This window comes from Nicotiana tabacum, chromosome 11 (genome assembly GCF_000715075.1).
Source record: "Nicotiana tabacum cultivar K326 chromosome 11, ASM71507v2, whole genome shotgun sequence".
Classification (NCBI taxonomy): domain Eukaryota; kingdom Viridiplantae; phylum Streptophyta; class Magnoliopsida; order Solanales; family Solanaceae; genus Nicotiana; species Nicotiana tabacum.
In genome coordinates this window covers 146,848,267-146,920,355 of record NC_134090.1, presented here as the reverse complement: position 1 = coordinate 146,920,355, position 72,089 = coordinate 146,848,267, and the positions used below count along the sequence as shown (strand labels likewise).

The 72,089-nt window shown below is 37.7% G+C and overlaps 1 protein-coding gene and 1 pseudogene across 4 annotated transcripts; one reads left to right on the top strand and one right to left on the bottom strand.

Moving 5' to 3' along the window:
• The first annotated feature begins 32,352 nt into the window (after positions 1 to 32,352).
• LOC107800054 (uncharacterized) lies at positions 32,353 to 44,285 on the top strand. 4 transcript variants are annotated; one of them, XM_016623210.2, is made up of 5 exons: positions 32,405 to 32,561; positions 33,090 to 33,115; positions 33,850 to 33,993; positions 34,105 to 34,195; positions 43,778 to 44,285. In XM_016623210.2, exons 3-5 carry the CDS (start codon positions 33,880 to 33,882, stop codon positions 43,906 to 43,908), a joined length of 336 nt encoding a protein of 111 aa, XP_016478696.1. In that variant the 5' UTR covers positions 32,405 to 32,561; positions 33,090 to 33,115; positions 33,850 to 33,879; the 3' UTR covers positions 43,909 to 44,285. The 4 variants fall into 4 exon arrangements, with proteins under 4 accessions (XP_075081637.1, XP_016478696.1, XP_016478683.1 ...); XM_075225536.1 differs by lacking the exon at positions 33,090 to 33,115 and having other exon boundaries at positions 32,353 to 32,561; positions 34,105 to 34,227; positions 43,778 to 43,905; XM_016623197.2 differs by having other exon boundaries at positions 32,412 to 32,561; positions 33,090 to 33,993.
• On the bottom strand, positions 43,935 to 44,043 carry LOC142166763 (U6 spliceosomal RNA; annotated as a pseudogene).
• Positions 44,286 to 72,089: the final 27,804 nt, after the last annotated feature.

The window sequence follows — 72,089 nt, the reverse complement described above, 5'->3', positions numbered from 1 at the left end:
CTAACAATGAGGTAGAATATGAAGCTATGATTGTAGGTTTAGAACTGGCACGTGAACTCGGCATTAATCAGATTATAATCAAAAGCGATTCACAACTTGTAGTTAACCAAATGCTAGGGACTTATACAGCTAGGGAGGCACGAATGCAGTAGTACTTAGAGAAGGTACGGGATTTAATTAGGCAATTTCAAACCTGGAAAGTCACGTAGATACCAAGAGATCATAATGTCGAGGCAGATGCCCTAGCCAATCTCGCATCTGCGGTAGACGTGGCAAGCAATGAAAATGCCTCTGTAATTCATTTGTTTCACTCAGTACTCGATCCAGACAAAATGAGGTAAATTTCAATAACTTAACCTGGGATTGGAGGAACGAGATTGTTGCTTTTTTGTAGTATGGTACCGTCCCTGAAGACAAGAAAAAAGCTCACGCACTTCGAAAAAAGGATGCTAGATATTGTTTAAAGCAAGACAATCTTTATCGAAAAATATTCGGTGGTCCCTTAGCAAGATGCCTCGGTCCTTCTCAAACAGAATATGTAATGAGAGAGATACACGAGGGGCATTGTGGAAATCACGCAGGAGGGAGATCACTGGTAAGAGCCATGATTAGAGCAGGTTATTATTGGTATAAAATGGAATATGAAGCGGAGAATTTCGTGGCTAAATTTGATAAATGCCAAAGATACGGTAATAACATGCATAGACCTGCGGAGTTGCTCTTGCTACATCCGATCATCGCACTGTGGCCTTTTATGAAATAGGGGATGGATATCGTGGGTCCACTATCACAAGCAAAAGGACAGGTAAAATTCTTGTTTGTACTCACTGACTACTTCACTAAATGGGTAGAAGCAGGAGCATTTAAGCAGGTGTGAGAAAAAGAAGTCAGAGATTTCATTTGAAGAAATATCATATGTCGATTCGGGGTACCAAAGAAAATCGTGTGTGATAATGGCCCGCAATTCTTAGGCGCACAAATCACAGAATTTTTTTAAAGTTGGCAGATCAAGAGGATTATATCCACGCCTTATCATCCGGTGGGTAATGGACAAGCAGAATCAACAAATAAAGTCATTGTCAACAATTTGAAGAAACGATTGGAAGAATCTAAAAGTAATTGGCCAGAATTGTTACTGGTGTTTTATGGGCGTACCGCACAAAAACAAAAACAAGCACGGGCGAAACACCGTTCTCATTGGTATATGGAGCTGAAGCTTTAATTCCAGTTGAAATAGGGGAGCCAAGCACGAGGTACACGCAAGTGTCAGAAGAATCCAATGAAGAAGAAATGCGCATAAACCTTGATTTACTTGAAGGAAAAAGGGAAGCTACACTAATAAGAATGACAGCACAAAAGCAAGTCATGGAACAATACTACAATCGAAGAGCACGACTAAGATACTTCAAGATTGGGAACTTCGTACTCAAGAAAGTTTTTCAATCCACGAAGGCGGCCAATGCGGGTAAATTAAGTCCAACCTGGGAAGGACCTTACAAGATTCATGGTATTGCGGGGAAATGAGCATACGAGCTGGAAATAATGGATGGAAAGATATTACCTTCACATTGGAATGTCGTTCACCTGAAGAGATACTATTTCTAAGGAGTGCCCACGGTCAGGTATCCTCATTTTAAAATTTTATTTTTTGAATTGTTAAAATTTTACTAACGATTTTAGATATTAGGCAAAAAGCTAGCCCATACTAAATGATGAATCACGACCTGCAAGGCACGTGGAATAAATTAAAATTCCTGGTCTAGGGTTATACCTACTCTGATAGAAGTTGATACGGGTTAAACAGTCTTCATCTTTAATCGTACCTCCGAGTCCCGTGTGTTTTATTCCTTTACAGGAAAATGACCAAACAAGAGGAGCAATCAAGTGCTCGAGACTTCATACTTCAAAGCTCAAACACTTGGGGAACTGTGTAACATACATAGACATATGTATAAAGAAGACAAAGAAGATTGGGGGATAATCAAAGTTCAAGCCTGAAAAGTTTACTTATTGAATGAGTCAAGTGCAGAGCAAATGCCAATGAAAGTCAAAGAAAGTCAGGAGCTAAGGCCAAAGCAAAACCTTATCATAGTTAGGTTAAAGGCAATATACTGAAACGAGTTATAAATAGAACCTTGTGTTTTTGAAATTTTTTGAAATCTGTTGTAAGGAAAATAGTTGTTGAAAAAGTTAAAGAAGTTATTTAAATACATGTAAAGTGTTATTTAAAACTTGTCAAAGTTCAAATAAAAACTTTTCAAAGTTATTTCAAGAAATATATGTATTCCTATTTCTTTTGTCGTATATTAACACCATTATGAAATTGAAACGTCTTCTTCATTAAGTGTCGAATATAAAAAGGGCCCTCTTTTATAAAATTCATGATTAATTTAAGCATTCATGGAGTTAAAAAAGCATTTTGCAAAATAAAAAGTGCAATCTATTGAATAAGTCCTTCAAATATAAAGGCCAGAATGAGCAAAACACAAGTTCAAAAGTAACTACAAAAACTTCTTAGGCGAAATGGTTTCTTGGCCACTTAAACTTGACGGGGTTTTAAAAGCCGATGCATAAACTTATAACTTTCCTATTTGAACACTCGAACTTATTTTTTCCATAACTAATAAACACATTTGACCATTGACCATGCCCATGTGGCGTCAGTTGGTCCTAACCAGCAGCCCGCGTGAGGAACACGATGCACAGGAGCGTGAAAACCCTCCTTCCCAACGCCCAATAGTACAAAATGGGTTGTATTTAATTGTGTTCTTATTTATTCCTTCTAACATACCCCCTTTCTCCATTTTTAAAAATCTGAAGCTCCATTTTCAATTTGTTTTTTATTTTCTCAGACCGTGAAAATGGTGGAAAGTTGTATATTTTATCATTGTAGAGTTTAAGCTAAGTTTTGTATCACTTGGATCAAACGAAGCTCGATCAGAACAAGATTAACAGATAATAATACTTGGAGGTATGCAATCCCGGTCATAAGCTTTTCTTCCACTAAGAATCTCTAGCAGCACGATCCCAAAGTTATAGACATCGGTTGTCACTTCTCCATTAAGATCCTTCTCATTAAGTGTAAGTAATCCAAAATCTGCAATACGAGCTCCCCAATCAGCGTCCAAGAGAATGTTCGAACTCTTCATATCACGGTGCACAATAAGAGGAGAAACTTCATTGTGAAGGTACTCGAGCCCTTTTGCAGCCTGCATTGCAATCTATAGCCTAAGGTTCCAGCTCAGACGAGAAAGACCAACGTGGAGGTGGTCGTGAAGCATTCTGTGAGGCATGAGTTCGTAAACATCTGAACAAGAGCTATTCTGGCAAAGAGATCAAGGAGTACATACCCTGTCTGCATTTTCAGTACAAGAACTAGAAGGGAAGAATCCTTCAGAACAATTCACCCCACAAGGTGAACAAATCTTTAGATCTTTCCTAATATACAGATTTATCAAATCAGGCTCATTCAAAAGGCTTGCATTAAAGAGGGGACTAGGGTTAGGGTTTTCGCGCCCTTAACATGTAAGACATCCATTGGTCATTTGCTGACTGGATGGACATGTATGTGTATGTGTAATACACGTGCACATGGTCTCTTGTCAGATGTGTTTATTAGTTATAGAAAAAACGAGTTCAAGCGTTCAAATGGGAAAATAGAAAGTTTATGTATCGGCTTTAAAAATCCCGACAAGTTTAAGTGGTCAGGAAGCCATTTCGCCAACTTCTTAATATTAAAAGTTTATACTAATTCTGAACTTAGTCATAAACTAATAGTTACTTATACAAAATGCCCCGAAAAAGGTCTGCGGACTTAATGTTTTCAAAACCCTCAAAAAGGACCAAGGGTTGTAACCATATTCTACCAAAGAAAAAAGAAAAAAAAGAGTCACACTTCATTAACTTGTTACTGAGGAGTTGAAGAAGGAACCAAAGCAAGGTCATCGGCAGTAGCAAGCTCAACGTGACAAGGAATCGGAATACCCATATCATCTTCAACATTTCCAGAAGCTTCAGCCACGGGAGAAGGAAAATCTTGGCTCTGTTGAGTCTTTTCAATAGTCTCTTTGATTTTGGCTAACTCAGCTTCCAAGTTAAAATTCTCCTGGCTAACTTCCACAAGGATATCACGGCGACTATTAAAAATGCCCAACTCACTTCAATTCGTGTTTTGTCTTCAAGAATCTCGTAATCTCTTTCCCAGTCAGCATTGTGAGCACGTGATTTTTGTTTTACGCGACAATCACTCCAAAAGAAATAAAAATAATAGCAAATGGTCCTGCTGTACAATTTTTGGAATTTACGTGGCATTTTTGGTAGTTATTTGTGATCTTGTCCATTTTTATTTTATCAAACAAAAATATAAAAAATATATGTCGTGTGAACCGTAATCCGATTATTAAAAGGAAAATCACAAAAATGCATCTTTTATTCTATTTTGTCATTAAGTGATGTTAGTGTAATTAAATGTTAATTGTGTGATAATTGTTGTTTAATGTTTTTATAGTATTATTGGGCAATTTAATTTAAGAGATTAAAAAGAAAAAAAAAAGAAGAAAAAAAAAAGGAAGGATTTTCGGATTGGGCCAGTCCAAATTAAAACAAATAGACCCAAACCAAAACAACCCAACCCAGCATCCCTGATTGCCCGATCCAGTTGAGCCGTTTTTAATCTGGACCATTGATCTCAGGACGATCAACGGCCAAGATTACATCCCTCATACCCACATACGAACCTGACCCGTTCAACCCCGGACCAACCCAACCCCTGGCATGTGAAACGACACCGTTCCCCACCAGCTGAAAGATCCTGGCCCTTCATCTCACCTCATCCAACGGCCAGGATCTATCCACTCACTAACTATATAAACCTAAAACCTTACCCCATGCCCCATCCAAACACCCCCCCTCGAGTCGTCTCCTTCACAGACCCAAACCCTCGGAACCCTAGAGCCGCCCCCTTTTCCCCTCACCAAAAACCCGATGGCAAGGACGCCGGTGACCACCACCTTAACACCATAGGACCGCCTCACCACCCTGAACATGGATCTGTTGTTCCTTTGCCTCGAATCAACCCCTAGGTTCTCGAATCTTCATTTGAAGATTCGAGCAAAACTCGATCTACACCAAACCACCCCAGGTTCATACCGGGCACTCCCCTGACCTCCCTCGTGACCAAACCATGCTTGGTTTGGTCCGAATCTAACCAGGGAAACACAAATCCCAAATCTGCCCCTTAGGAACCCTAGAAACCCTGAGCCCGATCTGTGTCCGTTTGAACCATGAAGATTAGGGTCTAATGGACCTTAATCGAAGTGTTCTCAGTTGGGGACACTTCGATTAAAGTCCGTTCAACCCCAAGAAAGGTCGATTCAAATCCGAGCTTAAGGTTTGTTGATTTTTCAAGATTTTAAGGTATTTTTGCTTTCCTTTTCTTATCAGTTCATGTGTTTATTGTAATTGAATGTCTGTTCATTGCCCCAAATGTTTAGTTGATTTTATTTTGAATTGTTTGTCGATTGTTCCTGTCCACCTTGCCCGGACCTTTGTATTTGGACAAATCTTTCTTCATTTGCTGATAATGTGTGTATGTGTAAACTGTACAACCCAACTGAAATTGAAATGGGTCGATTAATTAGTTCCCAGGGCCAATTTTGTTTTGGTCAGTACAACTTGAACCCCCTACTAATACTGTTGGATTCTGATCATTGAGCTTCGATTGTATGTGTTGTGATTCGCATAGTCGATTCAATATATGTCGTCAATTAGTTCTGCTTTGAATGGTAATAATTTGATTCATGTTATTGGTTTTCCTGCTAATATTTTGTTTGAATTCAATTAGGAACTGAGTATGTTGCCTGTGATTTGTTCAATTTGAATCAGAAAACATTTAAGGGTGGCGTTATAGTTGCAGTTCAGACTTTGGTTTTAAATGGATAGCATGTTCACTTGGTTTAGATTTTGGGCAGCATGTGTATGGTCAGTTGTTAAGGAATTAAAATAATAGGACAGCATGTGCTGTCAGATTATATTCTTGCTGCCCATGTCTGGTTTTAGTTTAATAAGGTGATAAAAGGGCTGTCAGGGAATCTCATGGGAGGGTTTCTACTTTTAAATGTTTGAGTGGAAAAACAGCAGAAAAGGAGGAGTTTCTGATTGTTTTAACAGGCTGTAAATTGGCCTGATGTTAGGTATAAAAAGAGAGAAGGACAATTGAGATGGGGAGACAGAACATTTTTTAGAAGAAGAGATAGAAAATAGAGAGACGGAAAAGATAGACAGGCATATCAGATACACATTGAGAGAGGCATAACACAGAAATACACATATACAAAGACAAAACACACAGACAGATAGGGGGGGAGAGATAGAAAACACACAAACAAAATCAGAAACTGTTCTTCTCATTGTTGTCTTGATTTCACTTGTTTCGACCTGTTTAATCAATATTGATTTTTCCAAGCCCCAATTGAGTTTACTGGTTGTTTGGTTTCATCAGTTTGTCCTGGATTTGGTCTATCTGGAGTTTGATTCTACTCCACTGTGTGCTGCTGTCATTTTGCTACTTTTCCATCGGCTATAGTTGCATTCTTGCACTGGAACCTGTTCTGTTGTGTTGCTTTGTTTGTTGCTGCTATTTTGTTCCTGTTGCTGCTGATTTTCCCTATCTTCTTCCTCTTCTCCTTTGCATTTTCAGCATCCCAGGTACACATTTTGAGTCCCATATTGGTGTAACTATAACAGTTGAAAGCATGAAATGAAAGATGTTGAAGAAGTTTAAATACTTGTTGTAATACTCATGGTATATTGATGGGCTCGTATAACTGGCTAGTTTGTAATTCAATAGCATGAAAGGATAGTTAATTGATACTTAACTAAGTTTTAGTCTCTTTTTTTTGTTATGGTTTATAGTTGTTTGTTGGTACGAAGGATGTAATTGTGCAATCCATAGAATGTATGGATAGTTGACATAGTGATTGACTAGATTCCTTTTCAGCTATAATTGTATGCATAGGGTAGAATGCTTCGACCTTATTAAATACACGCAGTTCTGTTTTATTTTAAGTCCTTTTATCGGGTCCCGTTAGGCAGTATGTAGGATCACGTTCGAATCTCATCAGTAACAATTTCTAGTAGTTAATTCCCTTAATCTAGCCTAAATAAGTTTAGTTAAATTCAACTCAAGAAATGTTTGGAGTAAGTGTAGCGTTTCATCAGCTTGTATGTGATTTTTATCAAATTAAAAGCATGTTCCATGAGGTATAGCATTCTTCATCTCGTAAACAACTAATCAGATGATTAACAGGAATCCGGAGTTGGCCAAAAGCATGCAATTGAATTAGCACGTATCTTTTTTCTTCTATTTTTAGAGACAAACATAATAGAAATGTAGTCACTTTAGGATATCCCTTTTAAAAATAATGAGACGAGCCTCGTCAAATAAAGATGCACATTGCGGGTCCCTCAATAATTGATCATAATAAGTACTTAGAATTTGGGAGGGACTGTTTAGTGAATTTCACGGTCTCCCCCCCAAAGACAATAACGCGTTAGACTCTTTAGGCGCGAATTAATTAAATTACATTCTTAAATTCGGGTGCGCATTTATGTGACCCAAATCCAAATTTCAACGGAGTCGAAATGTGTTAACAACTACGGGTGCATTGATTGTGACGTGGTTCGAGATGCATTTTCACGACGTTACAATTCTATAAAAAATAAAAGATAATAATAAAAGCGGTTTAAACTTAATAAAAGCACATAAGTCATAACATGTATTTAAATCAGATATGTAGCCATTATAACAATTTAAGCGACCGTGCTAGAACCACGGGATTCGAGGGTGCCTAACACCTTCCCTCGGGTCAACAGAATTCCTTACTTAGAATTTCGGGTTCGCAAACTTCATTTGGAAAAGTCAAAAATTTCCTCAATTTGGGATTCAAGATAAACTGATGACTTGGGACACCAAAAGCCAAACCTTTCCCAAGTGGCGACTCTAAATTAAATAAATAATCCCATTTCGAATATTGTCACTTAAATTGGAAAAACTCCCCTCGCGCATTTAACCCTTCGGTGGCGGGGCGCGCAAAAAGGAGGTGTGACAGCTCTGGCGACTCTGCTGGGGAATCAGAACCCAGAACCACTGGTTCAGGGTTCAAGAATTCGAGCTTAGAATAATTGTTATATTTGGCTTTATTATTTGATCTTTATTACATATTTTGGCATAACGTGCTAAATGTTGTTTTTACCGCTTTGATATTATCTGAACTGTATATAAACTGTGCCGAAACCCTTCTCTTCTTACCTCCGGGGAGAAGCTCGCTGGTCGAGACTCCCTATTCTGTTAGTGTCAATACCTGAAATAAGAAAGAGGCCGGACAAGTTACAAAGCCGGACGATCTCGTGGGTCCCCGGTACGTAGCCCCCTCCTCGACTCGAGTTGTCCGCTCGGGTACACAGTCTAGAACATATACCCAGGTTATAAACCTAGTATAACAAAACCTCATGCCGGATCCCTAGTAGGAACGCTTATTTGCATCATGTTGCATTTGACATAGGGGACTCAACACAGGGGTTGGGTCCGTCTAGGACAGGCAACCTGAAATGAAAAGACCATCCTGCTGCATCCCGTTTGTCTTGCGCATTTATTTGCTTCAGATCTGCATGCTGACCGGTTTCTAAAAAAAAACTTTAAAAAAAAAAGAAAATAACAGTGTAGGGAGATAATTACTTATTTTTGGAAAAAATAAAACCAATGTCCAAGTAGTGTCAAAACCTCGCTGAAAGTTTCTTAAGAAAAGAAAAAATGAAAACAAAATTTGTCTTCTAGTTTGATTTATTAAAAAAAAGCATATAAAAAAAATTTCTTTTAATCACTTTCAAAATCAAAAAAGGGGTATTTATTTAAAAGTAAAAAAAAGGGGGAGAAAATTCAAAATTCAAAAAAATATTGTTTCATTTGTAGTATCTCTTTAAAAGATTTTCGAAATTTCAAAAAAAAAGAGTGAAAAGAAGTTTAAAATTCATAAATATTTCCTTAGTCTCTTTTCAAAAAATACAAAAAAAAAATCCAGAAAAATATTTTTCTCCTTTTCTTTAAAAGATTGTAGTCAGAAGGGGTTTAGTTTATTTACTCTACGCCTGATCGGACCGAACTACGCCGGTTTGATTGTCACCGGATGTGAGATACGTAGGCAACCCCCATCGGGTTCAACCCCACCTTTTTGCTAAGATAGCCAAAACTAATAAACAAAAAAATGTGTCAAAATAAGTCAGGTGATGCTGTTTTGTCATGAATAGCCGAATGTTCCCAAAGGGGACGCCGGAAGGCTGACTTTGCATAAACAGCCACTTTTTGGGTCATGTTTTCTTGTCCAATTGACCCACACAGCCTTAAAATCTTCATCCCCGAAGTGCTGAAAGGCCGTGTTCGAAAATCTGATCTTCTTTTTGAAAAATAGTCGAAATATCTTTATTTTTTTTAAAAAACGTCACCTTAACAAATGTGCAGGATGAGCACGATGCAAAATGAACACTTTTCGATAATGACTAAAATCCCTGGCAAGTTACGGTTATGGTGGAATGATTTAGGTGCTGAGGGGCAAGGTGAGGTCAAGAAATATCTGAAAGGTCTCACGGGTTTATTGGAAATCCAGCCTCGGGGAGATATCATAAGAGGTTTGGTCACCTACTGGGACCCGGCACACAATGTTTTCCACTTCTCCGATTTTGAACTCACCCCGACTATGGAAGAAATGACTGGGTACATCGGAAATGCTGAACTTCCGCTAAGGCAAAAATACCTGGTCGCCCCAAGAGCTGTCACGGTACATCGATTCCTAGACTCAATAAAAATACCCAGGACGGTCCGCAACACAGATTTGGCTGCCGGTTTTTGTAATCCATGCTTCATATATGACAGGTATGGTCATGTAGGAGGATTCAACAATCCGATTAACAAGCTATGCAACAAAGGTAGTCGTCAGAAGTGGGATAAGCACAGACGGGTGGCTTTCATGATAACATTTTTGGGCCTTTTAGTATTTCCAAGGAAAGATGGGAATATTGATCTGAAAATATCCGGGGTAGTCAGTGCTTTGCTCACTCAGAACGACAGTACTCTCGCGCCTATGGTGGTATCCGATATCTTTCGAGCTCTCACAACTTGCAAAGTCGGGGGAAATTTCTTCGAAGGTTATAACTTGCTGCTACAAATGTGGATGACTGAACATCTCTGCCATCGTTCCAAGCTTTTGAGCCATGGTTCCTCAGAGAAAACTTGCATAGAAGAATTTTACACGAGAACCAAAGAGATCAGTCTGCCCAAAGGAGTTATGGCATGGACCTCGTTCTTTCAAGCGCTTACTGCCAGCCAAATACAATGGACACTGGGATGGTTGCCTATTGATGAGGTCATATATATGCCAGCAACTAGAACTCATTTCCTACTGATGGGACTTAAGAGCATTCAACCTTATGCGCCCTGTCGAGTTTTGAGACAGCTCGGAAGATGCCAGATAGTACCACACGAGGAAGATCTTAGTGCTCAAACAATTGAGATAAGTCCTGACGGACAATTTCCTGAGGCAAAAATCCGCCAGATCTGGAATGAATGTCAATATTTGAAAGCAGATACTTGCGTGGGGGATCAGGCCAAAAGTGAAATGGCACCAGGCTACCTTGCATGGTACAGAAGAGAACTCGAACATGAAAGGCCGGCTAAAAGACCCCACGTCCTGAATTTCACCGAGTCATCGCAAAAGCAGTGGGATTTGTTAGCGAAAGAAAGAGGCTATCATACCGAAATCAGCAGGTTGAAGCAACAAGTGGAAAGCCTGAAATATGAGCACAACGTGCAAGTTGCTACCGATCTGGGAGAACAGAACAGGTTGACTCAGGAAAACGAGATGCTCAGGGCCCAGATCAAATAGATGAGGATGGATGCTGATAAACAGCCAAGGAGTCGATCAGATGAGCAGTTTATAAAAAGGTTGAAAAGTGAAGTCAGGGAATGGCGAGATGGTTTAGAAAAATCTGAAAACGTCATGGCAGAGCTCAGGGCACAGTGGGATACAAGAGCATATAAGCATCGCCGATACTTGCATCAATTGAAAGGCGACCACGAGAAAATTGTTGCCAAAATGAAGAGAGAGATGGTTGCACTTGAGTTTAAAGCAGTTAATCAGGCCGAGGATTTCCAAATTGAGAGCAGATACTGTTATGACTTGTTAGCACAGATGAATGTAGAAGTGCGACAACTGAAGAATCAGCATATACAGGATTCTCAGGTATTCAAGATGTGCAGTGATCAGATAAAACGCTTGCTCATAGAGAAGAAATGAACCAGAGATAGGATCAGGACCATTGCCCACGCCATCATCAGACGATGTCTACGATGTGAGAACATGACCAGCATTATCGTTCTCTCGGCAGTGATGGGTTATGTCAAGCAGACCATGCATGAGTTGGAACAACTTGAAAGGGATCTCACCCCTAGGACCGCGGAGAGGCCGAACGATGCCCCGCGGGCACCAGTTTTCAGAACCATAATGTATTCATAGGTCGAGTCTGTATCTTAACATGTTCTGTTTATCCTTTCGCACCATGGGGTTTTAGTCTGTTTGAGTCTATGTTTATTTTTCAAAGTTTGCTCTTCCTTTTCAAAAATGTTGGTTGTAATAGATCATTTCAGTAATAAAAGGTGTGCTTCTTTTACACTCATTTGTTTTCGAACTACGTAATGATATGATTCACGCGGCATCATGATACGTAGGCAATCCTCATCGGATCCAGTCACATTTTTAACTGCAAATAATGAAAAATAATAATAATAAAAAAGAAGGGATCCTAAAAGGAAGCTGGAATGACGTATGCTTTCGTCGCAAACATTTAGGGATCCACTTAACTGTATAGGTGCATCATGCCCCAACGTGAGATTGCCTATCTGTTATTTATTTCGAATTAACCGTTCGTTTGTCGTTGAGTTGTCCAGGTTTTTGGAAAAGGCGGTTGGTTTGGTGAAAGTCTGGCCTCGCACTCATACTTCACGAGGCCGAAAGGGAGTGATCAATTACCTATTATTAAGTCAGGAAGCGGTGCTCACACTTATTTCACAAGATCAAAAGGAAGCATAGAAATGTCTTCATAAATTCCTTTGCCGACAGTTCCTGTTTCCGAGGAGAGTTCGATCTCGGCCGTCCTCACGCCCGAGTCCGCAACTGCGTAGGAAAATAGAATCCTACGACTCCGCATGTTGGAAATGTTGGATGACTGGAATAACGGAAAAGAGCCACCAAGTGTCGTCCCTGGATTCCCTGAGTTATTCTCCAGGACAAGCGGGACTTCTAATGTCCCCATAAGCTATCCTGCTACCCCATTGGGGTACCCAGCCATTTCGGCCTTCTCTGCTGGATCGCGCTCTGATTCTTATCCCCGAGTGCCAACAACGGATGTAAACACAAACATCTTTACTGCACCACCCTGCCCGATCACGGCACAACCTGCTACATACAAGCCAAATTTTGACTCATCCTCGTTTACATTCCAAGCACCATCTTTCTCAATGGAACCAACTCGGTTCGCCACCAGCACTCATCCTTCACAGCCTCAGTGCGAGTTTGCACCTGGGCAGGGTCAGAACCCCAAAATTGCTGAACAAGATGAGAAGCCTTGAGCAGAGTTTGAAGAACATGCAAGGTTTGAGCAGACAGAAGAGCGTATCCTATACCGATCTATGCATGTTCCCTCACGTGCACCTGCCAATGGGTTTCAAGACCCCAAAGTTTGAGAAGTACGACGGACACGGTGACCCCATTGCTCATCTCAAGAAATATTGCAACCAATTGCGGGGGGCCGGCGGAAAAGAGGAATTGCTAATGGCATATTTCGGGGAAGGTCTGGTAGGAATAGCCTCAGAATGGTACATGGACCAGGACATATCCCGATGGCATGTATGGGATGATCTCGCTAGGGATTTTGTGAGACAATTCCAGTATAACATCGACATTGCACCAGACCGAAATTCTCTGTCGAACTTGAAGAAGAAACCTTTAGAAAGCTTCAGAGAATATGCTATTAAGTGGCGCGAGCAGGCGTCAAGGGTGAAGCCTCCCATGGACGAGATAGAAATGGTCACCACTTTTCTCCAGGCTCAAGAGTCCGACTATTTCCAAAACATGATGTCAGCCATGGGAAAGCCTTTCGCATAAGCGATTAAGATTGGGGAGATGGTGGAGAATGGTCTGAAAACGGGTAGAATTTTGAGTCAGGCAGCCATAAGGGCAACTTCCCAAGCCGTCCAAAGCGGGTCCGGAGGAATGGCAAGAGGAAAGAAAAAGGAAGAAATGGTCATGGCAGCATCAGAAGCAAGGGAATATCATAATCCCAGGCCCCGTTTTCCAGAAAGGACCCCACAACACTACTACCCCCACCAAAATGTGGCATATGCTCCTCAACCCTACATGGTCATGAACGCCCAGCCATATGTCCACCCGCCGCAGCAAGCCAATCGAGGCCAAGCTCCACCTCCCAGAAATCAGCCTCCATACCGCAACCACTATAACCCACAGCCTCCTCAAAATAACTTCCGCCCTCAGGAACCACCTAGAAGGCGGACTTTCACGCCCATCGGTGAGTCATACTCTACTTTGTTCCCGAAGCTAGTCTAGTTGGGTTTCCTGCAGCCGGTCCCTCAGACAAGGCACAATCCGGCATCACCTTCTTACAAAGCCGGTGTTAGATGTGCCTATCATTCAGGAGCAGAAGGGCACGATACAAATGACTGCTGGGCTTTGAGAAGGGTAGTCGAGAATTTAATAGAGCAAGGGAAAATAGTGCTAAGGGGCGAGGAGGTCCCAAATGTGACTAACAATCCATTACCTGCTCACAACAACGGGCCGCTAACCGGAATGATTTGTGAAGACAAAGAATTTGACCCTGCTTTGAAAGCTATAGTCATCATCGTCGACACAGGGAAAAAGCCTGAAACAACCCGGAAACCAGAAAAAGGGGAAAAGGCCAGTACTGTAAAGTGCGAGCCCGAAAAGAAGGTGGAGAAGAAGACGGTGCTTGTGAAGAATGGAGTTCTTTACATCCCACGAGGTCGAACAGAGAAACCACAGAGTTTTGAAGTCAAAAGGGCAAAACCTATGTACATACCAAAAGGGGCCTATGTGGTCCGGGGGAAGATTCAACCACCTCAGCTGAATGAGCCAGTGGTTATCGGACGCGTGCCATAAAAGCCGATGACAAACCCATCCACAGTACCGTGGAACTATCAGAGGACGTTGGTAACGTACAAAGGTAAAGAAGTCATGGGAGAACTTCCGGAAAATACTTTCATTAGAAGGTATTCGAACACCCAAGAGCTAAACAACGCCATACGGAGACGCTTACCACCAAAGAAGCCTGTAAGCGTTGAAGAAGCAGAAGTTTTCTTCCAACAGATGAAAATGCCAGACTACGAAGTGGTAGATCAACTACGCAAGTACCCTGAGCAAGTGTCCATGCTATCTCTGCTGATGAGGTCAACCGAGCATCAAAAGATCTTACTCAAGACCCTGAACGAAGCATACGTACCAGTTGAAACCTCAGTTGAACAACTGGAACGGATGACGGAGAGGTTCTTCGCCGTTAACCAGGTCTCTTTCAGCAAGAACGATTTACCCCCAGAGGGAGCGGCACACAACAAGGCCTTGCATCTAACGGTTAAATGTGAAAACTACTACGTCAAGCGGGTGATGTTGGATGGAGGTTCAGGTGTTGACATTTGTCCGCTTTCCACGCTACAGAGAATGGAAATTGGGACCGGAAGAATCCGCCCCAATAATGTCAGCGTAAGGGCTTTTGACGGCATCAAAAGAGACACCCTTGGGGAAATAGACTTGGTTTTGACCATAGGACCGGTGGAGTTTGAAATAACTTTCCAGGTGCTTGACATGGATACGTCCTACAATTTCCTCCTCGGCAGACCTTGGATTCATGCGGCAGGAGCTGTGCCTTCCACTCTTCACCAGATGGTGAAGTTTGAGTACGAAGACCAAGAAATTGTGGTCCATAGAGAAGACGAGCAGGCTATTTATCGGGACCCATCCATCCCATATCTTGAACCAAGGGAAGGGAGCGAACACACGGTCTATCAAGCTTTCGAAATTGTGTTAGCAGAGCAGTATGAAGAGGGAAGACCTTGCCCCAACCTTTCTTGTCTAACGCCTCGATCATGGTGGCTAAAGAGATGATCCGACACGGATTCAGGCCAGGGAAAGGGCTCGGACGAACCCTGCAGGGAATAACGGAACCCATCACGTTGCCTTCCACCAAGAAACTTTTCGGGATAGGTTTTCAACCCACTCCAGAAGATGAAGAGTGGGCAAAGAAGAGGAAGAATGAGGGTTGGAAACTGCCTCGGCCATATCCGGATCTATATGAAACTTTCGTCGGACCAAGATACACTGAAGAAGAAGACGATGAGGTTTTCACGGCTGAAGAAATCGAGGAGATATGTGGGGCAATGAGAGAAATGCTCTACGAGGCTCACATGGTTCAACCAGGAGAAGGCACCAGCACCGTCGAGATGCTATATATGGGGACAAACGCAAAACTTCGAAACTGGGAGGCCACGTCATTCCCGACTAGGCAGAAGTCCGGGTAGACCTGTCCTGCCACCTTTCCTGCATCACAAGTTATCTCCAGGATATAACTTGGATTTTTTTTCTTCCCTTCAATTGTTGTTTTGAATTCCTGAGTTGTAAACATTGTTGTCTTCCAAAATTCCAAGAAAAAATAAAAAAAAATCATCATTGTTTTCTCATTTTTCCCTTTTGTTCTGATTTTTGTTATTTTTCCTTTATCTTTTCTTTCAGTTATAATAATGCGGCTTTAAATATGACATGCTTGCGGACTTCACGCCCAGATCACAACGAGCTATTTAATTGCGAAATAATGAACCCAGAACCAGAATATGATGAAGAAGAGGCTTTTAGGGAAATAAACCGAGAATTGGAACACTTTGAGAATAAACCTAAGCCAAATCTGAATGACACCGAACCGGTTAATTTAGGAACTCCTGAAGAAATTCGAGAGACCAAAATAAGCATTCACACGGACGAGAAAACGCGAGACGCGATAATTCAACTCCTTTTTGAATTTAAAGATGTGTTTGCTTGGTCATACGATGACATGCCAGGACTAGGTGTTGATCTAGTGGTTCACAAATTGCCAATTCACCCTGATTGTCCTCCAGTTCAACAAAAGCAAAGAAAGTTCAAAACTAAGGTCAGTGACAAAATTAAAGAGGAGATCACCAAGCAGCTGAAAACGGGAGTGATTCGGGTAGTCCAGTATACCACATGGTTAGCAAATGTAGTTCCAGTGCCGAAAAAAGATGGGAAGACTCGGGTATATGTAGATTACCGAGATTTGAATAGAGCGATCCCCAAAGATAATTTCCCGTTGCCCAACATCCACATCCTTGTTGATAATTGTGCCAAACATGAGATCCAGTCTTTCGTAGATTGTTATGCTGGGTATCATCAGGTATTGATGGATGAAGAAGACGCCGAGAAGACTGCCTTCACCACGCCTTGGGCACTTACTGTTATCGGGTCATGCCATTTGGTCTGAAGAATGCTGGGGCTACTTACATGAGGTCCATGACTGCCATTTTTCATGACATGATGCATCGAGAAATAGAGGTGTACGTGGACGATGTGATAGTCAAGTCCAGGACGCAGGATAATCACATCCAAGACTTGAGGATGTTCTTCGAGAGACTGAGGAAGTACGATTTGAAGTTGAACCCGGCCAAATGCGCTTTTGGAGTCCCATCGGGCAATCTTTTGGGCTTCATAGTAAGCAGGAGAGGCATCGAATTAGATCCAACAAAGATAAAATCTATCAGGGATCTACCTCCCCCAAGAACGAAGAAGGATGTGATGAGTTTGTTGGGCAGGTTAAACTATATCAGTCGCTTCATTGCCCAGCTGACAAGCACGTGTGAGCCCATATTCAAGCTATTGAGGAAAGACGCGGCGATCAAATGGACGGGTGAATGTCAAGAAGCTTTTGACAAAATTAAAGAATATCTTTCAAATCCCCCAGTTTTGGTCCCCCAGAGCCAGAGAGACCCCTGTTCCTGTATCTGACAGTTTTGGAATGTTCTTTTGGCTGCGTCCTCGGGCGACATGACGTAACCGGAAAGAAGGAACAAGCAATCTACTACTTGAGCAAGAAATTCACCGGCTACGAGGCCAAGTACACTCTGCTGGAAAGAACATGTTGCGCTCTGACGTGGGTTGCTCAAAAGCTGAGACATTATCTCCAAGCTCACACTACTTTCCTCATAAGCAGGCTGGATCCTTTGAAATATATATTTCAGAAACCAATGCCTACTGGAAGACTAGCCAAGTGGCAAATCTTGCTCACTGAATTCGACATAGTCTATGTCACCCGTACGACAATAAAAGCCCAGGCGTTAGCAGATCATTTGGCCGAAAATCCAGTCGATGAGGAATACCAGCCATTGAGTACCTATTTTCCAGATGAAGAACTAAACATCGTAGAAGTGGTCCCGGAAAATGCCCATGTTTGGAAGATGTTCTTTGATGGGGCCGTAAACGCCAAAGGTGTAGGAATCGGGGCAATTTTGATTTTGCCCTCCGGTCAGCATTATCCTGCCACAGCTAGACTGAGTTTCTTTTGCACGAACAATACATCTGAGTATGAAGCCTGCATCATGGGCATGCATATGGCGATCGATCATGATGTCGAAGACTTACTGATTATGGGAGATTCTGACCTAATTATCCGGCAAGCCCAAGGTGAATGGGAAACTCGGGATGTCAAGCTTATTCCTTACCGACAGCACGTGGAGGACCTCAGCAAGTGTTTTAAATCAATAGAGTTCAGGTATATCCCGCGGTGTCACAATGAACTAGCGGATGCACTTGCTACCTTGGCTTCAATTCTACCTTAACCAGGCAACGCCCACGTCGATCCTTTGGAAATCCAAATCAGGGAAAGACACGGCTACTGCAACGCAATCGAGACAGGATCGAGTACACAGCCATGGTACCATGATATCAAGAGGTTCTTGAAGACACAAGAATATCCCGAACATGCTACTGGAGATCAAAAGAGAACCATTAGGCGACATGCAAGTGGTTTCTTTTTTAGCGGCGAATTGTTGTATAAGAGGACCCCGGACCTCAATCTACTAAGATGTGTTGATGCCGAGGAGGCAAGAAGGATCATGCACGAAGTACACGCAGGAGTGTGCGGAGCTCACATGAACGGGTATGTCTTAGCAAAGAAAATCCTTCGAGCAGGTTATTACTGGATGACCATGGAAAAGGACTACTTTAGCTTCGTTCGGAAGTGTCATCAGTGTCAGGTGCACGGTGATTTGATTCATTCACCTCCCACGGAATTGCATCCCATGTCTGCACCTTGGCCATTTGTTGCCTGGGGCATGGACGTCATTGGTCCGATCGAGCTGAAGGCCACAAATGGACATAGATTTATACTGGTTTCCATTGACTACTTCACAAAATGGGTAGAGGCTGTCACTCTTAAGTCGGTCACTAAAAAAGCGGTAGTGGATTTTGTACATTCAAATCTTATCTGTCGTTTCGGTATTCCTGCAACTATCATCACAGATAACGCATCAAACCTGAATAGTCACTTGATGGGAGATGTATGCGAGCAATTCAAAATAACGCATAGGAATTCTACTCCTTATCGGCCCAAGGCCAATGACGTTGTAGAAGCAGCAAACAAGAACATCAAGAAGATTTTGAGGAAGACGATCCAGAGTTCCCGACAGTGGCATAAGCAGTTACCGTTTGCATTGTTGGGATATTGCACTACGGTACGCATGTCACTAGGGGCAACCCCTTATCTTTTGGTTTATGGGACCGAGGCTGTAATACCAGCAGAGGTAGAAATTCCTTCGCTTCGAACCATTGTCGAAGCAGAAATCGAAGACAGCGAGTGGGTTAAGACTCGATTGGAGCAACTGACTTTGATTGACGAGAAACGAATAGCTACGGTTTGTCACGGGCAGTTATACAAACGAAGAATGGCTCGTGCTTACAACAAGAAAGTCCGACCCAGGAATTTCGAAGTGGGTCAACTGGTACTGAGGCGCATTCTGCCACATCACCAGGAAGCGAAAGGGAAATTCGCTCCAAACTGGAAAGGCCCATACATCATCAGGAAGATATTGCCGAGAGGAGCATTGTACCTAGGTGATATTGAAGGAAATGATCCCGAAACAGCAGTGAATGCGGATGCAGTCAAAAGATACTATGTCTGAGTGACACCCCAGCGATCTTGACACATTTGAAATGATGAAGGTCTTATTCCCACTACCCCAAACACTATCAACTCTCTCTACAAGCCTTTAAGCCGGTTACATTGCTTTGGTTACCAATCAAAAAAAAAGAGAAAAAGAGAGAAAGAAAACAAACAAAACAAAGCATTGATCGAGTCCTGAACTACGTCTGACTTGATTCCGAAAGGATACGTAGGCAGCCTCTCTCTGAGGTTCAGTCACACCAACAATAAAAACCCATTTACCCTGAAATTGAAACCGGGGCACGTCAAGCGGCTTAGAAGTTGTAGTATCATCTACTTTTCTTTGCCAAGTACAAGCCCTTCAAATCAATTACCAAAGGTGGTGGGAAGCCAAGAAGCGTCAAGAATGGAGGCCGGTACACTCTAAATTGAGAGAAATAAAATGAGAGAGTCTTGTCGGTGAAAACCTTCGGGCACCGCGAGGAGACGGGAGTAGAGAAACCAAAATGAGAGAGCTTGTTTAGTAAAAACTCACAAAGAGTGCTATCGAGCGATAGCAAGGAGGGAAATGAGAGAGGATAACTAGCAAAAACCCGCAAAGGGCGCTGTTGGCCGAAAGAATGATTCCACCCCAGAAGTCTCGGCAAAGTTCCACCGGTTTGGAAACACAGGTCCATTTTGGTTCGGGAGGAAATGCAAGTTCATTGAAGGTCAAGCGTCCAGTCCAAAGAGCATGTCATGTCCATTTAAAGTCAGCATTGTTTTCCTCAGATAAGTCTTTCTTGTCCCGAAAGGGACACTTCTTTTCTGAAATTTGCTTTCTTAGTTCTTTGTTTTTCTTCGAATCCCTTTTATTTTTAACCCTAAGTTCCAGATATACCGGAAAGGACAGGTGGCAGGGTTGGTTTCACGGAATTCCGTTTCGCAAGGGAAATGCCCCACTTCGTTGGTACGTTTGTCCGAACCTGATGATGGTTCATGATGTTGACTGCATTCTAAGTAAAGTCACGAAAACAAAAAAAAAACAAAAAAAAAATCCCCACAAGGCCTCCCTTTGTAAAAAAATCCCCCAAAGAGTCTGCCCCAGCAAAATCCCCACAGGTTTTTCACTTTGTACAAATCCCCAGCAAATCCGCTTTGTAAAATTCCCCAGCGAGCCTGCCCCAACAAATCCCCAGCAAATCCCCACAGAGCTTCCCCTTGTACAAATCTCCGTAGAATCTCCCCAATAAAATCCCCATTGAAAATCCCCAAGCAAAACGAAAAAAAAACAAAAAAAAAAGTCTTACAAGGCAAATCATCACAGAATCTGGAAATGCAAGCCTGTCAATGGCAGAGTTTCTCAACAGAAATAAGGACACAACAAAGCAACTGGAACAATCAAGGTCACCGAACCAACCGCCATTTCCGAGCTAACAATTGTTCTTTGTTTGAAAAGTTGAAACAGGTATGATCCAAGACAACCGTGCAAGAAGCAGGTGTCGCCTAAAGAAGAAAGTACATGAGTGCAAGAAACAGTTTGGCAAATAAGGAATCCACTCGAAACGGAAGTTTCCACGAAATTCTCTTTTACATTTTACTAAAAAAACAAGAAAAAAAACTCAAAAAAAAGGGGGTTAGTTAGTATCTCTGGCATTTTTCCATTTAGCCAATATTAGGGTTCCAACCCTGAACTGAGCATTGCCAGTTAGTCAGCATTAGGGCTCCAACCCTAAACTGAACTTTTTCCAGTTAGTCAGCATTAGGGTTCCAACCCTAAACTGAACTTTTTCCCTTTAGTCAGCATTAGGGCTCCAACCCTAAACTGAACTTTTTCCAGTACTGAACTTTTTCCAGTTAGTCAGCATTAGGGTTCCAACCCTAAACTGAACTTTTTTCCTTTAGTCAGCATTAGGGCTCCAACCCTAAACTGAACTTTTTCCAGTTAGTCAGCATTAGGGTTCCAACCCTAAACTGAACTTTTTCCTTTTAGTCAGCATTAGGGCTCCAACCCTAAACTGAACTTTTTCCCTTTAGTCATCATTAGGGCTCTAACCCTAAACTGAACTTTTTCCAGTTAGTCAGCATTAGGGCTCCAACCCTAAACTGAACTTTTTTCAGTTAGTCAGCATTAGAGTTCCAACCCTAAACTGAACTTTTTCCCTTTAGTCAGCATTAGGGCTCCAACCCTAAACTGAACTTTTTCCAGTTAGTCAGCATTAGGGCTCCAACCCTAAACTGAACTTTTTCCAGTTAGTCAGCATTAGGGTTCCAACCCTAAACTGAACTTTTCCCTTTAGTCAGCATTAAGGCTCCAACCCTAAACTGAACTTTTTCCCTTTAGTCAGCATTAGGGCTCCAACCCTAAACTGAACTTTTTCCCTTTAGTCAGCATTAGGGCTCCAACCCTAAACTGAACTTTTTTCAGTTAGTCAGCATTAGGGTTCCAACCCTAAACTGAACTTTTTCCCTTTAGTCAGCATTAGGGCTCCAACCCTAAACTGAACTTTTTCCCTTTAGTCAGCATTAGGGCTCCAACCCTAAATTGAACTTTTCCCTTTAGTCGGCATTAGGGCTCCAACCATAAACTGGACTTTTTCCCTTTAGTCAGCATTAGGGCTCCAACCCTAAACTGAACTTTTTCCAGTTAGTCAGCATTAGGGCTCCAACCCTAAACTGAACTTTTTCCAGTTAGTCAGCATTAGGGCTCCAACCCTAAACTGAACTTTTCCCTTTAGTCAGCATTAGGGCTCCAACCCTAAACTGAACTTTTTCCCTTTAGTCAGCATTAGGGCTCCAACCCTAAACTGAACTTTTTCCCTTTAGTCAGCATTAGGGCTCCAACCCTAAACTGAACTTTTTCCAGTTAGTCAGCATTAGGGTTCCAACCCTAAACTAAACTTTTTCCCTTTAGTCAGTATTAGGGCTCCAACCCTAAACTGAACTTTTTCCCTTTAGTCAGCATTAGGGCTCCAACCCTAAACTGAACTTTTCCCTTTAGTCAGCATTAGGGCTTCAACCCTAAACTGAACTTTTCCCCAATTAGTCAGCATTAGGGCTTCAACCCTAAACTGAACTTTTCCCTTTAGTCAGCATTAGGGCTCTAACCCTAAACTGAACTTTTCCATTTAGCCAGCATTAGGGCTCCAACCCTGAACTGAGCATTGTCTGTTAGTCAGCATTAGGGCTCCAACCCTAAACTGAACTTTTTCATTTAGCCAGCATTAGGGCTCCAACCCTGAACTGAGCATTGTCTGTTAGTCAGCATTAGGGCTCCAACCCTAAACTGAACTTTTTCATTTAGCCAGCATTAGGGCTCCAACCCTGAACTGAGCATTGTCTGTTAGTCAGCATTAGGGCTCCAACCCTAAACTGAACTTTTTCATTTAGCCAGCATTAGGGCTCCAACCCTGAACTGAGCATTGTCTGTTAGTCAGCATTAGGGCTCCAACCCTAAACTGAACTTTTTCATTTAGCCAGCATTAGGGCCCCAACCCTGAACTGAGCATTGTCTGTTAGTCAGCATTAGGGTTCCAACCCTAAACTGAACTTTTTCCATTTGGCCAGCATTAGGGCTCCAACCCTGAACTGAGCATTTTCTGTTAGTCAGCATTAGGGCTCCAACCCTAAACTGAACTGTTTCCATTTAGCCAACATTAGGGCTCCAACCCTGAACTGAGCATTTGTCTGTCAGTCAGCATTAGGGCTCCAACCCTGAACTGAGCATTTTTACCTTGTGGCAATATTAAGGACCCAATCCCGGAGTTGCATTTGTTAGACTGAAATTCTCCAATCCATTCATCAATTCTATGAACTTCCTGGCATTTAACTCACGAAATTTTCCTAGTGAAACTGGGGCAGAAAATTTCGTTCGCTTTGTTTTTCCCCGCAGGTCGGACCTCGAGGCGCATGGATTGAGATGACCCATGAGATGAAGTCTCAACCCAGAATAAAGAAAAGAAGAAAAGACAAAAGAAGATGTTACGAGATATTGAGAAAAGCGAAGGGCGGGTCGCTCCAAGATTTAATCAAGGTCCCGAGTTCTACCAATCCCGTCTCACTCAGTGTCGCAGAAATAAACAGGTGCCTACAACTTGCAAGCATCAATCGGATCGAAGTCTACAAGCAAAATCAGCTAAGACCAAAGATCAAGTTGCAAAAGAATCATAGATAGGAATCTTGTAACTAGCAGTTGACAGGCACACGTAGTTAGTTCAGCTTCAATTTTCCTTTGGTTGTAATAAAGGAGTCGGTAAGCAGCAGTGGCAACAGCAACAGCAGTAACGGCAAGCATTGAAATCCCATGGTAGTCCCAGCTACCAAAGTTTCCCGAACTACATTGACCTAATTCCTGTTTAGCCCAGGATATGTAGGAAATCTTTGAAGCGAAGATTCGGTCAAATCTTTCAAAATGTGCTTCACACGGAGTATTCCAATAGGCAAAAGTCGCTCATATCCGCTCACTTTATCTTTGCACGAAAACTCTTCGTGTTTCCGAACAAAGAGGGGCAGCTGTGAGCACGTGATTTTTGTTTTACGCAACAATCACTCCAAAAGAAATAAAAATAATAGCAAATGGTCCTGCTGTACAATTTTTGGAATTTACGTGGCATTTTTGGCAGTTATTTGTGATCTTGTCCATTTTTATTTTATCAAACAAAAATATAAAAAATATATGTCGTGTGAACCGTAATCCGGTTATTAAAAGGAAAATCACAAAAATGCATCTTTCATTCTATTTTGTCATTAAGTGATGTTAGTGTAATTAAATATTAATTGTGTGATAATTGTTGTTTAATGTTTTTATAGTATTATTGGGCAATTTAATTTAAGATATTAAAAAGAAAAAAAGGAAGGATTTTCGGATTGGGCCAGTCCAAATTAAAACAAATAGGCCCAAACCAAAACAACCCAACCTAGCATCCCTGATTGCCCGATCCAGTTGAGCCGTTTTTAATCTGGACCGTTGATCTCAGGACGATCAACGGCCAAGATTACATCCCCCATACCTACATACGAACCCGACTCGTTCAACCCTGGACCAACCCAACCCCTAGCATGTGAAACGACATCGTTCCCCACCAGCTGAAAGATCCTGGCCCTTCATCTCACCTCATTCAACGGCCAGGATCTATCCACTCACTAACTATATAAACCTAAAACCTTACCCCACGCCCCATCCAAACACCCCCCCTCGAGTCGTCTCCTTCACAGACCTAAACCCTCGGAACCCTAGAGCCGCCCCCCCTTTCCCCTCACCAAAAACCTAGCGGCAAGGACGACGGTGACCACCACCTTAACACCATAGGACCGCCTCACCACCCTGAACATGGATCTGTTGTCCCTTTGTCTCGAATCAACCCCTAGGTTCTCGAATCTTCAAATGAAGATTCGAGCAAAACTCGATCTACACCAAACCACCCCAGGTTCATACCGGGCACTCCCCTGAGCTCCCTCGTGACCAAACCATGCTTGGTTTGGTCTGAATCTAACCAGGGAAACACAAATCCCAAATCTACCCCTTAGGAACCCTAGAAACCCTGAGCCCGATCTGTGTCCGTTTGAACCATGAAGATTAGGGTCTAATAGACCTTAATCGAAGTGTTCTCAGTTGGGAACACTTCGATTAAAGTCCGTTCAACCCCAAGAAAGGTCGATTCAAATCCGAGCTTAGGGTTTGTTGATTTTTCAAGATTTTAAGGTATTTTTGCTTTCCTTTTCTTATCAGTTCATGTGTTTGTTGTAATTGAATGTCTGTATTGCCCCAAATGTTTAGTTGATTTTATTTTGAATTGTTTGTCGACTGTTCCTGTCCACCTTGCCCGGACCTTTGTATTTGGACAAATCTTTCTTCATTTGCTGATAATGTATGTATGTGTAAACTGTACAACCCAACTGAAATTGAAATGGGTCGATTAATTAGTTCCCAGGGCCAATTTTGTTTTGGTCAGTACAACTTGAACCCCCTGCTAATACTATTGGATTCTGATCATTGAGCTTCGATTGTATGTGTTGTGATTCGCATAGTCGATTTAATATATGTCGTCAATTAGTTCAGCTTTGAATGGTAATAATTTGATTCATGTTATTGGCTTTCCTGCTGATATTTTGTTTGAATTCAATTAGGAACTGAGTATGTTGCCTGTGATTTGTTCAATTTGAATCAGAAAACATTTAAGGGTGGCGTTATAGTTGCAGTTCAGACTTTGGTTTTAAATGGATAGCATGTTCACTTGGTTTAGATTTTGGGCAGCATGTGTATGGTCAGCTGTTAAGGAATTAAAATAATTGGACAGCATGTGCTGTCAGATTATATTCTTGCTGCCCATGTCTGGTTTTAGTTTAATAAGGTGATAAAAGGGTTGTCAGAGAATCTCATGGGAGGGTTTCTACTTTTAAATGTTTGAGTGGAAAAACAGCAGAAAAGGAGGGGTTTCTGATTGTTTTAACAGGCTGTAAATTGGCCTGATGTTAGGTATAAAAAGAGAGGAGGACAATTGAGATGGGGAGACAGAACATTTTTTAGAAGAGGAGATAGAAAATAGAGAGACGGAAAAGATAGACAGGCATATTAGATACACATTGAGAGAGGCATAACACAGAAATACAGAAATACACATATACAAAGAGAACACACACAGACAGATAAGGGGGAAGAGATAGAAAACACACAGACAAAATCAGAAACCGTTCTTCTCATTGTTGTCTTGATTTCACTTGTTTCGACCTGTTTAATCAATACTGATTTTTCCAAGCCCCAATTGAGTTTACTGGTTGTTTGGTTTCATTGGTTTGTCCTGGATTTGGTTTATCTGGAGTTTGATTCTACTCCACTATGTGCTTCTGTCATTTTGCTACTTTCCCATCGGCTATAGTTGCATTCTTGCACTGGAACCTGTTCTGCTGTGTTGCTTTGTTTGTTGCTGCTATTTTGTTCCTGCTGCTGCTGATTTTCCCTATCTTCTTCCTCTTCTTCTTTGCATTTTCAGCATCCCAGGTACACATTTCGAGTCCCATATTGGTGTAACTATAACAGTTGAAAGCATGAAATGAAAGATGTTGAAGAAGTTTAAATACTTGTTGTAATACTCATGGTATATTGATGGGCTCGTATAACTGGCTAGTTTGTAATTCAATAGCATGAAAGGATAGTTAATTGATGCTTAACTAAGTTTTAGTCTTTTTTTTTGTTATGGTTTATAGTTGTTTGTTGGTACGAAGGATGTAATTGTGCAATCCATAGAATGTATGGATAGTTGACATAGTGATTGACTAGATTCCTTTTCAGCTATAATTGTATGCATAGGGTAGAATGCTTCGACCTTATTAAATACAACGCAGTTCTGTTTTATTTTAAGTCCTTTTATCGAGTCCCGTTAGGCAGTATGTAAGATCACGTTCGAATCTCATCAGTAACAATTTCTAGTAGTTAATTCCCTTAATCTAGCCTAAATAAGTTTAGTTAAATTTAACTCAAGAAATGTTTGGAGTAAGTGTAGTGTTTCATCAGCTTGTATGTGATTTTTGTCAAATTAAAAGCATGTTCCATGAGGTATAGCATTCTTCATCTCGTAAACAATTAATCAGATGATTAACAGGAATCCGGAGTTGGCCAAAAGAATGCAATTGAATTAGCACGTATCTTTTTTCTTCTATTTTTAGAGACAAACATAATAGAAATGTAGTCACTTTAGGATACCCCTTTTAAAAATAATGAGACGAGCCTCGTCAAATAAAGATGCACATTGCGGGGCCCTCAATAATTGATCATAATAAGTACTTAGAATTTGGGAGGGACTGTTTAGTGAATTTCACGGTCTCCCCCCCAAAGACAATAACGCGTTAGACTCTTTAGGCGCGAATTAATTAAATTACATTCTTAAATTCGGGTGCGCATTTATGTGACCCAAATCCAAATTTCAACGGAGTCGAAATGTGTTAACAACTACGGGTGCATTGATTGTGACGTGGTTCGAGATGCATTTTCACGACGTTGCAATTCTATAAAAGATAATAATAAAAGCGGTTTAAACTTAATAAAAGTGCATAAGTCATAACATGTATTTAAATCAGATATGTAGTCATTATAACAATTTAAGCGACCGTGCTAGAACCACGGGATTCGAGGGTGCCTAACACCTTCCCTCGGGTCAACAGAATTCCTTACTTAGAATTTCTGGTTTGCAGACTTCATTTGGAAAGTCGAAAATTTCCTCGATTTGGGATTCAAGATAAACCGGTGACTTGGGACACCAAAAGCCAAACCTTTCCCAAGTGGCGACTCTGAATTAAATAAATAATCTCATTTCGAATATTGTCACTTAAATTGGAAAAACTCCCTCGCGCATTTAACCCTTCGGTGGCGGGGCGCGCAAAAAGGAGGTGTGACAAGCATCATTTTTAAGCTTCTCATTCTTAGCCAAGGAAAAATCATAAGAAGTTTGAATAGAAGCATGTGAACTTTCCAAGGAACAAACTTTATCAGAAGATTCTCGGAGGTCTTCTTGAGTTTGGGTCAAAGTCTGCACGAGTTCACCGGCATACACTTCTTTCTCACTTAAGAGAGACTTTAACTCTCTGATCTCTTCACTGGCCTTGGAAAGTTGCTCGAAAAAAGAGGTTTCGAGAAGATTCTTGTCCTTACCAACTTGATTTGAGGAAGCCTTTTCAACTGCAACTCTAAAGTTAAAACCCTTACCTACTTCTCTAAGGTACATTTGCTCTCTCCTAATATTTTCATGTCGATTTGAAGACTTTCATATTGTTCCTTCCAATTGTCCGCTTCCACTTGGTAATCATGCATTAATTGCTCTGAGAGGGAAACCATCTTCATCATCTCCGTACCAATTAGATTGATCTAAAAAGGGGAAGAAAGAGGAAAGAAAAAGTGAGAACTCTAAAAATAGGAAAAGGGCAAAGAAAAGTTTGAAAAAGGTTACCTTTAAAGAAGATTGTACTATATCGTTCATCAAGGTCAAAGAACTGTGGCTATCAAGCTTATCTCTCTCAACTGGACCAATCAAAGGTTTCAACCATACGCCAGCTCGACCTGATTTCCTCAAAAGGTTACCCTCAGCAGGAACTTCGATGGTAACTTGCCTCATAACTTCACCTCTGCTCGAGGAACCAACCTTAGTGTAATGGACAGTTGAAGGAGGAACAGTTGAAGGAGGGACTGTAGAAGGAGTAAAAACAGCCTGGGGAGTCCAAACAACCTGGGGAGGAGCAACAATGGTAACAGTCACAACTGGCAAAGAAGGTATCAAAGGAACAGGTGTAGAAAAAGAAGCAAGGGATGCTTCATTAGAAATTGGCCCTAAACTTTCACTACCAAACATGCGAGCAAAAAGCTATTCAACAGAATCATGAGCAGCAGCGGGAGTATCATCATCAGAAATCACCAACAAGGCTTCAACAGGCTCAGTGGAAGGAATAGAATGAGGGGGAGATGCTTCATCATCTGAAATAATTCTTCTTCTAGCCATTGGCCTTTTTATCAGAGAACCCCCGTCTTGTTCTTCTTCCTCCCCAGAGTCTTGGTCGACAGTAGCCTTCCTTTTTTATGAAGAACCCAAAATTATCTCTTGGGCCCTATCTAAAGAAATTCTGGAAGCTGCGACGGCCTCAACACTTGCGCCTCGAATGGGAAATCCTGACAAAAAGAAGGATCAAAATAATTTTTGAAGAAAACAATAAGTAAGGTAGGAAAAGAAAAGAAAAACTCTTACCGTGAGTTTTCACTTTCCAGCCAAATCGATGAGAAAGATTTTTCCAAGACCTACCGTCCATCGGAGCAATACGTAATAACTTTTCTACCCAACTACGAAAATTGAAAATCTCATCGATAATTCCCATGGTTGCTAAAAAGAAAAGGAAGGAAATTAAAATGGCGATCATCAGAATTTAAAAAAAGGTACGAGAAAGTTAAAAAAAACTCACGTGCAAAATTCTACTTCTCGAGAAAGGGAACATTTCTATCACCCACTAAACCAACAGTGGGGGCAGCAACAAATCTGGCGTACCAGCCACGATCTTTATCATCTTCTGGGTTAACCAGAACTCTTTTACTTCTTGCTACTAAAGTAAAGATTCCTTGGCAAAAGAGCTTTGGAGAATAGAGGTGGATTAAATGAGAGAAAGTAAAAGGCACACCAGCCATGTTGGTCAAGTGCCTCAAACGGGCAACAACCCTCCACACAATAGGGCCAATTTGTCCTAAGTAAACGTCAAAAAACGATAGAATTCAAGTATAACAGGGTCAATAGCAGGCTTAAAACCCAACATGAAAGGGTAAGTGTAAACAAAAGAAAACCCAGTTAAATAAGAGGTGATTTTTTGGTTTGCATTAGGGATTATAATGGGAAAGTCATGGCTCCAATGACAATCTCTACGAACTATTGAAATCAGACCTTCAGTGATTTGAGTCGGGTAGATATCGGCACGATCTAATGAAGACAGTTGATTTCTAAGGGATTCTCTATCATTGTAGAAAGATAGTTCCGCAGGAACAATTTCATCCACTAAAGGTTCACGAAGAGGTTCAATGGGTTCTTTACCTCTAGATGAAGACCTTTGAGAAAGAGAACCTATGGTTCTAGATGGAGGAGTAGAACTCGAAGAAGGAACAGAGGGAACTCGTGATGAAGAAGACCCTAAACTACGAAGCCTTCCTCATCTCCTACTTCTAATAGGAGCAAGAGAAAGGTTGTCAACAATGGGGACTCTCCGAGGGTTAGGGTTTGAAGAAGACATAATAGTACGAGGAAGAATAAACTTTGAATTGAATATTCTGAACTTTTGTGAAAAAGACAAAGGTAAAAAGTTAAATTTATAATCAGAAGCAACCGTCAAAGAAAAATGCGCAATGATGGAAACGTCATAATGAGAATTGTCGCCTCGTAATTGGTGAAGCCGTAAAAAAGCCTTAAAAGGCGTTGAAAGGTTGCAGAGCCAATCAGGAAATGCCACGTGTCATGGACATTAAATGGAAGAGATAGATGAAGTATCAGTTCCAGAGAAGAATTAATAGCGGCAAATATTCCCGCTTTAATGAGGTCCACTTCCCAAATATTCTATTGATGAATAAATGGCAAGTGAGGGGACTATCTGTATTGGGAAAAATTAAGTTTATATATGAAATTCATTATAAGATGACACGCCATGACACGTGCACCAGTCAAAGAAGAATAAGTAATGAAAAATAATCAAAGAAGGCACGAGCTTCAACAAGCACGAGCTTTAACGGGCACGGGCAGATGTTTAGAGAAAAAGCAATGAAGATAGATACTTGAGCCTTTTTATGATGGAAGTGAATGAATCTGATAGTAAATAAGGTATAGATACGTACTATTGGGCATTACATACAGAAAACGTTAAGGAATCTGTATTGAATCAAATATGATTGCTGATTATAACGTTACATTAAATATCATTAAATGTCATTCATAGATAATAATGGCTCAATTATGGTAGAAACGAAACGTATTACCTTGAAATATCTATAAAAGGAGAAGACTGATCATCTGTAAGGATACAAAATATCATCGGAATATACTGATTTACTTTGCTTTCTTCTGTTCATCTTATTATTATCAAAATCAATTTCCTTTATTCATTTTATTTTTTAATTATCAGTAACCCGAGTTCTTCTAAAATAAAGTTTTGATCGAAATTCATATTTTTGGTTAAACAGTAATATTTATCCTTTATTTAATTCATAACGATTTATACGTTAGTTTTTTGATTTGACGTTAAAAATTCGGCAGAGTAATCTTTGTACTGATAACTATCCAAATTTTTTATTCATCGGTCAAAGAACTGTATAATATTTTATTTATTTAACTTTTCGGGATATCTTAAAATATTTAATTGGTTAATTTGATATGGAATATTATTTATTCCTTTTTTAATTCATAACGCTATATACATTGGTTTTTAGATTTTACGACAAAAAGTCGGCATATTCACCTTTGTATTGACAACTATTCAAATTTTTATTGTCATTTAAAAGAATCCTAAAATATTTTATTTTTTTTAATTATCGGGATATCTTGAAATATTTTTATTAACTAATTTGATATGAAGTATCATGCATCGTTTATTTAATTCATAATGGTTTATATATTAGTATTTTTGATTTAACAATAAAAATTCGGCAAAATCTTCTTTATACTAACAACTGTGCAATTTTTTATTCGTTAGTCAAAGAACACTAAAATATTTTACTTGTTTAACTTATCAAAATATCTTGAAATTTTTTATTAGTTAATTTGATACGAAGTATTTTTTACTATTTATTTAATTCGTAACGGTTTATACGTTAGTTTTTTGGATTTCACGTCAAAAAATTGGCAGTCTCCTTCATACCGACAACTATTCAACCTTTTATTGGACAATCATATAATCCTAAGATATGTTATTTGTTTAACTTATTGTACTTTGATTGATAAGTATATTATTATCATACTTTTAGTTCAGCAACCGAAATACAACAAAGGGCTACGTTATGGGGCGCAAATAATTATTGTTCAGTATTTAACATACAATTGTTTAAATTCAATTACAGAAATAAGTTCAATATTATTAATAAACAATAAAATTCAGAAATTTTTCCAATTATAAAATATCTAACAAAATCAATAAATACCGTAAATTCTAGAAAAATTTCTTTTTTAAAAAAAAAATGACAAATACCATAAAATATCACAAATTACACAGAATTATAAATCACCTATTTTTTTAAAAAAAAATTGAACTTAAAAAAGCAGAAAAATAATCCTAAATTTTTAATTTCTGGAATTTAAAAAATAGTAGAAAAAATTCGAGTTCCACTAGATATTCGAAATTACGTAGGCATTAATTAATATAAATGTAATACACATAATGTATACAATTTATACAAAAAAAGTTTCTGCCAAATACCTATATTTTGAAGTTTTTTGAAAACTTTAAATGTGAATGTAGACCTCCTTTTTCTTGCAACTCCACCTCCAATCTTGTTTTATGCCACAAATATACTTTGAATTTTGTGTTTTTTGAAAACAAATTAGCCTTGTGGGTTCTAATGGCGAAAATTATTTTGGAAAAGGGAGAGGGAACCGTCAGGTTTAGGAAGAAGAGGGTATTTATTGAGGGTACAAGGTATGGTATAACGCGGTTATTAATGCGTTATAACTAAATGCCAAATTTGCCCGAGACCCTGTATCTTTTCCCCCTATAACTCAAACCTAAGGCTAAAACCCTGCAACAGCCGTTCATTCTGACACCATTACAGACCTACTTTTGAGGTAAGCTCTCCCCTGTCATTTCATTGCTTCTCTCTTCACAGTTTATGGTTTCAATCAGTTCACCAAATTGAGGAATTTTTTTTGTTAGTTCTCTGAATCAAGAATTGATTTTTCTCTGGTCATACTGCTAAAATCACGTATATGATTAACAAAGCCTGAATCTTTTTCTGTTTTCTCTTATTGTTTAATGCAAATTCCGAACCCCATATGCTGATTTTTTTGAAACTAAGGGTTTTTCAGTTGTTAGGTACCAAATTGTTGGTCCGCTGATAAAGAATTGATTTTTGTTCATATTGATGGTGACAGTCTAAAATCACTAATGTGATGAGAAAAGCTGAATCGTTTCTGTTTCTTTTCTTGTTTAACCCGAATTTCAAAAGCCCATATGCTGAAATACGATGAACTTTGTGTGCCATGTTGTCTGAAAAATTAAACTTTTATTTATTTCACTGCTTCCTTTTCACAGATTGTAAAATTTAGAAGATTTTGTTGGCCTTGTGAATCAAGAATTGATTTTTTGCCCTTTAGGTACGGTAGTCTCTAGGCTGGATCAGGTGGGTGGTGAACGAAGCTCAAAAGATTTCTTGAAAGTTGCGAAAGAGAACATCACATCAAAGTTTATAATGTTCAAAACATTGACTTCTTGAAAGTTATATATAAAAAGATTGGTTCAGATATTGGGGAGTTTGAACCTCTGCCCTACTTTCATACCATGTCTGATTTATTGTACTGTCGTTAATGAAAAGAGTGTTACATAAATTAGAAAGGACGGAGTATTTATTTTAGGCGATCTTTGAAGCTCTACCTACTTTGATACCATGTCGGACTTATAGCCTATTTGGCCGAAGTTTCTTTAGAGGCAAAAATACTTCTTTTTTTTTTTTTGTCAAAACTATTTTTTTTCTAAAATTAAAGTGTTTGGCCAAGTTTTTGAAAGGAAAAAAAGTATTTTTTGAGAGAAGTAGAAGCAGAAATAAGTAGCTTCTCTTTAAAAAACACTTTTTTGAAAAGTACTTTTGAGAAAAATACACTTAGAAACAGTTTTTTAAAGTTTGGCCGAACACTAATTGTTGCTCAGAAGTGATTTTCAAATTAATTAGCCAAAATCAAACTGCTTCTCGCGCAAAGAACTTTTGAGAAAACATTTTTGAAAAAAAATAATTCCCAAAATAAATTAATTTTTACAGCTTGCCAAACGGGGCTATTAGTGTGGTCAATAAAAAGAGTATCACATAAATTAGAAAGGACGGATTATTTATTTTAGGCAATCTTTGAACCTCTAATTTAGGTCTTTGCAAGGAAAGAAAGCTAGCTGCAAATGGAGTTTTGCCCAGATTGTTCAATGTTACTGCAATATGAGTTGCCTCATATGGATCGTCCAGCCAGATTCTTTTGCCCTTCGTGCCCTTTTGTATGTAACATAGAGACTCGGGTAAGATAACCAGAAAAATTTGTCATAATTGATACTGCTTGATAGCTTTTAGTTCCTTTGATTATCTGTTCAGTTAGTTTACTATTTTTTTAATTACACCTTTTTTGATAGCTTAAGCTGAAGAAAAAGCAAGCTTTAGTAAAGAAACAAATGGATCCAGTTATTTCGACAGATGACATGGAGAATGCTTCAACAGCTGAAGGTCTTAGCACTTTCTGTACCTATAGCTTCTTGGTATTTTCATGATTTGCTGCCACTGCTTTCATTTTTTGGTCTAAGAATTAGTTGTTCGATGAGCTAGTGTTGTCCTCTGACTAATATAATATGTCTTGACCAACTTTTCCTCATTTTAAATTAACAACTGTTATAAAATAAAAGCAATGCAGTAAAATATAAATAAGAAGAGATAGAAAGAAGGAAGAAGTCTTTTCTTCTTTCACTTTGGTATCTTTCTATTGCAATTACATAGCCTTTTATAGGCATAAAAAGTAAAGATGATGGACATAAAGTAGGAGATTTAATCTTTAAGCTATTCACAACATGGGCATCCAATGTAGCATCCAATGTACAAACTATGTTATTCACAACATGAACATCCAATGTAGCATCCAATGTACAAACTATTTATAACACTCCCCTTGGATGTCCATATAAGATAATGTGCCTCATTAAGAACTTACAAAAAAAAATATTGGGATGTACATAGTTATTTATTTTATGCATTGTTTGCTGCCTCATTAAAAACCTTACTGGGAAAACCCAGTGGGACAAAACCTTGGTTAAGGAAAAGAGTGCAGCATATAGTTACTCCCCCTGATGAAAAATCACTTAATGTCTCGAAGACGACGCATTCCAATCTTATATATCAGCTTTTCAAATATTGAGGTTGGTAATGCCTTAGCGAACAGATCAGCCAAATTATCACTTGAACGAACTTGTTGTACATCTATTTCACCATTCTTCTGAAAATCATGAGTGAAAACGAATTTCGGTGAAATGTGTTTTGCTCTATCTTCTTTGATATATACTCCTTTCAATTGAGCTATGCATGCAGCATTGTCTTCATACAATATTGTTGGAATATTCTCTTTCGAAGAAAGACCACATGTTTGCTGAATGTGTTGAGTTATTGATCTCAACCAAAGGTATTCTCGACTTGCTTCGTGAATGGCTATTATCTCTGCATGATTTGAAGAAGTAGCAACCATAGTTTGTTTTGTCGAACGCCATGATATGGTTGTACCTCCACTTGTAAATAAATAGCCTATCTGAGATCGACCTTTGTGTGGATCAGACAAATATCCTGCATCTGCATAACCAATCAATGATGGCTTGGCTTCATTTGAATAAAATAAACTCATATCAATGGTCCCTTGAAGGTATCTGAATATATGTTTAATACCATTCCAGTGTCTTTGTGTTGGCGAAGAACTAAATCTTGCCAATAAGCTTACTAAGAAAGCTATATCTGGTCGGGAATTATTGGCAACATACATTAATGCCCCAATTGCACTAAGATATGGTACTTCGGCACCAAAGAAGCTCTTCATCATTTTCATGAGGTCGGAATGGATCTTTCTTTATATCAAGTGATCTCACAACCATCGGGGTACTCAATGGATGTGCTTTATCCATATAGAATCACTTTAAAATCTTTTCGGTGTATGTTGATTGATGGACAAATATTCCATCTTTCATATACTCAATTTGTAGACCAAGACAAAATTTTGTCTTTCCAAGATCTTTCATTTCAAATTCTTTCTTCAAACAGTCTACTGTTTTTGGAAGCTCCCCAGGAGTTCCAATGATATTTAAATCATTAACATACACGACGGTTATAACAAATTCAGATCCAGACCTTTTTATAAAGACACAAGGACAAATTGGATTATTCTTGTACCCTTCTTTCAACAGGTATTCACTCAGGCGATTGTGCCACATACGACCTGATTGTTTCAATCCGTATAAAGATTTCTGAAGTTTTATTGAACAAGTTTCTCGAAAACTTTTATATGCTTCTGGTACTTTCATAAAAATTTCGTTGTCTAATGATCCATACAAATAGGCTGTAACAACATCCATTAGATGCATATCAAGTTTTTCTTGCACTGCCATATTTATGAGATACCTGAAGGTGATAGTATCCACTACAGGAGAATATGTCTCCATATAATCAATTCCAGGCCTTTGGGGAAACCCTTGTGCCACAAGTCGCGCTTTATATCTAACGACTTCATTTTTATCATTTCGTTTTCGCACAAAAACCCATTTATACCCTACTGGCTTTATGCCTTCATGTGTTCGAACTATGGGTCCGAAGACTTCACGTTTTCCAAGTGAAGTTAACTCTACCTGGATAGCGTCTTTCCATTTTGGCCAATCATTTCTCTGTCTACATTCATTGACAGATTTTGGTTCAAAATCCTCATCTTGTTGCATTATTTCAATAGCAACATTATAAGCAAAAATGTTATCGATAAAAATATTATTTCGGTTCCATCTTTTCCCGGTTGAGACGTAACTTATTGATATCTCTTCATTCTCATTATTTTCAGGTACCTGGACCTCCCCTAAGGTCTTATCATTTGTTACGTCTTGGGGCTCTTCTTGAGCCACTACCTCTGTGTTATGTTCACTTTGATCACTTGCTCATTTTCTTCTTCGAGGATTTTTATCTTTAGAACCGATTGGTCTACCACGTTTCAAACATGGCTTAAACTCATTTGCTTTAATTAATTGTCTGGCCGGGATATCAACTCGAATTGGAGCATTAGCAGCTGGAATATGTGACTTAGTCACCCTTGGTAGGTCAGTGAATACATCAGGCAATTGATTTGCAATATTTTGCAAATGAATAATCTTTTGAACCTTTGTTCACATTGATTTGTTCGAGGATCTAAATGAGACAGTGATAATGCATTCCAATCTATCTTCTTTTTCAGCTGCTTGTTTTCTCCCCCTAATGTTGGATATACTGATTCATCAAAATGACAATCAGAAAATCTTGCCGTAAATAAATCTCCCGTCATCGGCTCTAGATGTTTTATAATAGAAGGAGATTCATATCCAACATATATCCCCAACCTTCTTTGAGGACCCATCTTTGTGCATTGTGGTGGAGCAATTGGAACATATATTGCACAACCAAAGATCCTAAGATGGGAAATATTTGGCTCCTGACCAAAATCCAATTGCAATGGAGACTTTATGATAACTTGTGGGCCTTATCCGCACAAGTGCTGCTGCGTGCAAAATAGCATGACCCCATACTGAAATGGGAAGTTTTGTTCTCATAAGCATTGGTCTAGCGATTAATTGGAGGCGTTTGATCAATGATTCTGCTAGGCCATTTTGTGTATGAACATGAGCAACCGGATGCTCAATTGTTATCCCAGTTGAAATACAATAATCATTAAAGGCTTGGGATGTAAACTCACCAGCATTATCAAGACGAATTGTCTTAATTGCATAATCTGGAAATTGTGCTCTTAGCTTTATTATTTGAGCCAACAATCTCGCAAATGTCATATTGCGAGTTGATAGTAAGCACACATGTGACCATCTTGTAGATGCATCTACCAAAACCATATAATATTTGAATGCTCCACATGGAGGGTGAATGGGCCCACATATATCACCCTGTATACGTTCCAAAAATGCAGGGGATTTCATCCTAACTTTAATAGTTAATGGTCTAATAATTAATTTTCCTTGAGAACATGCAGCACAAGACAATTCCTTAAGTTGAAGAATCTTCTGATTCTTCATTGCATGTCCATGTGAATTCTCAATTATTTTACGCATCATATTAGAACCAGGATGGCCCAATCGGTCATGCCAAATAATAAAATTATCTTGATTAGTAAACTTCTCGTTTACTACGGCATGTGTTTCAATCCTGTTAATACTTGTGTAGTATAAGCGGAGGAAAGAGCAGGTAACATTTCAAGCACATATTTCTTACCGGACGTTATTGTAGTAATATAAAGATATTCAATCTTTTCATCATTTGTAGTCTCAATATGATAGTCATTTTGTCGAATATCTTTGAAACTTAATAAGTTTCTTTGAGATTTACTACAATATAGTGCTTCATCAATAACTTTGTTCCTCCTGGTAGTAATAAATTGGCTCTTCCAGAACCTTCAATTAATCTTGTACTACCGGATATTGTGTTAACATTCGCTTCTTTCATTACCAAATAAGAGAAATATCTCTTATCTTTTAAAATAGTGTGTTGTAGCACTATCCAGAAGACATATATCATCTTTATTAATCTTGAGTCCAACTGAAGATTGGGGAATTTTCATATTCTTCATAAAAAAACAAAAAATACATCATAAGAAATATGAAACACAAACAAAAAAAACATTAAAAAATACATTAGGAATGTAAAAACTAGCAACACATGATGCATTAGTAAAATACATTCAAGAAAAATAAACTAGTTGCAAACATAAAAATAACAACTTTTATAGCTTCATTCCCCAGTAAGATGATTAGTTCTTCAGTCAATATCCTCAAAGAAGTCTCCAGCTTCTAAATGAGTAATATTTGTTAGGCCTCCATAATCATCATCTTTATATGCAAGATGTGCCTTAGAATCATATTTGTTAGAAGGACCTGCTTCATCATCATTATTTTGAAAGGTCAAGTTGCATCCACATTATTTTCTTTTTTTTCTGAGGGAGGCTTGATAAAGTTTGACAAAATGATCTGGCGTACGACAAATGCGTGCCCAATGACCATTCATACCACATCGGTGACACATACTAATTTTATCTTTTGAATGATTAATTTGAGAACCCTTATTGTTCTCCAATATATTTTCACCATAATGACGATAATTGTTTCGTCCCCTGCCATGTCCACGTTTACGACCATGTCTACGACCACGGTAATTATTTTGTTTTCTTTCAAACTTATCATATGCTGCTACAGCATTCACTTCCGGAAATGGAGCTGACCCAGTGGGACGGGCTTCATGATTTTTCATTAATAGAGTATTATTCTACTCTGTCACAAGTAGGCATGTGATTAACTCAGAATATTTCTTAAAACCTTTTTCACGGTATTGTTGTTGTAGCACCACATTTGAAGGGTGAAAAGTAGAAAAAGTTTTTTCCAATAAGTCCTCATCTGTGATAGTGTCTCCACATAATTTTAATAGAGAACTTACTTTAAAGATAGCAAAATTATACTCACTTACGGTTTTAAAGTCTTGCAGCCTTAAATGTATCCACTCATACCGAGCTTTCGGTAATACCGAAAGTTTTAGGTGGTCATATGCATCCTTCAAATTAATCCATAATTCAAGTGGATCTTTAACGGTTAAATATTCAGTTTTTAACCCTTCATGTAGATGATGACGAAGGAAAATCATGGCCTTCGCTTTATCCTGATTTGATGTTTCATTTCCTTGTATAATAGTATTTCCAAGACCTTTAGCGTCAAGGTGAATTTCAGCATCAAGGACCCATGATAAATAGTTCCTCCCGGTGATGTCAAGTGCCACAAATTCAAGTTTTGATAAATTTGACATAATGAAAACTATCATAAAAGATGAATAAGTTAGAGAAATAATTATAATAATAAACAATTAATGAAAACAAAACAATTAAGGTAAAAGAAATGAAAATAGAGTTATATCATGTTAACAATCTACTATTTCATTTATTCTTGCCATAAAGTAGAAATTACATACTTGTTTCATTTCACTTTATATTATTGATATATATGTGTTAATAGAATTGAACGTGACTAACATTATTTATATGTTCCAATAAATATAAAGTAATTAAACTATAAAATTATTGCTTGTCAATTCATTTCTCACAGTTCTTCAAAATGCCTTAAAGATATGTTTTGATCCAGGAAGTCCATGAATATTATAAGTATGTCATTAGTGCATAGCTAGTTTGATGGCTTTGAGGTCCTCTAAGAGTTGAGTACGGAAGGAAATAGTTATTTTATCACTGCAATGTACTTGAACTATTTAAGATGCCCAAGAGCACAAGTAATCTACAAACAATGAGCATATGATATCTACTGCCATAAATAAAATGATTATAATGATACATACCTTAATAAAATATGGCTCAACTTAGCGGGAGTTAAGAATAAAATTAGAGCTTCGCGCTGATAACGTGTTATAAATAAAAGTAATGCAGTAAAATGTAAATAAGAAGAGATAGAAAGAAAGAAGAAGTCTTTTCTTCTTTCACTTTGGTATCTTTCCATTGCAATTACATAGCCTTTTGTAGGCATAAAAAGTAAAGATGATGGACATAAAGTAGGAGATTTAATCTTTAAGCTATTCACAACATGGGCATCCAATGTACAAACTATGTTATTCACAATATGGGCATCCAATGTAGCATCCAATGTACAAACTATTTATAACAACAACCAAATTATTGCTGATTATTTCGAAAAACCTCTGGAGTACTTATAGTTAGAGAAGAAAGATGTGTATATATAATATTGAATGTTTTATGTTTATAATTGGTTGTCCATTGAGTTTAATGGGCTGTAGGGTATAGGGTATAACTGGCTCTTGACTGTTTGTTTTATAAGGATAAAGCAAAACTTAAAGTATGAGTAAATATAGGCCCTTCTTCTTATGAGTAAATATAGGCCCTTCTTCTAAGAACTTGTAATTGCTTGAATGTTCTGATAAGATTATATATTACTGGACTAATAACTAATAAAAGGGCAGCGCGGTGCACAAAGCATCCTGCATTCACACAGTGTACGGGGAAGGGCCTCACCCCAAGGTGTGTGATGTAGACAGTCTACCCTAATAACTAGTAAAGTATAAAAGAAAACTATTTACTTTATTTATTATCATTTGACAGCTGATATTTGTTGGTTGTGTGGTTGAGTGTCTGTGAAACACTCTTTTGATTCTTGCAATCACATTCTTTTTGTATCAATTTGTAGTTTTACTGATTGGTAAAAAAAAAAAAAGTCTTCTTCTATTAATTCTTTCACGTCGCCTGTTTGCTGTCCATAATTCTAGAAGACTGAGTATAAATTATGCTGTCTTTGATTTTTTGTTCTAGGTTGTTGAGACAAATGAATTGATTAGATTCAATAGCTTGCCTCCTAGGCCATATATTTGATGTTTTTTTTTACAGAGATTTATTCTCTCAATTAGTTTGTAGTTGATTCTTATGTACGTGTGTACATATACATAGATTGAGGTAACTTTGATAAAATCACGGTGACAGTTTAAAATTAAAGAATGTCGGTATGAAATTGTGATAGTAATACTTGGTTCTATGAAATATCATAAGGTTTTCTAGTGAAAGGAATCCATCTTAATGCTTGGGTTGACTCCTTTGTGTCCCTTCTTTGCCTTCCTCTATATACAGATGCAACTTTGGAAACATTATGGCGTTGCCTTTATTCAATATTTGTCATGCTGCATATTGTATTAGAATACAGATGGTGTGCCAAAGTTTATTTTCCAACATGAATTTCAGCCTTTGAACATAATAGCTGTCTGCTTAGTGGTTATTTTATGTCATATTGGCGGATTACACAACTTTTACAAGTTACGTCAGTCTTTTCATTTTAGCTCGATTAGCTAAGCCTTTAAGATGAAGTCATTGTGCTTGCAATGCTACTTTTTGGAAAATCTTATTCACACTTTTCTTGATAGCTTCAGTTTCTTTTCTCTTTGGTTCATTCTTGCTGTTCTTCCCCATTTTGTCCTTTTCTGAATTTGTCGATGAAGATGCTATATGAACAAGAGGGTTCACCTAATTAAATGCTTTGATGAGTTGGTTTGAAGAAAAATGAAATATGGAATTTTATGAAAGGCCAAGTACTTGCAAGCCGGTAGTATCAGATTTTTTATCTTGTCTTTAGTTCACATGAGGGGTACTAAATTAACAGCTATGAGTTAGACAGTTTAAGATCTGAAAGTACTGCTCCTTTTTTCCCATGTTGTTTGACTTAATTTCTGTGTTCTCCAGAAGATGGATCTCTTTGCTAAAAAGGCAATATTACCATCTTTACAAAGTCAAACTGATATGTAATGACACCCGCTGTCCAAAATTAACTATAATCCTTTGTTTAGGTTGTCTCAAATTTGTGTTCACTTCCTGATTCTGATTGTTTCTTTATGGTTTTTGACACTTCTGTTATTATACTATCAAAAGAGCAACATGCACCTATAAGAAAGTATAGAGTCTAAAAACTTACAGAACATTCAAATTCTCTTTTAATCTCTGAAGATCTACGCAAACCAAATAAAATGAGATATAAAGAGAACAGTCTGAATTGGTAGTTTGGTATTTGTAATGTTCACGATCTTGTGCAGGTAAAAGAAGATTCTTATTTTTTTTTGTTTCTCAGAAAGAGAAACTTCTTATTTGTATATATGTGTGTGCATGTGTTTTCAGTCTTTGTGTGATTCACTTTCTAATCGAACAAGTCAAAGAGATCTTTTGAATGGTAGTAGCAAGTGTTGTGATGCTTGAACTTTAGCACTAAAGCTGTCTGAAAAACATGTGCTTTGCTATTTTTGTTTTAGACACCGCGCAACAATGTAGGGCTGATATGCATTGTTTTCTCTTGCCTTTTGCTGTATTATTCGTTCTTGGCAGTGCCGTGTCCAGCGTGTGGTTACAGGGAATGAAGATGTTATATGAATAAGAGGCTCACCTAATTAATGCTTTGATGAGTTGGTCTAAAGAAAAAATGAAATATGGAATTTTATGAAAGGCCAAGTACTTGCGATCCAATAGTATCAGAATTTTTATCTTGTCTTTTGTTCACATGAAGGGGTACTAATTAACAGCTATGAGTTGGAAAATTTAAGATCCGAAAGTACTGCTCCTTCTTTCCCATGTTGTTTGAGTTAATAGCTGCTGAGTATTCTCCAAAATATGGATCTCTTTGCTAAAATGACAATACTACAACCTTGACAAAGTCAAACTAATACTGTAATAACACCCTCTGTTCAAATTTACTATTATCCTTTCTTTAGGTTGTCTCAAAGTTCTGTTCACTTCCTAACTATAAGTGTTTCGTAAGGGTTTTCGACACTTCTGTTATTCTACTCTATGTTGCACGGACTCTCCAAAATGCTGCCGCACCCGTGTCAGATCCTCCAAAAATACATTACTTTTGCAGGATACGACACGCATCTAGCGACATTTTTAGAGAGTTTGAGCAACATAGATTCTACTATCGAAAGAGCATGATGCACCTATAAAAGAGTTTACAGTCTTCAAATCATTCTAATTTGGGACTCATTTCTATTTAAGTATAAAAGAACTCCAACTCTTCTTTAGTAATGGTGCTGCCCCAACAAGAAAGACGCTTAGGAATAAACAGAGTATCTTGCAAATTCAAATATTACAAAACATTCAAATTTTCTATTTTAATCTCTGAAGTTCAATTCAAACCAAATAAAGTGAGGTAAAGGGAACATTATGAATTGGTCGTTTGGTATTTGTAATGATGACGACCTTGAGCAGCTAAAAGAAGATTCTTAGCGTTTTCTGTTTCTGAGGAGAGAAATATTTATTTGAATATGTGTGTGTGTATTTGTGTGATTACCTTTCTAATTGGGACTTGTAAACAAGTCCGAGAGATCTTTTAAATGGTCGTAGTAAGTGTTGTGATGCTGGAACTTTATATGCCGGAGGCACTAATGTTGTTACCAAAAACATAAATTGGAGTTATTTCTATTTTAGACACCAGGCTACAATTTAAGGCTGATATGCATCTTTTTCTCTTGTCTTTTTGTTGTTTTATTTGCTCTTGGCAGTGCCATGTCCAGCGTGTGGTTACAGGGAAGCAGCATATTATCAAGTGCAAATAAGATCAGCAGATGAGCCCATGACTACATTTTACAAATGCAAGAATAAGATGTGTGGCAACAATTGGAGAGAAGACTAAAATGGTTTAGGACAACTGTATCCTTCAATAGTTTTCTGGGATAATTTCTCGATTTGTGCGTTTCATGCTTCGCGCAAGGGCCATGCTGTTCTTCTCTGCATCATTCCAATTTTGTCGGATATCCCCCAGAGGGACATGTATCGTTCAATAGTTGTGTACTCTAAAATCCAAGCTTTGGTCCCAAGAGTCTAATTTGAACTTTTTGCTAGGAAATTTTGTCAGAATGCTGTAATAAGGTGCCTAAATGCTAGGATTTTGTAGTGTTTTACTTTCCAATTGAACAATTACTGTTATGAACTAAATTAAATTGTAGTACAACAGCAAAATTTTGTAGATTACAGGAATTTTTGTTCTAATTTTAGTAATCTGACTCTGAATTCTCATTGCACTAAATTCAGTTTGAGATAGTCCAATGTGATTGAGAAGAGACTTCTCAATGCAGTTTGGCTTCTACTCTGAAATTGCAGTATGCACCGAGTTTCAACTTTCAACTCAACCGAACATGGGAGAGTTAGGTTGGGGATAAACTGGCTATTAATTGGGATATTCTTGATAGAAGAATTAATTTAAAATAGCCGCACACTCAACTGTTTAAATTAAAAATAATATATGTATACTGTGTGTATAAACATGTATAAATAGTGTATAGTCTTTTTTTACGGCTAGGAAAATTATTCGTGTAGAGATCCTATATTGATAATGGGTACTGGAGAATTAAGACCATTGTGGAGATATCAAGCAAATTAGGTAATTAAACATTTGGCAGTATTATGGGAGAGCAATCTGTGTTAAGAGATTACCATTGTGTTTTAATTAACATTCCTTGTTCCAGTTGTTATTTTTTGTTTGTTAGTTTTGTTTGTCTCGTTAACTTCTGAAGGTAGCAATCATGGTTGAACAACTTAAAAATCCTAACCAAATTCACGTTTCAAGGTGGGGACAATGACAATGAACAAGTCAGTGAATGGGGGCAGCCACCTATTGATGGTTATGTGAAAATGGTGTCATACCACCTATGTCACGACCCAAAGCTAGGGGTTATGATTGACATCCACCAGCATAACGAATCCTTATTCAAGTCGACGTATCATGTACAAGGATCAATATCGCAACACGCATGGCTTTTGTACAATCATAATACAAGGAGATCCAAATTCGAAGAACTTATGTGACATTATAATTTATTAAAAGCCTTCCATTATTATTAGGATAAAAGTGAACACTAACAAAAATATTTTTTTTAATAGAAAACTCAATGTCATATATAAGGGAAATACTAGGGAGTAGGGAGAAACGTATATGGACAATGGGACAATAAGAAAACGTTTAATAAAGCTCGTGAACTCTCATTTCAACTAATTAGGCACTCTAATGATTAATCTAAGCTTATTCTAATGTTGACGAGTCATTAACCAATAGAAAATTATCATTTGATTGCCTGTAGATTACTTCATTCTTGTTTTCTTGTTTCTTTCTTTAAATTAATTAAACCATCTTAGTTACTAGTCGTTTTCCGCTAATTGTGACACGTACATCAACAAAAGCACGATCAATTATTTGTTTTTCCAATAAACTTCCTGGTAATGAGACAACAAAAACGGAGAGGTAAAAAATAATCATCATCCTTATCCTAAAGTTTGGCCATGACAATTATGGTTTTACCTTAGATTACTTGATAAAAAAAAATTAGTAATCTTTTTGAAGGAGTAATTTTCTTTCTTTAAAAGGCAAATAAATCCTGTAAAATAATCACCTGCCCGAAAAAGGTGACATACATCTCAATAGACTCAACACCATAGGAGTATAGAACGATGAAAAATTCAAATGGTCAAATCAAAATCCAAGTGACCAAATTAATCTTTCAGTATATAGTGATCATTTTTAACTTCCTAAAAATACCAAGGCACTAATTAAAAAAAATGAAAGTTAAGTACTTCGAAAATTGAAAGAGATAAACTAATCAACTTTTCAAAATTAAAATTAGGAGAAATCTCTTTGTGCGTTGTTCTTTTGATATATGGTACATACTACGTAATTGTTAGGATATCTTTTCATCCTCAAATCTGTATCATAGAGCACAATTTTTTTTATAAATGATTTTGATGTGCTTTTCCTATTATATTTCAGTAGGTGAACAATGTTGATGTTCTTAACCCTACTCGCTTGTATCTTTTGTTTATTAATATACAAGTTGATGTCTATGTCACCTTTTTTCTGATTTTTTGTCGGGTGTTCGATCTCCGAGTAAATTTAGATTTGTGCCGGAAAGTTTCATATTAAGGGTAAAACGCTCTCTAATAAAGACGATTTCATGCCTAGAGCTCGAACCCGAAACTTCTAGTCAAGATATCTATGTAAAACCTTTCACCACTATGTTGATATTAATTTATTGCTTCTTCACTAAGTTAGTGATACTTTCTAATTGTTCTGCACGACATGAAGTATTTTGTTGAAATATATAGCATTGCTTAAGGAATATGAAATAATAAGTCATCCACTTTCTTTGCCAGTTCCTAAATAATTGTCAAGACTCAATAGAGTATTATCCTATATTTTATAGAAAAAAATTACTACAGATCTTAAGCTCATTAGTCAGGAATGCAGTTATTCATAGGGCAAAATATAAAACTGCCAGTCGGATGAAACTAATTGTATTTAGTAACCGAAAAATATATAAAATATGTCTATTTTTGTATATAATGTACATATATACAAAAAAATTAACTACTATTATTTCTAGGAGCAATTTTTTTTAATTACTAACACGCATCAATCTTAAAAAGTAATTAAGCCAGAATATCAAGAGATGCTTTATTATTGTTGTTGAACCACATAATTTACTTTGATTTACTTAGAAATTAAGATTCGTCTGCGGGGTGCAAATTTGAATTAAGTAGGCCAGTAGAATTACAGTTAAAGTGCCCTAGGAAAGACGTGAAAAAAGGGGATGGGGATTAACCCACATAAATTTTCTCTTTTTTTTTCGACAACACATTAATTGTTCAATATGTAAACTTTTGAACAGCTCTGCGAGTTTTACAAGGTTTCTTTATCACTTACAAAATACAAAACACAAGAAAAAAAACAAAGAAGAAAAAGAAATTAACTAGACATCCCAAAGAGTCTTAATCTCTGGATTCTTTCCTTTGCCTTACTTTTCTTTTTCCTCGAAAATCAAAACAAAGATTAGAAATTGAAAAAGAAAAAAAGAAAAAAAAAAGAAGATGTAATTCAAACGAAGTTTTGAATATAAAAAATGAAGCCAAGCGTCAGACTTGCCTAAGATTTGCATTTGTTCAATTCATCCTCTTTCAATTCTCTTGTTCTTGCTTCTTTCATTTTCATTAAAACTTCCACTCCTATGAAAACAAGCATAATTATCACCTCCTAACATTGCCATTTATTTCTTGAAATCCCCCAAATAAAGAAGGGAGGAAAAAGAAAGAAATATTAAAAATGAAGAAGAATAAAGGAAGATAAGAAGAAGAAGAAGAAGAAGAAGAAGAAGAAGAAGAAGAAGAAGAAGAAGAGGAGGAGGTAAGTGTTACGAAGAAAAATGGTGGAATATTTATAAGGGAAATGGATAAAAACCCAGTTCAAAGGTAAGAAAGTTCGAAGTAACAAGGTGTTTTCTTTTGCTTTATTTTTTTTATTTTTTATTTGGGTACAATTAAAGTGCATCAATCAATACATGTTAGCCAACTCGATACCTAACAAATTAAGTGATAGGATTAAAATATTTAATTTATAAGGGCATATGTCACATGTTTATATTATTGTTTTCCCATGTCATGGAATATTTTATTATAATAATTGCTACTAAAGAACATACTTAAGGTAAAGTGGGAATCCAAGGGAAGCTAATTAATGTAAAAGAAAAGATAAAGAAAAAGAGAAGGGGTAGTGCAAAAGAGGAAGAGGAAAAAAAAAAGAAATTAAGAAATTAGGCATACTCAGAACTTTTAAATTAGTAATTTTTTTTGTTTTCTATTTTTTATTTTTGGTTTTGGATCTTCATGAATTGTTATTTGTTAATAAAAGCTGCACTGATTATAGAAAGTTTTATAATTTAGCCGTACTAATTCTTGTACTAAGGTAGACTGTTATATTATATCTCTAGGGATGCGGCTCTTGCCTGGACCCAATAATTTTCGTGGGTCCTACCGTAATGGATATCCCACCCACCACACTCCATATAGGGACGATAAAAATGAATCTTTATCCACTAAACAAGAAAGAAGATTGGACAATTCACTAAGTCAATATTCTAAGCTAGGCCAACTTAAATTTTATCAACCTTTTTGTTTATCTTGTGACAACTAAGTCAATTTCAAAAAAGCTTTGAACTATAACATAAATTAGAGATTACCTAATTGTGAAAAAGTTTTAAGACTCATTATTTCTGAAAAGTTGTTTATTTATTTAACCTTATGAGATTGTGATCGAGAACATAATATTTCATATACATTGTTAAATATAATAACCAACTATTTTATAATTTTTCAAGGACATAACCCTTAATAGGAAGGTGTGCAGGTCGAGCATTAAGTTGTAGGTTAGGAGGTAGTTGAGCATTCTTCTACTTCGTACCAGGTGTGAGGCTAGTCTGGTAGGGTTTCGTCTTAGACTGCTAGTGGTTAATGTTGTGTTCACGCTATTCTTCCATATTTTATAGTACCGAGCCTTATTTACTGGTTATTGTTATTGCTTTTCATCTATTTTCTGGTCTTTATGATGTTGTTATTATTTCTATGGTTTCTGTTGATAGTATTAATATATTGTCTCTTTTCGTCTTCTTGAGCCGATGGTCTATCGGAAACAACATTTCTTTTCTCTCGGGGTAGGGGTAAGATTTGCATTCACTCTATCCTTCCTGACCCTTGTGTGATTTTACTTAATAGCTTGATAGTTGTTGTATAACTATTTTATAATATCTTCCTTCCTCTGGAGTCTGGTGTGAGAAACAATTATTAATAGTCTGAACTCTGAAGATACCAAGTTTACTTAATAGCAACATATCGTAAGATTGCAATCAACTGTAGTGATATTTTTAGCAGTCCATTAGCTATGTCAAGTTTAATTACCAAGGTTTCTACCTACAAGGATTAACTGTGTGATTGAAAATAAGATTAGGGAGGAGGGGGAGTAATTGAAAAGAAATTGCTTGATTTAGGCCTTTATAGAATTAGACATAAAGTCCCCACCATATTACTATGATTTTCCATCAAAAGTTTTATTTTTTTGACTCCTACAATCAACAGGTAAACATTAATCGTGCCTAAGATCTTTTTTCTAGGAGGGAGAGGAGTATAGCTTTTCAATTAGTTAACTAAGTGGGCATGGCGGCTGAAGATTTTTCTCGTTGAAAATAATTTTAAGCACTGATAGTAAAAATAAAATTACTCATAATTATGTTAATTATAATATATTTATAAATAATTTTTTTTGATAGATGTTATTCCTTTTATTTTATGTTATATAACAGTGTTTTGATTTAACACGGAGTTTAAGAACAAAATGCCTTTAACCAAAAGTACCCCTAGAATTTGTGGTCTTAGACTAACATGCTATAATATTTCTATGGCTATAAAACTATGTTAATTATTAACGATAAAATAAGTAGTTAAATATTACAGTGTTCTCAAATATAAAAATGTATTATTTTTTTAAAAAAAATCGAAAAGAAAAGAATATTATATAAAATGAAATATAGGAAGTAATTGCCGACCTAAAAAAGGTTAAACTGCATTGATCATGTAAAATATCTTTATACCGTGTATCTAATTTAAGTCCTTTGACGATGCCATATATCATTTCGTGACTAGTTGACACATTTTTATATACCCTATTTTGCTATATTATATTCTCTATGTATATTATATACGTATTATAGTAGTAATAATAGAAATGAATTTCATGCAGTTCTCCAAAAAGTATAATATTCATATGATTTGCTTGTGTCTCTTAAGTCTTAACTACCACTTTGTAAGCTTCATAAAGCATAACAAATTAGAAATAAAGAGAAAGGTGGCTGTAAGTTAAAAACCAAAATAAATATAACTGATTATGATAAATCTTTTGTGTACTTGAATAGGACTAAATGCATAAAGAAGATTCATATACCAAAAAAATCCCTTATGTATTATTATGCACAACTTTGTGAAATTGTGCCATTAGTCCCTGAACTGAAACCTATGGAGAGTCCGGAACCTAAATATTGTTTTTTTACTCAAATTACCTTAATAGGTATTTAAAAAAAATACATTTTTATATACAACGTGCAAATAAAAGACGCTATATATTAATGGTAACGTCTTTCGTTAAGGTATAGCATCTTGTATTCATACGCTATATGGTCTGACGATTTGATTTGTCATATATAGCGTCTTGTTATTGTAAGCTATATATAGCGTTTTCTTTTCATACGCTATACCCCCATTTAAATACTGCCCTTCGTCTTCTTCCCCGACCACCCTTTCCCCCATTTTTTTAAAACCCCATTCTGGTCCCCCACCCCACCCCACCCCACTGACCGTTATTAAAAAAAAATTTGTGGGCCCCTCCCGTCACACAAAAGGTCAAGAACGTAGGTCCCACATCATAGTAGAGCATTGTATTGTTGTGGTTTAACTCCTTCGTCTTCAAATTTTCACACAAAACACTCACTACATCGAGGTATTTCGATTTATTTTATGTCCAAACTTGTATATTAATGTATATCACTGCCTATTGAATGTGTTTCTATGTCGTTTTGTGTTTTATTTGCGAAACTAGTATGTTTTATTTATCCGGACTTAGATATTAGTGTTCTAAAAAATGTAAAATTGAGATTTATTTTATTATGTTAATATCTGAATTTAGATATTAGTGTTTCCATGTCGTTTTATGTTTTATTTGCGAAACTAGTATGTTATATGTATTTTTATTAATGTTATGTGATTAAAATGTATTTGTTGTTTATATTTCGTTTCTTTATTAGCGTAGTAAAATGTAGAAACTTTTAACGTAGTAAACTGTATAGTATTATAGCATAGAATCCTTGTAGTTTAAGTATTTCTTATAATGGTAGATTGTTATATATACTTTGTACAATTAAATAATTAAGATTTTAAAACAAACACATACAAAATTATCAAAAAATTGAATTTGACACACATAAATATTAATGATAAATTGGTGTTACTGGGCCTCAAATATCGAGCCTGGAATCCAATTGTTATATATACTTCGCACAATTAAATACTCAAAATTATAAAACAAACACATACAAAATTATCAAAAAATTGAATTTGACACACATAAATAATCATAATAAGTTGGTGCTACTGGGCCTCACATATCGATCCTGGAACCCAATTGTTATATATACTTTGTACAATTAAATACTCAAAATTATAAAAGAAACATACACAAAATTATCAAAAAATTGAATTTGACACGCACAAATATTCATGATAGTTTGGTACTACTGGGCCTCAAATATCGAGCCTGGAACCCAATTGTTATATATACTTTGCATAATTAAATACTCAAAATTATAAAACAAACACACACAAAATTATCAAAAAATTAAATTTGACACACACAAATATTCATGATAGTTTGGTGCTACTGGGCCTCAAATATCGAGCCTGGAACCCAACTGTTATATATACTTTGCACCATTAAATACTCAAAATTATAAAACAAACACACACAAAATTATCAAAAAATTGAATTTGACACACATAAATATTCATGATAAGTTGGTGCTACTGGGCCTCAAATATCGAGCCTGGAACCCAACTGTTATATATACTTTGCACCATTAAATACTCAAAATTATAAAAAAAACACACACAAAATTATCAAAAAATTGAATTTGACACACATAAATATTCATGATAAGTTGGTGCTACTGGGCCTCAAATATCGAGCATGGAACCCAATTGTTATATATACTTTGCACAATTAAATACTCAAAATTATAAAACAAACACACAAAATTATCAAAAAATTGAATTTGACACACATAAATATTCATGATAATTTGGTGCTACTGGGCCTCAAATATCGAGCCTGGAACCCAATTGTTATATATACTTTGCACAATTAAATACTCAAAATTATAAAACAAACACACACAAAATTATCAAAAAATTGAATTTGACACACATAAATATTCATGATAATTTGGTGCTACTGGGCCTCAAATATCGAGCCTGGAATCCAATTGTTATATATACTTTGCACAATTAAATAATAAACATACAATTAATGTTGTTTAATTTACAGTTGACGACATGGACGCGCCTATACATCCCGGCCCTTACTCTCGTGAGCTATTAGTGCTTCAGGGCGATCATAGGTCCGCCCATATATGGGAGGGAGAGTTACTTTCCCAGACTCTCCGCGCTAGGAGAGTGGACGACCTGTGGGATTTTCTGAGGCACAGAGTTCTCCACGAGCGTGTAGTCCATCGCCTCCAGGACACGGGATTCTATAGGATTATTGAGATCGGGCGGATACAGGTTGACTAGGCTTTGATCACGGCGATTGAGCGGTGGCGATCGGAGACACACACTTTTCACCTGCCCATTGGTGAGGCTACCATCACGCTGCAGGACGTTGAGGTTTTATATGGCCTGCCCGTTGATGGCATGCCCGTTTCACTGCCTATTGCTATGAGATTTATGTCGCGTGATGCTTATTTGGACATGCTGCAGCAGCTCACGGGTTTCAGGCTACAGGAGAGACTACATTGTTGGGTGCTAGTCGGTTGACTTTGACCCGACGATACAGAGGAGGTACATATCACCCAGTATACGAGGTTGTTGTTGCTTCTTCTATTTGGAGGGGTCTTGTTCCCGAACACTTCGGGGAACCTAGTCAGTCTGAGATTTTTGCATCAGCTTCAGCTGCTAGATGAGTTACCCCATTACAGCTGGGGTGTTGTTGTTCTCGGCTACATGTATAGGCAGATGTGCCGGGCGAGCATGGGCACTCAGAGAGATGTTTGTGGTTTTATGCTGCTTCTACAGGTGACAACATATTCAAATAAAGTGTTCATCAGTTCCAACTCTACCTAGTTAGACTTTATCTTAAACATTACGTCAATTATGTATGTTAGGTTTGGGCCTGGGAGCAGTTCTTGCAGTTTCAGCCACCGCGATCACAATTACCTCCTACTGTAGCACCTCCATTTCTCCCTCTAGACAGGAGGTGGGTTCTCCGTCGTACACTTTCACGAGAGTATGATGCTCATCATAATCTCCCCCTCTGAAAGGATGTGTTGGATCTACTGGAGGGCGCACAGGTAAATATGTATCTAAACTTACTTGGTGTAGATTAACTTAGTGTTGCGCATAGTCACGTTTCATGTTCTTATTTGATAGTTCATCTGGATGCCATACAACGACGATTTGATAGCTTCCCTGCCACCTTATTGCTCGGCCGACCGATTGATTTGGAGCACTTCTGCCCCATTCATATGCCTCGATATTGTGGAGCATCATGCCTCGGAGCAGGTACTTCGACAGTTTGGCCGCCCGCAGTATATACCGAGGGGGCCAATGTGGGATCATACACATTATCATAGGGATGATCGTCGTAGGGAGGACGGTGCATTTATGGCATGGTTAGCGGCGCAGATCCATATTTGGGACCATCGAGATCAGATGAGTCCACCCCCACCTACACATATCCAGGAGGTTGATCTTCAGAGGTATATGTCCTGGTACCAGCACGTCACCCGAATTTTTATCGGGAATTCTATTCATCAAGATGGCGATCAGTACGTTCCATACGTCGGGCGACACGAGGCCCTTGTATGTTTTATATTATTATTCATTATATAGTTGTATGTTAGTGCAATATACATAGTTTATATTTTATATGTTGTGCAGGCTATTGGACTGCACACAATCTATCAGATGGGACTGCAGACGCAGGATTATGTCGGCTATCCTACGGACGCCTTGCAGGATTATAGCTGTCGATTTGTAGAGTTGGCTGCCCGGACACTACAGCGAGCTCGGGAGGATCAGCGTTTGGCACACATGCCTGATTATGTAGAGCCAGAGCAGTATGAGCGAGGCCCTGGTGTGGCACGAGGTGGTGGTGGCCGACGAGGTGGAGGTGCCCGACGAGGTGGTGGTGCCCGACGTGGCGGTGGGTAGAGAGGAGGTGGTCCCTGGCGAGGGGGCGTTGAGGCCCTTGCTGATTATGTTGCTGCCGGGTGGCCTACATGAGATGGACATGCCGTCATACAGCCATGGGATGGATCTCACTCTAGGGACTTCGCAGGTGACCCCGTCAGGTTAATTATTGATCACGGGCACGCACCTTTCTGGAGTGGATTGGGATACATACTTTCCAGGCCTGTCTACTGTTGCCGAGGAGCTGTCGACCCGAGATTTACATAGTGGGCGCCGACTGAGTTATGGTTCATTATCACTTTCGCATGTATGGTTTTCATAGTATTAAATTAGAATTTGTCTTTATTTTCCATAACTTTGTTAATTTTCTTTTTAAGGCTGAACACGATGTTGACATGGCTGCGACAGATGATTACATTCAGGAGCCCGACGAGATAGTGGTACGACAATTCAAATTGTTGTGACTTATTATATACTTTGCTATTCTGAGCTTTTTATTCTTATGTAGGTTTCTACTAGGCTGACGACCCCTTCTACTAATCCTGTCAACACCACTAATGATCATGCAGCGGCGCATCCGGCTATAAGGAGGCGAATTGATGATGACGATCCCGATAGCGTACCCAAGCGGGATGCGATGCACCTCGCACGCAACATCCAATGACATGGCCAAAACCACCTACGATAAACAACCTTGTATACAACCGGACTTGACTCCCATACCGTCATCTCACGACACTCTTTTACGTTGTACATTTTACAAGCCCTGCTTAGGCGCGCTTTATCAGGAAAAAGCATGCCCTTTGTCAACACCGTTGGTCTAGACTCATCTCACATTGCTGTCCGAATTTCATCAAAATCCCTTGTGAGAGCTTCCACATCCGGCATGCTTGGCAAGTTATCAAGGTAAGGAATCTCCCTTGAATTAAACGGCACTTGGGACTCGTACACTCTTCGTCTAGGGGGTGGGGTGTAAGCACGTGATTTTTGCCCTATATGAGAATTACTCCCAAAAAATCCAAAAATAAAATGATTTTTCTTTGGTGTGCAATTTTGTGATATTTTGTGATATTTTGAATAATTATTTGTATTTGTCTGTGCGTGTTTATTTGATAAATTAATAAAAAATACAAAAATATGTCGCATTTTGCATGTAGGATTTAATACTATAGTTGTTAGTAATTAAATTTGTTTTACAAAAATTAAAAAAATTACAAAAATAAGCATCGTTTACATTTTTAGCATTTAATGTCCAAATATACAATTTTATGCTTAATTAATACTTAATTGTGCGTTAATTGTTATTGAGAGTTAATTTGCACTTTTATAACTTAATTTAATTCTTAATAATAGTTTAAGTATTTTTATAATTTAGTTTTAGAGAAATAAATGAAGAAAAGAAAGCAAAAATATAAAGAAAGTCGGAATTAGGCCTCTTCTTCAATTTCAAGCCACAGGCCCAAAAATTGGCCCAATCTTCCCTACGACCCAGTCCATTTCGAACTGGGTCAACCCGGTCCATAACCCAACACCCTATTATCTTGCATTTCAAAAAATAAAACAAAGAAAAACAAAAAAAAAAATAGTAAGAAAACCCTAAAAAACCTAAACTAGCCTACCCGCCCCCTCCATCTTCATCTTCCCCAAAACTCTCAAAAAAACCAAGGTCCATGGCTGCTTCCCTCACCAAGCTTCATCATCCTCCACCTCCAAGCTCCTCATCGACGCACACACAGCTGCGTCAACACCTTCACACGAGCACATCCTCCCTCACCAAGCTTCATCGTCCCCGTTCGAGCTTTTGCCATGCCCAACCATGGCTGAGCTTCGATGTTCTCACATGGTAGCTGCCGCTGTTTCGACACCACCCAAACTAGTCCGGCAGTCCACACGCACGTACAGTTTCTGCGTCACTTCCGAGTTACTGCTGTCCGCCATGGCAGCTCCCCGTCGTCGACCTCATGGTTACTCCTGTTCTGCCTCGCTTCATTTTCCTCCGAGTTGCTGCTTCTGCTTCACTCCATCTCCTTCACGTAAACAAGTGAATCCCAGCTGCTTTGTTCATGCACTTCTGCCGCGACAGCTGTTGCTACTGCTTCGGCGCAGCTTCGGTTGGTTTCGTAGGTTCGTGTTCGTCGCCGTTTGGTCGAGCTTTGGCCGAGGTTCGTCGAGTCAGTCCATACATATTTCATGTCGATCCGGTTAGTGGATTTTTGAGTTTTATATTGTCCGCATTTTTTTTGTTGATATTTTCGAATCTAAAATCGACAAATGTTTGTTTTGTTTATCGTTTGACTTAATTTTTAGTTCATGTTCATATGTTGTTTGTTAGATAAAAAATTTTAGATTTCAAAGGAAGGATTAATTAGTTATTTTTCATGTTTATCTCATGTTTGTATTGTTGTTTAAGTGAATATTTGTTAGTTTAATATTTGTTAGATTCAAATTGAAATTTAATTAATTGTTTCTTCAATTTGTTTCATGTATTTGATGTATTTTCCGGAAATTGTTAGTATTGTTAAAAGTTCAAGTTTAAATTCATAATTGTTTCTTCTTAGTTTTGTTTTGTCATTTGCCTAAAAGAATTTAGTTGCAATAAGGGAAGTATGTTGGTTTTAGTCATTTGAATCCGTCGTTTTTATTTTTAGATTTAATTCATGTTCATATTATGTTTGTTTGATTTTGAATCCGAAATGTGTATAGTTTGATTTCTTGTTTACCATTTGTGATTATTTCTTGAATTGGTCTCATAATCTTGTTTAAAGTTTAATATAAGAATTGTTTGTTATAATGTTGTTAGAGTTGATTTTAAGTTCAATATTATTGAATTTAAGAATCTAAATTACTTGTTTGATTGTTGTTGTTGTTTAAATCCGAAAAATAGGTTTGTTGTTGCCAAAAATATTGTTCAATCAAATTTTGGTTGTTCTTGGTTGTTCAATTTATGTTCATGTGATTTGTTGTTGAAATGTTGTTAAAATTATGTTCATGTGATATTGTTGTTATGATGTTCATCCGTGTTCATATTGTTGTTTGAACATTGTTAGAAATTGATCATATTGTCTATATTTTGGTTAAGTTTGATTAATTGATGTGTTATAGCTGATGGGTAGTTTGGTAAATTTGTAATACGTTCAGGGGTAGTTTGGTAATTTCAGTAAGGTCGGAAGGGGTAATTTAGGAATTGTACATTTTGTAATTGTTTATTTGAAGCATGGGGGACAAAATGAAATGGGGTGGGTTGTGATATGATTATTTAATATAAAGGGGGGACAAGATTTAATTTAAAGGGAATCTTGCATTATTTTATTTGAAGCATGGGGGACAAAATATAATGGGGTGGTGTGATATATTTATTTAATGTAATGGGGATGAGTGGGAAGATAATGTGTTTGGTAGAGAAAGGGATTGATTTTAATTGATTAAAGGGTGGGGATTATATATAGAGAGGTCTGAAAAATGAGAGGGAGGAGAAATACACAGACAGGAAAAAAACGGGAGAGAGAAACAAATCTGAAAATAAGAGAGAGAAAAGGGCTGAACATTTAAGAGATAGAAAATTCCGAAAAAATATTTAAGCTTTCAAATATAAAAAAAAAACTAAAAAAAAATATTCTGTTTTCTTTTGTTGTTTGAAATCAGAATTAATTGTTGTTTCATAAAAGCTGGAAGTTTTTTTTTTTTTTTTTGGATTACTACTCCACCGGTCTGTTACTGGGTTGTTACTGTTGCTGGGCTATTGTTGCTGTGTTGTACTGATTTTACTGCTGTTGCTGATTCTCATATTCATTTTCTTTTGCTTCCAATATCAGGTACACAACTGAAAAGCTGTTTATTGTAATCCGAAATATGAAGCGTGAATACATATGAAGAATGAAAATTTGAAGTTTTAATTTCGTTTTTATTTCTTTGTTCCTTTTGTTGATTGTATTTAAGCTATTTCATGAATTACTAAATAATAACTGGAATAAGAAAATAATATCATAAGTTAGTCTGTAATAAATCAGTTCGGCAAAATAGGTTAATTCACTAGTTATGAAGGCTTCAAGATTATAGGTTGATCATGAACAAGTAGCTAAATTTAGCTAAGACACGAATTTAAATTAAACATCGTAAATTAGGCATTAAGGCAGGTTAAATCTAGTTTCAAATGATTGTGAATAATTAATCTCAATAATTTTTTTTAAAAAAATAACAATGCTGAGTTTTAATCTAGCTATATTTGTTTATTTTGAATATTAGTTGTTGAATTTTTATTTTATTTATAATTTCGAAATTAAGAGTGAAATTCCTTTTTCATCAATATTTGTATTAATCAAGCAATTAGCATGTCATGTCTTCTTAAAATAATAAAAGCTAGTAATAAATTAGGATTTTCTTTCTTTATTTTAGAGACTCATTTTTATAGAAAAATGTAGTCGTTTTAAGATTTGTCCAAATAAATGAGATGAGCCTCGCTTAATGAAATGTATAGATTGCGGGGCCCTCAATAAATGTACATTTAATCGCTTAGAATTAGGGAGGAGCCGTTTTAGCAAATTTCACGGCCCTACCCAAAATAATGATACGCTAGACTCTTTAGGCGTGATTTAATTAATTTTACCTTCTTAAACTCGGATGCGCATTTCATGCGACCCAAATCTAAATCCTAAAACATTGAATAAAAATGTGTTCCGGATTGCGGGTGCATTTCATGTGACGTAATCCAAAGACATGTTTTAAACGATGTTCACAATTTTTTTAAAAATAATAATAATAATAATAAAGTGGTAAAGAGTTAAAATTGGCACATCGGTTCATAATTGTATTAAAATCAGATAAATAAGCCAAATATGACAATTGAGCGACCGTGCTAGAACCACGGAACTCGGGAATGCCTAACACCTTCTCCCGGGTTAACAGAATTCCTTATCCGGATTTCTGGTTCGCGGACTGTAATATGGAGTCATTCTTTTCCTCGATTCGGGATTAAACTGGTGACTTGGGACACCCTAAATCTCCCAAGTGGCGACTCTGAAATAAATAAACAAATCCCGTTTCGACTGTCCTTTAATTGGAAAAAACTCCTTCGCCCTTCGCGGGGTCGGAAAAAGGAGGTGTGACAGCTCTGGCGACTCCACTGGGGACTAGCCCAGAACCAGTGGTTCAGGGTTAGAAATTCGAGCTCATATAAATTGTTATATTTGGTTTTATCTGATTTTTACATGTTTGAGCCTAATGTGCTAAATGCTGCTTTTACCGCTTTGATATTACGTGAACTGTGTATAAACTGTGCCGAAACCCATCTCCTCTCTGAGTCTTCTAAATCATGAAGAAGGGTGTACTTCGTACGACTTCTTTTCTGTATAGTGTCAAATCCCAATTTAGAACGAGGTTCGGACAAGTTGCTAAGCCGGTGAAGCTTCTGTATTCCCGGTACGCTACCCCCCTCGGCTCGAGCTGTCCGCTCGGGTAAGCCAGGTCTAGAACAAACACCCAGGTTCTGAACCTAGTATAACAAAGCCACATGCCGGATCCCTAGTAGGAACGTTTGTTTGCATCACGTGCATCTGACTTTGGAGGCTCAACACAAAGGTTGGGTCTGTCTAGGACAGGTGCACCAAAAATGAAAATGACCATCCTGATGCATCTTACTTGTTACTACTTGCGCATTAATTTGATTCGGACTTGTGTGTTGACTGACTTGTGAATATCAGGAATAATATTTTGAAATTGAAAAAAAAAAGAAATAGCGGTTAGGGAATTGATTGTTTATTTTGAAAAGAAAACAAATGCCCAAATACTGTCAAAACTCTGCCGAAATTTTGAGAAAATGAAAAAAATGTCTTATTAGTTTGTTTTATTAAAAGCTAAGAAAAGAAAAAAAAGAGTCGTTGTTCTGTTGTGTTTTTCAAAAAAAAAAATAGAAAAAATATATAGTTTGTCTTGCCATGAAAATGAAAATGAAAAGAGTCTTATTTTCAAAATGTTTTTTTTATTATTTATTTGCTTATGAAAATGCAAAAAATAAAATAAAAAAAAAGTCTTTCATTATTTGTCGCAAATATATATATAAATCTGAAAAGTTTTTTTATTTCCAAAAAATATATATATCTTTATTTGTTGCAAAGAGTATTTGTCTTGCCAAGAAAATTCAAAGTAAAATTCCAAAAAAGATATGTCTTGCAAAAAATAATATAAATATCTTTATTTTCCATTGTTGATAAAACAAAAATAATAAAAATGTTTTAAAAAAAAAAAAATCCGAAAATATTTTTATACTTTTTTCAAAATTGAAAAGAAAATTCAAAATTCAAAAAATATTTTTTAGAAGCATTTCTTTTATCAAAAGTAAAATTCAAAAAATATTTTTTTTCTTTAGAATAAGAAAAAAAAAACAAATGGAAATTCAAAAAAAAAAAAAAAAAACTTCCTTTTACTTTTGAAATTCTCAAAGTTCAAATCAAAAGAAAAGGAATTTTTACAAGTCTTTCTTTCAAAAAGAAATCAATCAAAAAAAATATATATATATACTTCCTTTCTTCTTTTGAAGCAGTTCTTTCACAGTTCCAATTAAAAAAAAAATATATTAGTTCATTTACTTATTCGCGAGGCTCGAACTACGCGGGTTTGATTCTCACCGGATGTGAGATACGTAGGCAACCCTCATCGGGTCCAACTTCACCTTTTGCTAAAATAGCCAAAAATCAAAAATTTTAATCTTGTCATGAATAAGTCGGGTGGTGTCCAACCTTCCCTTTTGCTAAAATAGCCACAAAAAAAAACATGTCAAAATTTTAATTTTGTCATAGAGAAGTCGGGTGACGCTGTTTTATGAAGACATAGCCGAATGTTCCCGAAAGGGACGCCGGGAGGCTGACTTTGCATAAACAGCCACCTTTGGGTCATTTTTAAGATTTTGACCAGTTGACCCACACAGCCTTAAAAATCTTCGTCCCCGAGGCGTTGAAAGGCCGTGTTTGCAATATTGACTTTTCTAATTCGAAAAATGATAAAAAGAGTCATAAATAAGTCGGGTGATGCTGTTTTGTCAAAAATAGCCGAATGTTCCCGAGAGGGACGCCGGAAGGCTGACTTTGCATAAACAGCCACTTTTTTTGGGTCCTGTTTAGGATTTTGGTCTAGTTGACCCACACAGCCCTATAAATCTTCGTCCCCGAGGCGCTGAAGGGCCGTGTTTGCAACATCAGGTTTTCAGTATAATTTGAAAAGAAAAAAAAAGAGTCAGCGGTCAGGTGAATACCGTTTGGATTTTTTTTAGTCAAAATAACCCGAGCCAACTTCGGCCGCGTCTTGAACCGTTCTTGCCGAAATAACCTTAGAGTATCTGTCAGTTGTCGAAAGGTTATTTTCGTAAAAGAATGGACAAGTGTGTAAAGTGTCATAAATAAATCCTCCCCGGCCTCAAATTCATGTGAGATTTGGAAGGGGCACATTTGCAAAAATAGCCGTTTGGTTGCATTTATCAAACGGGGAAAGGAAGCTGGCCTTTTTGTTTTGAGGTTATAAATCTTTTGGCTAGAATATATGGGTTGTTTGATTTTTGAGTTTGTTGGTCATCTTTCAACCTTTGAAACCCAGTTTATTTTATTATGAAAATTGATAAAAAAAATGTGTCTTATTGTTGTTACCTTTCATTTGGTCCGAACTACGCTCGGTCTGATTCATGCGGGGTCATGATACGTAGGCAATCTCCATAAGATTAGACCACCACCAAAATAAAAAAAATATAAAAAAAATATAATAATAAATAAATAAAAGAGAGTGTGGAAGATTTTCAGGGGGCACAATTGTCTAACTGCTTAGGTACATTGTATCTCTGATACATGATTGTCTGTCCAATGCCCTAACACTAACGTGATGGCTTCCCTTTGATGTGTCCATATATAGAAAGTGGTTGGTTGTGGTAACTCCTCCCTGCAAAGCAAAATCAAAGGACAATGGCTCAGAACCGCAGAACCGAGTGGATCGGTACTGATGACCGACAACAATTGGTCGAACAGAACAACAGGTTGGTAGAAGAAGTGAAAATGCTGAGACAGCATGTGGCAGACATGTATCAGGCATGGATAACGGGAAAAGCACCACCCCTCCACCGCCAAGCCTCTTGAACTCGGTCATTTCCCAAGCACCCAACACCATAATGGAAGATTCTCCATACACTCCATCCCAACCCATTTATGGCAGCTTTCCCAGCTATCCGAGTAGCTCCATCACTCTTCAATGTTTCTCCGCTCCCCAACACCACTTCTTTCCCCGTGACCTCAAAAGCCATACCTCACTTCCCAGGTACCCGACTCCACGAAATGCTTACCCACCCATACAAGCCTACCAAAAGCCATCTGGATCAGGTTTCCGGCCCTGTCAACATGCAAGAATGAAGAGGTTGCTGAAACGAGAAAAGGCTCTCACCCCTATCGGGGTATCTTATGCCAGTCTGTTTGAAAGGCTAAGGCATGTTGGCTCGATTGAACCACTCCCCGCATGTACTCCAAATCCACTTGCAAGGAGCTTTGATCCGGCAGCGCGATGCGCCTACCACTCCAATGTCATAGGGCACAACATTGAGAGCTGTCATAGTTGGAGAAGGGAAGTAGAGAAAATGATCCGAGAAGGGCGGGTTGTGATTAATAACAGTGACATGGAGCACTCGAACCCCCTCGAGAACTTGCCGATGGAGGTTGATGAGATTGAAGCTGGTAATGGTCTCGGTAGTATTGATGCAAAGCTCAGTGGCTAAAATGCCAATTTTGATAAAGGGGGAGGACGTTTTGTTCCTTGGTCAGCAAGAGAGAAGCTTGTGGTGGCTCATTTTGTTGTCATTTCTGTTGTTCGGATTATTAGGGTTATAAGTCGGATGTTGTCTTGTCCAGTTTGTTTTAGGATTTTGTTCTGGATTGTTTTGTTTGTTTTGTTATTTAAACCATTTCACCGGTAGTCTAATACAAAATCCGGTCTTTTATTATTTCCAGTCATCTTTTCGTTTAGTCCTTTTATCATTTTTGTTCAATGCCGATTCTAGGGACATGACATGCGCACCCAGTTTGGGCCTAGTCTTAAAAGTTAATCATAAAACCCTGAGAAGGTGATCAAAGCATTTAAAGGAAATAAGAACGGTTTGAGATTATTTGGAGCCCGAGTCATGTGGAACTGGGGCAAACACAAAGAAAACCGTTAAATAAAGATTCGCCTAAATTGGCATGAGGGTCGTTCATAATAAAAGAGAATGAGAGTGTCGCCCAACGGTGCTTTAGAAGTGACAAATGAACAAACATATGTTAAACATAATTGTCAAGCCCAGCACCGTCGGAAGAGACTATAAATCTATTGTTTGTTGTGTTGTTTGCATTTGGCATGTTTTGAAGACTGGAATGACGAAGGCATTTTGTTCTGCTACCTAAACACTTTATCCTTCGTTACCCCTTTTTGAGCCTTACTTATTTTTCTTTCATACCCCTCGTTCGGAATCAGTAAAAACGACTAGAAAACGCGAGCATGGCATGAAAACAAAAAAAAACAAACAAAAGAAAGTCAAATGAAAAAAGAGGAATTGGGAACTACGTTTGACCTGATTCCTCAAAGAGGATACGTAGGCTCTTCACGGCTCGGTCATAGTTTTGAAAAAATATAAATCAATCAAGTAAAATATCCCCAAGCAAGAAATTGGGGCAAAAGTTGCGTTTGTGGTAAATAAATCTAGTTCCGAAAGTTGTAACTAATAACCCAGAATTAATGCATTTTTGAGCCTTTAATACCCTTTTTTTTTCTAGCCATATCCAAAACCCACATTACGGTCCAAAGAAAGACCTTCTGACCAGTCTTCAAAAGATGCCAAGTCAGACAAATGAGAGTCTTACCGGCGAACATAACATTCTGTTCCACAGCAGAAAGGACTCTAATCTCCAGCAGAGAGAGTCATACCGGCAACACTCCAAATCCTCAGCTGGAAAGTGATACAAATGAGAGAGTCATATCGGTGAAAACCTTCACAGGCACCATAAGGCGATGAAAGCTGAGAGAAGAACAAAAAATGAGAGAGACTTGATAGTGAAAACCCTTTGGGCACTACAAGTCGAATAAGATTAAGAATCCAATGGGGAATCGCCAATTGAAGATCTTGAAAGATGATTAACGGTAGAGGATAGGCCACATACGCATGTCATGGCCATTAGAGTCGGTATCTGCGTTTGATAGGTTTTTATTTATAGTTTCTTTTGTAAAAGAGTCATCATTTCCTTTGTCTTTTGTTTTGTATCTTTTATCTTTCTCCTTTCATAAAAAATTTTCCCCAATAGAGTCTGTCCGGTCAGAACAAGTATGACATGACTTCAAAATATGTCATCAGCTTCCCAATTTTACAAAATGAGATCTGACTAGTGCATCCAAATGGTGTAGTCAGCGAGGAACAAGCGCAAGGCCAGTGTCAAGAAAATATCCCCAACAAAAGGGAATTGACAAAAGGATTGACGAGTGTCAAAAGGGATATCCTTGCCAAAACCAAAGTTATAAACCTCAAGGCCAAAGCCAGTGGGCAAATCAATGAGAGCAATGAGCATGATTTGGGAAATTCATACTAGGACTAAAAGGTCGGGGAAATGCCAGCTTCCGAGTTATGTCACAAAAGAAGACGGATATCCCCAGCAGGAAGGGATTATCCCCAGCACATAATATCATCCCCAACAAGCTGTGGAACGCAGAGCAAGGAAGGAGAAAGGGAAAAGCCATCCCAGTAGGGGTATCACAACCAACCACCATGTTTTAAACTAACAAATTTTGTTTGATTTGAAACAGGTAAAGGAAATGACATTGATGCCAGAAATGCATGCCGCAAGGGATATTATCAAACTGGGGCAGAAAATTTTCCTTCCGCTTAGAAAATTTTCTGGAAGTCAGGTACCCATGCGGGAAAGAATAAAGATAACGCCAGTCTCAAGGGAAGTGGTCTTAGAACCAGTGTTGCCCCCAACATAATAAGTTCTATGGAGGAAGTTGTTCCCCAGCAAAGGGATGAAACTTGAGCTCAGTGAAGCTCTAGTTCTGAAAGAATCAGAATCCCCCAACAGTGTTATCCTCGACAGCGTTATCCCCAGCTGATAACATTTTACCCCCCAACAGGTAAGTAAATAATTCCCCAACAGTGTTATCCCCAGCAAGTATTCGAGGTAAGACATTTTCAAGTCTTAAGGATATTTTGGGTTCATCCGCCCTCGAAATAGGATATTTTGGGTTCATCCGCCCTCGAATAGGATATTTTGGGTTCATCCGCCCTCGAATAGGATATTTTGGGTTCATCCGCCCTCGAATAGGATATTTTGGGTTCATCCGCCCTCGAATAGGATATTTTGGGTTCATCCGCCCTCGAATAAGATATTTTGGGTTCATCCGCCCTCGAATAGGATATTTTGGGTTCATCCGCCCTCGAATAGGATATTTTGGGTTCATCCGCCCTCGAATAGGATATTTTGGGTTCATCCGCCCTCGAATAGGATATTTTGGGTTCATCCGCCCTCGAATAGGATATTGTGGGTTCATCCGCCCTCGAATAGGATATTTTGGGTATTTTGGGTTCATCCGCCCTCGAATAGGATATTTTGGGTTCATCCGCCCTCGAATAGGATATTTTGGGTTCATCCGCCCTCGAATAGGATATTTTGGGTTCATCCGCCCTCGAAAAGGATTTTATTTTCAAAGTTGTTATTGAAGCCAGGTGCCCACCTGAATAACGAAAGGAATACTTTTCTTGTCTGTCCATTGCATATTTTAGGCGCCCACCTGTATAACAAGGGAATACATTCCACGCCTTTGCCAATAGGAGACGCACTTCCTAAGTCTAGTTCTGCCAATAGGAGACGCACTTCCTAAGTTAGTTTCACCCATAGGAGACGCATTTCCTCCTAAGTTTAGTTTTACCCATAGGAGACGCATTTCCTCCTAAGTTTAGTTTACCCATAGGAGACGCATTTCCTCCTAAGTTTAGTTTACCCATAGGAGACGCATTTCCTCCTAAGTTTAGTTTACCCATAGGAGACGCATTTCCTCCTAAATTTACTTTTACCCATAGGAGACGCATTTCCTCCTAAGTTTAGTTTACCCATAGGAGACGCATTTCCTCCTAAGTTTAGTTTACCCATAGGAGACGCATTTCCTCCTAAATTTACTTTTACCCACAGGAGACGCATTTCCTCCTAAGTTTAGTTTACCCATAGGAGACGCATTTCCTCCTAAGTTTAGTTTACCCATAGGAGACGCATTTCCTCCTAAGTTTAGTTTACCCATAGGAGACGCATTTCCTCCTAAATTTACTTTTACCCATAGGAGACGCATTTCCTCCTAAGTTTAGTTTACCCATAGGAGACGCATTTCCTCCTAAGTTTAGTTTACCCATAGGAGACGCATTTCCTCCTAAATTTACTTTTACCCACAGGAGACGCATTTCCTCCTAAGTTTAGTTTTACCCACAGGAGACGCATTTCCTGCTAAGTTTAGTTTTACCCATAGGAGACGCATTTCCTCCTAAGTTTAGTTTACCCATAGGAGACGCATTTCCTCCTAAGTTTAGTTTGCCCATAGGAGACGTATTTCCTCCTAAATTTACTTTTACCCATAGGAGACGCATTTCCTCCTAGTTTAGTTTACCCATAGGAGACGCATTTCCTCCTAAGTTAGCATTGAAGTTGGGAGCCCGCCCATATAATAGAGGCATACATTTCTGTCCTTTTACTTTCAGTTCTAGGTCGCCCACCAGTAAAATGCGGGAATACATTTCAGTTCTAGGTCGCCCACCAGTAAAATGCGGGAATACATTTTAGTTCTAGGTCGCCCACCAGTAGAATGCGGGAATACATTTCAGTTCTAGGTCGCCCACCAGTAAAATGCGGGAATACTTTCTGTTCTAGGTCGCCCACCAGTAAAATGCGGGAATACATTTCAGTTCTAGGTCGCCCACCAGTAGAATGCGGGAATACATTTCAGTTCTAGGTCGCCCACCAGTAAAATGCGGGAATACATTTCAGTTCTAGGTCGCCCACCAGTAGAATGCGGGAATACATTTCAGTTCTAGGTCGCCCACCAGTAAAATGCGGGAATACTTTATGTTCTAGGTCGCCCACCAGTAAAATGCGGGAATACATTTCAGTTCTAGGTCGCCCACCAGTAAAATGCGGGAATACATTTCAGTTCTAGGTCGCCCACCAGTAAAATACGGGAATACATTTCAGTTCTAGGTCGCCCACCAGTAAAATGCGGGAATACTTTCTGTTCTAGGTCGCCCACCAGTAAAATGCGGGAATACATTTCAGTTCTAGGTCGCCCACCAGTAGAATGCGGGAATACTTTTAAGTTCTAGGTCGCCCACCAGTATAATGCGGGAATACATTTCAGTTCTAGGTCGCCCACCAGTAAAATGCGGGAATACTTTCTGTTCTAGGTCGCCCACCAGTAAAATGCGGGAATACATTTCAGTTCTAGGTCGCCCACCAGTAAAATGTGGGAATACATTTCAGTTCTAGGTCGTCCACCAGTAAAATGCGGGAATACATTCATGTTCTAGGTCGCCCACCAGTAAAATGCGGGAATACTTTCAGCTCTAGGTCGCCCACCAGTATAATGCGGGCATACATTTCATAATTTTGCATTGAAGCAACTTTTTAGTCTTGTATTACAGAGTTTGGAATCAGTAACCCCACCAGAAGACGGAAGGTTACAACAGGAATCCCCAGCAGTAAACAATAAAATCCCCAGCACCGGGAAGCAGAAGGTTGCAACAAGAGGTCCCAGCATAAACTCAAGTCCATGTGTCAAAAGGAAGAAAAGCATCGGAAGAAAAGCACCGGAGGAAACACAAGCCGACAAGAAAGCAAGGCAACAAGAACAAATTTTAGTCTAGCCTAGCTTCTTGTTTTCTTTTAAGCACGGTGTAACAAGGAGATCGGTAAGCAGTGATAACAGCATGCAACAGCAGTAACATCGCAGTCCCACGGTAGTCCCAGCTACCAAAAACTTCCCGAACTACATTGACCTGATTCCTGTTTAACCCAGGATATGTAGGAAACCTTTGAAGCAAAGGTTCGGTCAAATCTTTTTCAAAAAAATGCTTTATACGGAGTACTCGGATGGGCAAAAATCGCTCACTTTATCTTTGCACGAAAACCCTTCGTGTATCCGGGCAAAGAGGGGCAGCTGTAAGCACGTGATTTTTGCCCTATATGAGAATTACTCCCAAAAAATCCAAAAATAAAATGATTTTTCTTTGGTGTGCAATTTTGTGATATTTTGTGATATTTTGAATAATTATTTGTATTTGTCTGTGCGTGTTTATTTGATAAATTAATAAAAAATACAAAAATATGTCGCATTTTGCATGTAGGATTTAATACTATAGTTGTTAGTAATTAAATTTGTTTTACAAAAATTAAAAAAATTACAAAAATAAGCATCGTTTACATTTTTAGCATTTAATGTCCAAATATACAATTTTATGCTTAATTAATACTTAATTGTGCGTTAATTGTTATTGAGAGTTAATTTGCACTTTTATAACTTAATTTAATTCTTAATAATAGTTTAAGTATTTTTATAATTTAGTTTTAGAGAAATAAATGAAGAAAAGAAAGCAAAAATATAAAGAAAGTCGGAATTAGGCCTCTTCTTCAATTTCAAGCCACAGGCCCAAAAATTGGCCCAATCTTCCCTACGACCCAGTCCATTTCGAACTGGGTCAACCCGGTCCATAACCCAACACCCTATTATCTTGCATTTCAAAAAATAAAACAAAGAAAAACAAAAAAAAAATAGTAAGAAAACCCTAAAAAACCTAAACTAGCCTACCCGCCCCCTCCATCTTCATCTTCCCCAAAACACTCAAAAAACCCAAGGTCCATGGCTGCTTCCCTCACCAAGCTTCATCATCCTCCACCTCCAAGCTCCTCATCGACGCACACACAGCTGCGTCAACACCTTCACACGAGCACATCCTCCCTCACCAAGCTTCATCGTCCCCGTTCGAGCTTTTGCCATGCCCAACCATGGCTGAGCTTCGATGTTCTCACATGGTAGCTGCCGCTGTTTCGACACCACCCAAACTAGTCCGGCAGTCCACACGCACGTACAGTTTCTGCGTCACTTCCGAGTTACTGCTGTCCGCCATGGCAGCTCCCCGTCGTCGACCTCATGGTTACTCCTGTTCTGCCTCGCTTCATTTTCCTCCGAGTTGCTGCTTCTGCTTCACTCCATCTCCTTCACGTAAACAAGTGAATCCCAGCTGCTTTGTTCATGCACTTCTGCCGCGACAGCTGTTGCTACTGCTTCGGCGCAGCTTCGGTTGGTTTCGTAGGTTCGTGTTCGTCGCCGTTTGGTCGAGCTTTGGCCGAGGTTCGTCGAGTCAGTCCATACATATTTCATGTCGATCCGGTTAGTGGATTTTTGAGTTTTATATTGTCCGCATTTTTTTTTGTTGATATTTTCGAATCTAAAATCGACAAATGTTTGTTTTGTTTATCGTTTGACTTAATTTTTAGTTCATGTTCATATGTTGTTTGTTAGATAAAAAATTTTAGATTTCAAAGGAAGGATTAATTAGTTATTTTTCATGTTTATCTCATGTTTGTATTGTTGTTTAAGTGAATATTTGTTAGTTTAATATTTGTTAGATTCAAATTGAAATTTAATTAATTGTTTCTTCAATTTGTTTCATGTATTTGATGTATTTTCCGGAAATTGTTAGTATTGTTAAAAGTTCAAGTTTAAATTCATAATTGTTTCTTCTTAGTTTTGTTTTGTCATTTGCCTAAAAGAATTTAGTTGCAATAAGGGAAGTATGTTGGTTTTAGTCATTTGAATCCGTCGTTTTTATTTTTAGATTTAATTCATGTTCATATTATGTTTGTTTGATTTTGAATCCGAAATGTGTATAGTTTGATTTCTTGTTTACCATTTGTGATTATTTCTTGAATTGGTCTCATAATCTTGTTTAAAGTTTAATATAAGAATTGTTTGTTATAATGTTGTTAGAGTTGATTTTAAGTTCAATATTATTGAATTTAAGAATCTAAATTACTTGTTTGATTGTTGTTGTTGTTTAAATCCGAAAAATAGGTTTGTTGTTGCCAAAAATATTGTTCAATCAAATTTTGGTTGTTCTTGGTTGTTCAATTTATGTTCATGTGATTTGTTGTTGAAATGTTGTTAAAATTATGTTCATGTGATATTGTTGTTATGATGTTCATCCGTGTTCATATTGTTGTTTGAACATTGTTAGAAATTGATCATATTGTCTATATTTTGGTTAAGTTTGATTAATTGATGTGTTATAGCTGATGGGTAGTTTGGTAAATTTGTAATACGTTCAGGGGTAGTTTGGTAATTTCAGTAAGGTCGGAAGGGGTAATTTAGGAATTGTACATTTTGTAATTGTTTATTTGAAGCATGGGGGACAAAATGAAATGGGGTGGGTTGTGATATGATTATTTAATATAAAGGGGGACAAGATTTAATTTAAAGGGAATCTTGCATTATTTTATTTGAAGCATGGGGGACAAAATATAATGGGGTGGTGTGATATATTTATTTAATGTAATGGGGATGAGTGGGAAGATAATGTGTTTGGTAGAGAAAGGGATTGATTTTAATTGATTAAAGGGTGGGGATTATATATAGAGAGGTCTGAAAAATGAGAGGGAGGAGAAATACACAGACAGGAAAAAAACGGGAGAGAGAAACAAATCTGAAAATAAGAGAGAGAAAAGGGCTGAACATTTAAGAGATAGAAAATTCCGAAAAAATATTTAAGCTTTCAAATATAAAAAAAAACTAAAAAAAAATATTCTGTTTTCTTTTGTTGTTTGAAATCAGAATTAATTGTTGTTTCATAAAAGCTGGAAGTTTTTTTTTTTTTTTTTTTTGGATTACTACTCCACCGGTCTGTTACTGGGTTGTTACTGTTGCTGGGCTATTGTTGCTGTGTTGTACTGATTTTACTGCTGTTGCTGATTCTCATATTCATTTTCTTTTGCTTCCAATATCAGGTACACAACTGAAAAGCTGTTTATTGTAATCCGAAATATGAAGCGTGAATACATATGAAGAATGAAAATTTGAAGTTTTAATTTCGTTTTTATTTCTTTGTTCCTTTTGTTGATTGTATTTAAGCTATTTCATGAATTACTAAATAATAACTGGAATAAGAAAATAATATCATAAGTTAGTCTGTAATAAATCAGTTCGGCAAAATAGGTTAATTCACTAGTTATGAAGGCTTCAAGATTATAGGTTGATCATGAACAAGTAGCTAAATTTAGCTAAGACACGAATTTAAATTAAACATCGTAAATTAGGCATTAAGGCATGACTTGAGCTTAAGCAAGATTAAGAGAACGTTTAAGTCTAATAAACTTTCTAATAAACTTTAGTAATTATGGTTAAATCTAGTTTCAAATGATTGTGAATAATTAATCTCAATAATTTTTTTTTTAAAAAAAATAACAATGCTGAGTTTTAATCTAGCTATATTTGTTTATTTTGAATATTAGTTGTTGAATTTTTATTTTATTTATAATTTCGAAATTAAGAGTGAAATTCCTTTTTCATCAATATTTGTATTAATCAAGCAATTAGCATGTCATGTCTTCTTAAAATAATAAAAGCTAGTAATAAATTAGGATTTTCTTTCTTTATTTTAGAGACTCATTTTTATAGAAAAATGTAGTCGTTTTAAGATTTGTCCAAATAAATGAGATGAGCCTCGCTTAATGAAATGTATAGATTGCGGGGCCCTCAATAAATGTACATTTAATCGCTTAGAATTAGGGAGGAGCCGTTTTAGCAAATTTCACGGCCCTACCCAAAATAATGATACGCTAGACTCTTTAGGCGTGATTTAATTAATTTTACCTTCTTAAACTCGGATGCGCATTTCATGCGACCCAAATCTAAATCCTAAAACATTGAATAAAAATGTGTTCCGGATTGCGGGTGCATTTCATGTGACGTAATCCAAAGACATGTTTTAAACGATGTTCACAATTTTTTTTAAAAATAATAATAATAATA

Excerpts from the sequence above, each read along its gene's own strand:
- LOC107800054 (XM_016623210.2), top strand. The coding sequence starts at position 33,880 with ATGGAGTTTTGCCCAGATTGTTCAATGTTACTGCAATATGAGTTGCCT. Across the intron at positions 33,994-34,104 it reads TATGTAACATAGAGACTCGG|CTTAAGCTGAAGAAAAAGCA; the intron begins GTAAGATAACCA and ends CTTTTTTGATAG. Across the intron at positions 34,196-43,777 it reads GAATGCTTCAACAGCTGAAG|TGCCATGTCCAGCGTGTGGT; the intron begins GTCTTAGCACTT and ends TGCTCTTGGCAG.